Source organism: Ammospiza caudacuta, chromosome 16 (genome assembly GCF_027887145.1).
Source record: "Ammospiza caudacuta isolate bAmmCau1 chromosome 16, bAmmCau1.pri, whole genome shotgun sequence".
Taxonomy (NCBI): Eukaryota; Metazoa; Chordata; class Aves; order Passeriformes; family Passerellidae; genus Ammospiza; species Ammospiza caudacuta.
This window is the reverse complement of record NC_080608.1, coordinates 3,691,693-3,760,423: the sequence shown is the minus strand read 5'-3', so window position 1 is coordinate 3,760,423 and position 68,731 is coordinate 3,691,693. Positions and strand designations below refer to the sequence as shown.

Here is a 68,731-nt window from a genome sequence, read left to right as displayed (position 1 = left end):
AGGCAGCATTTCCACAAACAGGAATGGGGAGGGAAATAAATGTGCTGTTGTAGCAGCCCAGCTGCTTGGGAAGTTGGATGGGCGTGAAGCTGCAGGCTGAGGGAGCCCTGGGAGCTGCTGTGGGTGTCTCGGTGTAACTGCCTGGTGATCATGGCTGGCTGTTTACACTCGCTCGGGCTATTTTAAACCCCCTGCAGAGCGCTCCTATCGTCATCTCCGCCTTGTTGTGGGCTCTGGGAGGGTGCATGGCCGTCCCTGTCACGATAACGAGGGGACAGCCAGGTTGTGACCTTTGCTGCTGCAGCTTGTGGCAGAGTGTGGATTGAGTAGGAAGGAATAATCCCAGTGGACTGGAGCACAGAGACACGATGGCAGAGAAAAGTGCTGCTTTGGCTTTTTTTTAAGGGTGTTAATCAGTCATGGTATATCAGTGTGCAAGGCTCAGTCTGGCCACTGGCTCTTGCTCTTGGCAGTTGGGGTTTTTACTGAACCACAAAGGCTTTCCATGAGATTTGTCAAATTTTTTTGTGTCCTCGGATAACACAGGACTGAGAACTTGGAGAGGAGAAAATCCCAAGAGTGAAGGTTTGATACAGTGTTACCTGAAATGGCCTCTTGGATGTTGAACTCGGCTGGGAGGGGGCAGAAGGAGCAGCGAGCCCGGGTTGCTGCTGGGGTGTGAGGCAGCCCAGGAGCCTGCAGGGCCCGTCCCAGTCTGTCACTGCTGGCACAGTTGCTCTGGGGATTGTGCAGAGGCTCGGGCTGGGGTAACATGTGTGCACACAGCAGCAGCTGTTCTCTAAGCAGATGCTCCAAAAGAGCTCAGGCTGGGTGAGACCTGCTCTCAGATTGCTGCCTGTGTTACTCACCACAGTATTTCGGGCACTGAGGCTCCAAATTCTTGTTTGGGTGCTTTTATTGGATCATGGGTCTGAAACTTGAAATCTTTCCTTGTGACAAGTGTAAGCAATACTGCCAGGGTGAGTCCTTCCTGTCCAGTAATTGAATTGGTATTTTTATATATATGTAAAAATGGTCTCTTTTATTCCAGATAGAATCTAGATTCTAGATTTTATTTAAAAGCAGTGTGAAGCAATCCAAGGGCAGGATGGGAGGGATGTACAGGAGGGCCTTCCATTTTAAGGTTTAAGCCAAAACCCTTTGGGTTCAGGCACATGCCCATCTGTGTTGCTGATCTTTAGGGAATGCAATACCTCTGAGTGGATAACTAGGGCACCGTTTGAGTTCTTTGAATGGAAAGCAAGGAAAAGGTTGGCTCATTGTCTTGCAGGGTTCCCCTGTGTGATGGGCGGGTGAGGGGGAAGGGAAAGCAGCAGCTGTGCTCCAGCCCTGCTCAAGTAAAACACTTTCTGTAGCAGAGGAATTGGTGATTACTACTGCTTATAATGTATAGGCACAAAAAATAGGAAGTTAAACTGAATTCCACAGTGCTGTTCCTGTGTAGCTGTAGTCCTGCAGTCCAGAGATGCTCAGGCATCATTCTGCCCAAAGGAGCAGTGCCTGTGGGTGGGATGTGTGAGGAAAGGGTGCAGAGCAGCCTTGGCGGGCAGAGCTGTGTCTGTGTACCTGTGCTGAGCTGAGCTGGTGTCATTTCTGTGCTGCCAGTTCTGTTCAGCAGCCAGTGGGAGCAACTGGGTTCTTCCGCTGGGCCCCTCGCTGCGAGCGTGGAGCTGCCAGCACAGCCCATCTGTGTTGGAGAGCTTGTGTACAGAGAATGCTGTGCAGCTTCTGGTAGCTTGAGAGGTGTTTTGATACTCACATTCTACACCAGGAGGAAGTTACACATTGCTTTGGTCTTCTTCCTGTTCAGGCTTTGGAAAAAAAAAAAATCAAAAAAGAAAGGTGACAGTTAGATCAGAGCTTGTTTATAACATGTACTTCGGCTGTAGCTGTGTTTCATGATTTCTCATGCAGAGTCTTGTGAGGAGTCAGAGTTGGGGGATCTGAGCAGCTTCAAGCATTGCAAAAGCAGTTTTTGTTGAAAAGATTAAAATGCTTCAGTGATTTGTAGTGGCAGATACTCTGGGGTGACAGCCCTGTGGGTGGGAGAGCACCTGTGGACACTGCAGGGAATTGTTGGTGTGACCTTGGTGCACGTGGTGACACTGCCTCGTGCCCAGGGCCGCTGGGCAGGTGGAGGGCAGAGCTGAGGGAAATGCCTCTGGCACAGCTCTGGCACCTGGCAGGGAGGTGCTGCTGGCCCAGGGAAGGGGCACAGGCCCTTCCCACCCTCCTGCCCTGCTGGCCCTGCCCAGGCAGCTGGCAGCTCCTCTGAGCTGTGCTCCTCAGGTGAGGCAGGGTGTGATCAGTTTGACTTTGGCCCTCATTCCCATTGCTTGGCTTTACTCTGTTGGGAGCTGGGAACAATTCATGGCTAAAGTGGCTACGAGTTCCTTTTTGGTTACATAAGTCAGGATTTTGTAACATCTCCCTACACTGCCTGTTGCTGAAGGGTTCGGGGGCTTCAGGCAAATAAACTTGCTAAAGGCAAATGAAAACCTTATTTCACTTCCAGCAGCAACCTGAGGCAGAAATTAGGTTTACAATCAAGCTAATGTGGTCTCTCAGTAAAGTACAATGTGAAAACAGCTCAGACTGGGGCAGAGTGGAAAGCCCATGGAGTTCAAGCTAAGAGGACTTTGGATAATCCAGAGGAATACATACAGTGTGTTGGAGTGGATTTGAGGAGCTCTGCTGTATCCCAAGGCTTAGTAAAGTTAAAAAAATAAAAAAAGCATACTGGCTTTTTACTTACCTGATTAACTTCTTGATGTTGCCAGTTATGTTGGTTATTCTCACTGAAGGCTGTATTAGCATTAACTTAATCCTTAAAATCAGTCTTATCTTTTGGCCAGAGCAGGTTTTACCAGGAGTGTGTTGGGCTGGGGAGGATTTGTTGTCTAGAGGAGTAAATTGGAACTTCACTAACAAATGTCTTTGGAGTTGATAATTATAACTTGAAACATGTGCAGGGTTAAACTTATAGGACTTAAACCATTTGTGTTGTGAGTTTTTTGGGAGCTTCTTGTGCAGTTTGTGGATGCCTGCATTGAGGTATGGTTTAAAGGCACTGTGCCACTCCTGGAAGCAGAACAGGAGGGAGGGTTGGGCTGAGGGTGTGTGGGGCTGAGCCTGGCTGGTGGCACTGCTGAACCTGTGAGCCTCAAGGCTTGCTGGCAGCTGATGCCTGTCATGGCTTGGGAAGCACAGCTACATTCCATCTTCCTTAAAATGCTTTCCTGCAACCCCCTGAGTAGGGATTGGCCCATGTTCCCATGTTGGGAACTTAAGATCATAATTAAATTGGGTTTTGGAGCCTAAATGTCAGTTTCTTGTGAGATTTTTGTAGCTTTTAGGGTATGTCCTGTGTGGATTTAATGGTAGTAGTTTTGTTCAACTTGGCCTTCAGGCAGGACACCTTGAACCTTGCTTTGTGATGTTCTTCCACTTCCTCATTTTTGCTAAAGGACTCATTAAGAGTTGTGAGATGGGTCAGGTTAATGGTAGGATCCAGTGGGCCCAGCCCCAGGGGTATTTTCCTTAGGGGAGATGACAGAAGCTTAAAATTCTGTAAGATGCCTTCAGCTGGAAAGCCAGCTCAGGGTGAGGCAGCCCTGGGAGCTGAGTAACTCAAACTGGAACTTGATCTAAAGGCTGCTTGTAAATTCCTGAAGCAAAACCTGCATGTGCTTAAGGATCAAAAACTGCCTGAGTGGAAACTGCTATGGCTTTTTTCAAGTTTTGGCTTAATGTCAGTGTGGTCAAGGTCAGTCTTGCTCATGGACCAGCAAGACTTCACAGGGGAAAACACTGGGCTTGGCAGCTGGGACCCAGTGCATTCAGGCTGTAAGTGGTACCAGACTGTAACTGAATCCTCCCTGAGTTCCAGTTTTATGGAACTCCAGAGTCATTTGTTCTGAGTTACAGAAACCAGCTGCTTCTCAGAGTCCCTCAGCAGCAGCTGGAAGGCAGGACCTTGCTGGCTCTGCTGTCATGCTCATGATACCTCAGGAGCTGCCCAGGAGCCTGCAGAAGGCAGAGCAGCCTCTGGGCCTGGCTCTGTGCAGCAGCTGGGGCTGCTCCTCTCTGTCATGAGCTGCTCCTTTCCTGCTCCTGGGCTCTGCAGGTGTACAGGGAAGGTTAGAGCAGCTGGAAGGGCATGGCATGGCTTATCTGTGCCCTGCCAGGAAATCCAGGGCTGTGTTTGCCTCTCCTGTAGGCAGAAGCAGCTGGTGCCTGCACTCCAGAGTCTTGAGGGGTGAAGGGGAGGAGCTGAACTCATTCTCCAAGCTCTTCTACAAAATTTGGGAAGTTTTGTGCTGCAAGGGCTTGAATTGAGAGTTGATGCAATACTTTTTTAAGCACAAGGAACTTACACACTGGTTTTTACATAGACCTTTTAATCTGTGATGTTTCACTCTATGAATTTATGGAGCAGAACCTGAAATGCCACCTTGTCACTGAGACAAGTGGTACAAGTGGTTGTTGTAAGTCATCACTTTCTACTGAGATAATACCCAGGGCTTCAGAAAACTCAGAAATCTCTCTTTGACTGAATATGTAGAGAATGAAATAGTATTTTGATGAGAAGCTGCTGCTACCTGACCTTCACTGCTGCCTCTGTGGCTCCTGGGGAGTTACCTTGTGGTCCCTCTGTTATGTGCAGTTTGAAGTGGTTGGTGCTTTTGGGCAGCAGGATGTAGGGGGAGCTGTGTATTCTACTAACTGGTAAAATGGGTGCCCAAGCTGATGTTCCCTTTTATAGCAGGGAAGTGTGTTCATAAATGTCGTTGTGGTCATGCATGGAAACCATGGATTTTGTACCTTCTGGGTCATGTGGATGTAGATAGAGTATTGATGCATAAAATGGGATGAGAAATGCTAAGGAGGTTTTGTTTTGTTTTGTTTTTTTTTTTTTTTTTTTTTCAATTGTGAGTTTGTGGGTTTGAATACAATAGCATTAATTTTTTTTTTTTTTGAGAAAATCAGAATCCAGTGTTGTTTGGAAATGGACTGTACTCCACACCTTTAGACAGAGTAGGAACATTGCTGTCATTGCTGTTTTGAAGTTTTCCTGCCTGTTGTATGTAGACTCAGTTCATTATTGGTGGCCATGACTACTGTGCCCCTGAGGAAGGTGTGTGGAGGTTTCTGCACATTCCTGTGCTGCCCTGGTGGTGATGAAGCAACTCCAAAGAGCTTTGTGCCTTTGGAGGACACTTGGAGATGCTCTCTCCCCCTCCAGGAGGGAGAAGGCTCTCCAGCAGGTGCTGCATGCTCAGTGTCTGCTCCTGTCCATGTCCATGCTGAACACCAAGTGGAAAAAGCCCAGCAGGAGCACTGGAAAAGCTTCCATAGACTGGTTCAAGTCAAGGATGCTTCCAGCAGGGCTCTCTGGAAGCTGCTGAGGGCAAAACCCAAACGTGTGTGTGTGTGCCAGGGCCTGTGAGATTTACTGAGGCTCTGCATCTGGAGGGGGAAATCCAGAGATTTCAGTGTTTGATGTGAGGCAGCATTTGTGCCTTGTAGGTTTGGTTAGTGGTGGCCTCCCAGTTCCTGGGAAGTAGAAGCTGAAACTCCCAGAGAGATCATCTGTTCAAAAGCTTAATCACTGCCTGTGAATAACAAAAGGCCATTAGATGGCAAATTTTCTTCCATTCCTGCAATCAGCTTGTCTTAATCATTGTACTTACATGTTTTGTCTGCCAAAAGCCTGGTATGGAGACTCCAGTTTGGACTGTTCTGGGAGGTGAAAAGCTGAACACACAAAGGACCAGGGACAGCATGGGAGTGTTTCCTGTGCACTAGATAATAGTTGTAGTCCTTATCTGGTGTGTGTTCAGCCTTCTAGAGTGAGTTCACAGACAAAAATGGTGATATGTTCAGGCCTATCATGCAAAGCAGATCAGTGACTGAGCCAGAAATGGAGCAGGTAAAGTTTGACTTCAAAGTTTTACTCTGTTTGCACTTTCCACCAAACATCCACTTCCTGAGCAAATGGCTGGTGTGAATTACTGGTAACAGTAACTCTGAACTGTGCTGAAATTTTCCTTCAAACTGAAGCAAAATAATATAGTTCAGGTGTACTGTGAGTTACTCACCCTGTTCAGACTCATCATAGAATTTCTTCAGAGGAGAATTTGACTGGCGCAGGCACTGAAAAGTGGGGATTTCAGTGAGGTGTGTGGGTATGCCTGCCTTGTGTTTTATTCCATTCCAGCAATGGTCACTGATGTGCACACGTGGAGGTGAAACAGCCCCAGGTTGTGGGAGCTGTGTGTGCTGCAGGCTGGCTGTGGAGGTGATAAACTGGATCACTGGAACTGTTACAACTGAGGGAATAAAATAAGGCTGACACTGAGAGTTGTTGGATTGAGGCCATCTTATCTCTCAGTGACCTGGGCTGGTGGAAGATGCAGAACCTTGCAATGCTTGGCGCCAGTGCAGGCAGCCCCTGTGACCTGAGGATTGCTGTGACTCAGGGCTCTGGAGCTGGACAGGTCACTGAGGCCTCTGCCAGCTCTGTCTCCTGGGTTTAAGACACAACTTGACTTCCCAGAGTCCTGGTTATTATTTCTGTGGTGCTGCCAGAGTGCCCCTAGCAGCCTTTGAGCAATGACATGGTTGTTTTTGAAATGAAGTGAAACAAACTCTTCCTGTTTTTTAGGAGTTGAACGACCTGGCACGTGATCCTCCAGCACAGTGTTCAGCAGGGCCTGTCGGGGATGACAGTGAGTATCTGCTCTCTGCAAGCACCTGCCTGCCCTCTGCCATGGTTCTCCTTTTCCTTCTGAAATGGGATGTCCAGTTCCTCAGCAAGGAGAATCCTTCTGTTTGTTTTAGAGTGCTAGATAATACTTCACCTCCTGATCTTAAATGTGCTGCTCTTCTGTATCTCTTACACTTTCCTTGTGGGAAATAATTTCCTTATTCCCACTCTATTGATTAGGCAACTCAATGCACATCTTAAATTATGCCTTTGAAATTAACTGTTCTGGAATTCTCCTGGGGGATGGTGTTAGGAAACCTCAGTAGATCTGTGGTCTAACCAGCAAGCAGCTGCCCACAGCCTTCTGAACTCAGATATCTAAACTGTACATGGTGTCTGGAAACTGGGCTCAAGTCAGCATGCCCTGCCAGGTGCTGTGTAAGGGACAGCCTCAGACAATCTTCCTGGCCTTGCTGTTCAGGTCTGGGGAGTGATTGGGAGTTGTTGCTCTGTTCTGTGCTCACATCCTTTCCTGTAGCAGCTCTGCCAGTGGAAAAGGCTCCTAGAGGACCCTTGGCAGCTGTGACTGCAGTGCCCCCTGAACAGCACACACTGAGTTTGCTGTGCAGTGTGGTCTGACAAGTGATGTCAGCAAAGCATCCATGCTCCTGAGAGAGGGAAGCAGGGAAACCCTCCTTGTCTGTGCTGAGAGCTCTCAGGTATCCTTTCTAAAATGAAAAAATGCTGCCAAGATCTTTCTGAATCATTTCTGAGCTACACAGCAGTGCTGAAGTGTACAGAGTGTTACACATTCCTGTAGAAATGTAGGGCTACATTTAAAAAAAGCACTTGAAACCTGAGGGTGAAAATACTGAAATTAGTGGGAATGTTCCTGTTCAGCAGCTCTTTCAGATGAGTGGAAGCCCAGCTTGGTTTTGAGGGTGTTTAGCAGTAGTTACTTCACAACCTATTTCTGTTTTCCAAATAGTGTTTCAAAGAGGTTTGTAGTTTCATAGACAAGAAATGACTAAGATGGAGAGCCAGTCAGAGGCTTTTATTCCCTTAAATTAGCAAGTGTGATTTGTGCCATGATAAACCACTTTGTGTTTTCCAAACCCTTATCAAAGGTGATGAGGATTGTCTGGCAGAGGAGGTGGTAAGTGAAGTTGGTGAAGACTGAGAATGGAAAGTTACTACTGATACAGAAAGCTGTAAAGTACTATTCAGTTCTCCTGGTGCCACCTTTCTGAAAGACCTCTAATGAAAGCCTTTTGTTCTTGAGAGCCACAGTTGGGATGTGTGTAAGAGGATAGCAGTGGCAGCAACAGAAAGGTGCCTTCTCCCAGGTCCCTGTGCTCCAGGTCTGCTGCAGCTGCCTTGTTAGAACAACGTTTCCCAGAGTTCAGGACATGCTGTGCTGGCAGAGTGCTGTCCTGTGGCTGTTCCAGCTGATACAAACTGTCCCCAGCTCTGAGCTTCTCATCCCTGGGGTTCATGGACCTCAGAAAGTGAAGGGCTGTTCTGCCTTGTCTGTAGGAATTGGATTTTCCTGGCAATGAAGTTTTAGCTTTCTTCTACCCACCTCTGGCCTGTGTTTTGGAAATGTGCTGGGGACTGGATGATGGTGTGCCTCCAGTGGCTCAGCCTTTTCCACCATGTACCTGTGCTTACCCACGGATAGCCAACAGCCCCTGCCTTTGTAAACACCTCTGTTTGGCTGATTGCAAAGCAAAGAATCAGTTGGAATAAGTTCTGTGTGACAAATCCATCTCTGCATTCACCACACTTGTCCTGGATGTTACCAGGATTTAAAGCTTAGGTTAAACAAGCAGCCAAGTCGGGGGTGGGCATTGAGTGGGAGGAAACCCAAACCTCCCTTTTAGCTTTCCAAAAGTTGAGATTGCCTTTGGATATGTTTTTATTTCTGGGGTTTTGTTTGGTTTAAGAAAATAGTTGGTTGAGGTTCTCTTTTCAGTGGTGACTGCAGAGCACCCACAGTGAATCTCATCAGGACCTGTGAGATTTTTACTGTTTTTTTTTGGGATTGGCTGCAATTCCCTGTGGGATTTCTGCTGCCCCTTTGTCCTCCCCTCCCATGTTTCTCCCTGTCCTGCTGCAGGTGACAGGGGGCTCCTGGGAAACTGAACCCCTTGAAGATGGGTGAATGCTACATGTGAGCTGCTGTCTTGATTTCCTAATTTTTCATTGGATGCAGAGTTTCCCAAAGCCAGGCTCCTGAGAGAGTGAATATTTAATTAGTGAAATTCTCTCTCTGTTAGAGCTGAGAACTCTAAGCTCAGGTATCCTTTTTAAAAGGAAAAAATGAGCTGCTAAGGTCTTTCTGAATCATTTCTGAGCTACTCAGCAGTGCTGAAGTGTATAGAAAGTTACACATTCCTGTAGAAATGTAGGAGTAGATTAAAACAAACCTGTTCCAACCCAACAGTCTTCTCCCCTGGCCTTGCAGAGCTACTCCCACTCTACTTTTTTCCTCCTTCCTTGTATGAGATCATTCTGAGCTGTAGTGCCTGTACCCTGTGTAATTAAAAGCTGCCTGTGCTGGATGAGAACAGGTAGTTCCACTCCTGCTTTTGGCCAGGCAGTCCTGACAGCTGGGGCCACCAGGTGCCACTGAGGCACAGACACTTCCATGTGCCTTCATCTCCTCTCTTGGAGACTCCCTTCTTTCCTGGCTTCATCTACAACTCCCAGTTCTGAAGGTGCTGTGCAGGTGACATCCATGCTCAGGGAAGCTTCCATAGTGTTAGTTCACAAATCGTTTCCTAGGCTGGTGCTCTTTGCACAGGCACTGAAGCCTGTGGAGACACAGGAACCCTGAGAGCTCCCCACTGTGCCTCCTGTAGATTTATCAGCTTTCACTGTTTTCCTTCCCAGCACAGCCACATTCTTCACAGATCCTGTGTTAGCAGGTGAAAGTTCTCTTGGGCAGGTGCATACAAGTGAGGATTGACCTCTGTCCATTTAACCTGGAGTGTGTCCTGGCACATCCTGCTCCAAGGATGGGCAGACTATCATTCCTGCATTCTCTTAGGGCAGTTCTTTCTGCTGCTTTAGTGAAATCTTGGGGCCTCTGGAGATGATGCTTGAATGTTGTGAGGACACCACTAGTTTGGTTCACACAGAGCCTGGCCTTCCCCTCTGTGTGTCACAGTCTGAGTAGGAGAGCAGCTGTGAGTTCATGCTGGAGCTGGCTTGAACAGGGCAGTCATGGATTATGATTCATCAGAAATTACAAAGTTTAAACTCACAATTTTGAGCCTGAAAAGTTGTAGATTTTTATTGTCATGGGATTTTTTGCAGGACATGTGTGTGGTACCACAGGAGTCCTGGAGTGAGGGCTTCACTCTATATCTCTTTAATTCCTTGGCTCACTTCCCTGCAGCCTTTCACAAGGCTTTGTTTTTAAAATAGACTTTTCTTCTCTGTGCTGCTTTGTCTGGAAGAAAGTAGATCATTACTTGAGCTTCTCCAAACTGAAGTAAATCTCTCTCTTTTTCAGTGTTCCATTGGCAAGCTACAATAATGGGACCAGTAAGTATGAGAGAATTGATGTTCATGGCTTTTTTGACTGGTGGTCTTGTAGAAACTCCTGAAGCTGCAATGATTCTTTTTCATTAACAGAACGACAGTCCCTATCAAGGTGGAGTATTTTTCTTGACAATTCACTTCCCGACAGATTATCCCTTCAAACCACCTAAGGTGAGTGGCTTCTGCCATAAATCTGTCCTTTACCATGTGGTGTGATGTATATTTGTGAGCCTACACTGAAATTTTCCTTCTTTTGCAGGTTGCATTTACAACAAGAATCTATCATCCAAATATTAACAGTAATGGCAGCATTTGTCTTGATATTCTACGATCACAGTGGTCCCCAGCACTAACTATTTCAAAAGGTACCTCCAATGCTTATTTCATTTTACTCTGCTAAAATGAAGTACTGATTTGGGATGTAAAAACTGCTGCATTCCTGCTGGAATCCACCATTTCTGTGGGCACTGTCCTGTGACTCTCCATGGAGCATGGCATGCTCAGCACATCCAGCTTCCCTGTGCCCATGGGGAGACTCCTCAGCTTTGCCAGTGGATCAGATAAGTCTTACTACCCTGAGTACATACTCCTGCCACCTCACCTCAGAACACTTCAGCTCAAAATAGATATAAATGGATATAAAATAAAACTAATGTGTGACAGTGGAAGACTTTAATGTTTGAGATATGCCCAGAGTAAAATATGTAAGGGAGAAGCTGTGGCTTTTAAAAAGTTGCTAATTCTTTGTCATATTAAAAAGAATTTCTCTTTCAAGGGAGCATCAGAACTCCATGTTGGTAATTTTTTAACAGAACTTCCAGTGTGGACTACTCAAACATGGTTAAAACTTGCCTAGAATGAACAATCTAAAATAATTAGCTAAGAGCATCTTGGTCCCTGTGAACTGTGTTAGCTTGTGGGGCACTGGAATTTAGCCTTTGCCTGGTAAAGCAGGATTCATATTTAATATAAATAGGAGGCTTTAAACATCTTGAAAGAAGACACAGGCTGTTTTTTGGTGTTTTTTTTTTTTTGCTATTGAAACTGTAGATTTACAAACTAGATCAAGCTTGTAGGTGCAGCCATGGCTATTTAGGAATATTTGGAGTCTACCCTGTGCATGATCATGTCTTGACCCTTCTGTTCTGCAGCTTCAGACTGTCCTTGTAATCAAATGCTGCAGTTGTCACATTGATTACATTGTCCTTCACAGTGTCCCTGCTCTGAGGCTCTCCTGTTGCCTGTCCTTCTCTCCAGCTACATGTGATGTTCCCAGGCACTTTGTGGTTCAGACAGGTGATCCTGGTACATCCCGTGGACATCAGCACTGTCTGCCTTTCCCTGAGCCCACAGAAGTTCCCACCTTCTCTGACCACCTAAAGGCATTTGCAGAAGCAGATGGAAAGCCAAACCAGTTACTCCTTGTCTCTTGGCAGAAGTGAATCTGCTTGGGCACAAGGCTCAAAGTCTTGAAAGAACTGAAAAAATGGTGTCAATGAAGAAAAAATGATTGTCAGGTTGCTGCAGTTTCCTTACAAGTGCTCTCAGTCGGTACTGGCTGCTCTTAGAAGCACCAAATTAGCCCCAAGCACTGATGTCTGGTCTGGTTTGATTTAATTGCTGCTTAACTGGAGAAAATGCTGTATTGTGGTAGGGAATCTGAAGTGACCAGATGGGTGGTGGGGTGATAGACAGCATGATTGAAAATACTGCAAGATAGATTGGAATTAGGACAATTGGGAGAAGATGGGGCAAGAATTTAAGAGGCTGCTCCAGGCTGTCAGTTTTAATCACTCAGAAAATACATCCTAGTGTTAATTTTACTGCCCAAATACATTTGCAATATGCTTTAACATCTCAATCTCCCTCTGTCTTCTGCTTTGAACTCTTTTTTTTTTTTTTTTTGTCTTATCCTTTTCAGACTATATCCTTGTGACTCAGCTGCAATAAGCCATGGGCTCAGGGTGGCTGTTCTGTGCTCCTGCCCCTTGCAGTGCCCTTCTCCCTCCTGGGTTTAGGGGGCTCTGAGTGCTGATCATTTCTCATTGCTGAGCAGTTCAGCTGAATGCCCACACTACTGCACACGGCACAGCATCCACACTGCTCTAACCTGGGAGAAAACCTTGTCCCAGCTCCCTTGGGCTGCATTTACTGAAGGAATTAAAACAACAAAGCCAATTCCTAGGGGTGGCTTTATAGGAATACTTGCCTCAGAATCACAAGGATGCCCTGTCAAAAGGCAGATTTCAGAAGCAGAGAGTGATACTTAGGGGAAGTGTTCCCATCTTGAACAAATGGAAATAAAGTCTACAAAGGCAATTTGGGTCTTTTGGGGTTGAAATCTTGTGTTCAGTCAGATTAGAGTGTGTTGTGACAGACTTCAGGGATGTTCCAGCTTTCTATTAACTCATCAGCCTTATCAAAGAATGCATGTGTTGTTAGCAGAAAAAATTGTTGGGTTTAGGTAATTTGAGGTGGATAATAAGACTTAGAACATTCACCATTAAGCTCATACCTCTTCCAAAGCATCAATTCATTATTTGTAGTGTAGATTTCTGAGAGTGTTTCCTAAATTGTGTCACCCTTTAAATTGGATGCTACTGGGAGCAAGCTGTTTGAATTTAAAATCTGTAAGCAGAGAGCACAGCTATGAAAAAATGTATTTCTTACTGATTGAGAAATCTGGGAAGAGTAGGAACAGTCCTTGTAGGAAAGAGCTTATCATGCACAGCTCCCTCCTGAGGCAGCTGGGAGGCAGCACTATCAGCAGCTCACAGTTGATGTGTGGTACATGAAGATGTTTTTCACCTTAACCTGCAAGGAGAGAGGGGAAGGGCTGTGCATTGACTTCCTGTGGGTTAGAAGTGCCACTTTCTGGTGGAAAGCCTGCAAAATCATATCAGTGCTACTTAATCATTCCAGTTCAGTGGTAAAGTTAGAGGTCTTGACTCCTCACACACTGGAGCCAGCCCTCTGTAAGCAATTTAATAAAAATTGTGGTTATGATAGAAGTGATTGGCATTTTGGGGTTTTGTTCTGTCCCTCCTACAATTGTTAAAACTTGGGAGAACAGCAGTCACTGTCTCAGTACAACAGCTGACTTGCTTATATTAGTAATTCTGAACTCAGTGTTCCCTCAAGAATACATACTGGAGAATAAATAACCTCAAAATTCCCTCTTAACCACACCGTGGTGGGTAATTTGAACTCCAAGGCTTAGGCAGAATGTGTAGGCTTAAATTTAAAACATTATCTCCAAATCTGCATAAATAAGAATCCCTATTGCCTGAAACAGGAGAATATGAAGTGTTTTAACATTATTGCAGCTATTCTCAGCCATTTTGGTGAGGGGGAAGACACTCTTTCTCTTGAATTTGGCAAGTGGCTGTGCAAGAGTTAATCCTGAACTGAAGCACTTGTGCAGTAAAGGTTGGACTGATCTGCTGTGTTGTCCCACTTGTCCCCATGCTTTGTAAGGAATAAATCAGGGGGCCTGTGTGAGTGTGCCCTGCCTGGGAGGGCAGTGGTAACCTCAGCCTCATTCATGCAGGACTTCAGCTCCCACTGTCCAGACCTCCATGCCTGGTGCAGTGAGGATTTCTGTGATGTTGCTCTTCATGAATCACTTCACTGAGACTTGCTGGAAGTAACAGTACTGAGAGATTGAATTGGACATTTTCAGTGCCATTTTCAAAATCAAGAAGTTGGGTTCCGATCATCTTGGCTTTCAGTTTGCCCATTGCAGCTTTACCCACATAACTGAGGTGGCTTTGTCACAGAGCAGGGGTCAATCTCCATGGGATTCTGAGGGAAATGCCCACTTTTGTTTCAACTCTCACAACTCTAACTGAGCCACTTGTGCAGCTTCCCAGGAGCTGTCCTTGCCCCAGAGAGGGCTGTGCTAGGAGTGGTGCCAGCAGGGCTGAGATCCTGTCCCTCTGTTGGGTGCTGCTGAAGCTGTGCCTGGAGCATTGCCCAGTGTGGATGTACTGGAGAGAGCCCAGTGAGGGGCCAGGATTGCCATGGAGGGACTGGGGCATCTCCCCTTGTGAGGACAGGCTGAGAGCCAGGGCTGTTCACCCTGGAGAAGAGGAGCTTCAGGGGGATCTTAGCAGTGTCTGTAAATACTTGAAGGGAGGATGTCAGAGCCAGACTCTTCTCAGTGGTGCCCAGTGACAGGACAAGAGGCACTGGGCACAAGCTGAAGCACAGGAGGGTCTCTGAACAGCAGGAAACACTTGATGTAGTTTTACTGTGAGGATGCTGAGCACCAGCACAGCTTGCCTTGGGAGGCTGTGGGCTGTCCCACCTCAGAGATACTCCAAAACCCCTGGACATTGTCATGGACAGCCTGTCTTATGTCTTAGGTGGCTGTGCTTGAGACAAGATGATCTCCTGAGGTCCCTTCCAGCCTCAACCAGTCTGGGATACACTTGGCAATGCTTAACTTTTCTTCTTTTGTCACCAGAAATTGTTGAACTGACTTAGCAGGAATGCAAGTTGCTTTGAAGGCAGAAGTTTAAACTGCTCAGATTTAAAGGTACACTTCCTGTAAGGCTGGGGAAGATGGCTGGAGGAGTTGGAAATGGGGTTGTGGTTAAGAAACAGGATTTAACTCAAGCAGAGGCCAGAGTTCCTTTCATTTATTTGGATGCATCTTTCCTGTTCACAGTCAAGAACCAGGCATTTGAACCTGTTGCTCAGTGGTGTTCCCAGCGCTGAATGCTGCAAGCTTAACATCTGTCAGTACTGATAAAGCTTAGATAACTACAGGCCTCAAGTTTGAAGGGTTTGGGGCCTGAAACTTAAAACCAGTTTCTCCAAAAATAGGGAAAAACCTGACTCCTGTAAGGAGCAGAGATGGAAGTAGCAGTGAACTTGATGTGGAGGCTGCCAGGCTGATGATGAACAAAGGAGCCCTTGCTAGTGAGAGAAGCAGGACAGCTAATAAACCCTTCAGAATGGAATTAAGAATTCCTCAGCAGCCTGGCATGCCCAGAGCTCCCATTTCTGCTGGCAGAGTTGTCTCCCAGCCTACCAGGCTCAGTGAAACCTGAGCTGACAAATGGTTGCTTTTACACTCACAAGCTGGGCTGGGCCAGAAGCACAGCACTGGCTGCCAGAGCCCAAGGCCTGCTCTCCAGGAGAGGACAAATCACTTTCCTTGGGAAGCCCTGGCACAGTGTTTGTCATTCCCCAGGACAGAGCAGGTGGGATGGACTGCTGCCTTTGCTGTGAACTCATGATGGCCAGGGACTGATGTTTTATCCACCTGCTCTGTGTCACTGCCTGAGCTTTCCCATGATCAGGTGCTCCTGACACTCTGGTGTCACTGCAGCCTGACAGGAGAGCTGAGTGTCACCTGCTGTCCTGACAGCCTGGCATGCACAGCAACCATCTCAGCACCCTCTTGGTGCTGTAGCAAACACTTTGTTGGTGCAGTCTCTGCCTGCTTAGAGATGGACCTTTACTCCTAGATGGATTCTAAACTGGCTCCTTTTGGAGAGCAGTAACTGCACCAAACAGCATTTGGATCAGAACACACCAGCTGTTTCTTCTGGGGAGTTCATTTCTTTGGAAATACAAGTGCCATTTATCTCCCTCCTGTGAATTCAGCTGGAGATTCCATGGCTCCTCAGCTGCTTTTCCTCACTCTGAAGTGCCCCATGGATGAGTGCTTTACTGGAGCAAGTTTGTTTGCAATTCCAGCTGGATTTAAGCAGCAGGATTGTGACTAGAGTGGTGGGTGTCAGACCAGTCAGGCTTTGCAGACAAAGTCAGTGATTTGGGGTTTGTGTTTTGGAAGATGAGGATCAGCTGCTTTTAAGAGTGTCTTCATCTCTGAGTTCCAGGAGCTTTAACGCACCTAAATTTGGATGTTCCAGTAGCCAGATGGGCTTTAAATTGTGTTCTGCACTGCTGGAAGGACTTGTGGAGAGCTGACACCCTGGATTGTCCTGACTAATGCCTGAGCTGCTCATAGCAGAGGGAACCCAGCCATGACATTTACCTGTGGAATTTGCATCCACATCTGCTCAGTGGGAGCTGGGGCAGAGCCAGGAAGGTGCAGTTCCCATGGAGGGTGGTGGGCTGACCTTGGTGTGAGAGCACAGGGCAGCTGCTGAGGTGGACTGTGCAGGGAGGAACTGGAGCTGGTCATGTTAACAAGCTGTCAGTGGCACGATTTTCTGCACAGAGAGACATTGCCCATGAATTTCAGTGTTACATGCTTTGTAAGGAAAGTCTTGCAGTGAACCTGGATCTCAGTTGTGCAGTGTTACACTGCTGGGCTTGTTTTGCATGGTACTCAAGCAGTCTTAAGTGTTCAGTGATCATTGTGCCTGGGGAGAATACATTTCTGTCATTGCTCTGTGGGGAAGCTGAGCCCATTTTCCAGAAGCACTTTGTTAGCAGCCCTTCTGCTTGAAGAGTTTGGTTCTCCCAGCTCCTTGGTGTTGAGGAGCCTGTGCCAGTCCATGGCAGCAGGAAGAGTAAATTCTCTCTGTTGTCTGCAGAGATAGATGGGGAGTGCAGTTGAAGGGTTGGAGGTCAGTAGGCTGCCTGGGTGGTGAAATAAAACAAAGCAAAACCAATTTCCAAGTGAAAAGGAGCTTAAAAGTGACAGTGGTTTAAGTTGCTTAGTGGCTGGACAGCTCTGACAGCTAAGAGTTATGAGAAATAATTCTGTACAGAGTTATTTCAAGGGATGAATCCCCTGAGTCAATGGCAAGGAAAATTTATTTTGCCATTACTGAGAAGAATCCAGGCTTGAATTCAAAGAGTGCACATTTGAGGTACATCCCTGCCAGTGAGGGACTTGAAGGGATTCTGCCAAGCTGATAATGCTTTGCCCATGGCCATGCAGCATGTTCAGGTGTGAAGTGTCACTTACCTGCCTTGGGTAATTATTCAACCTGATTCTGTGGCTCCAAATTTTTGGAGAATTCTCTTTTTACTGTCTGATAGTAATGTTGTAGTCATTTGACTAGAAAATGTCAAGGTTTTGCTGTGGAATTCATTGCAGTACTAGTTCATGGCAGAGGGAGGGGGCCTGGTGAATCTCTTATTCCATGGTGTTGGTTTAACTCAATATCTGATGCATCAAAGAACTCTGGTACACAGCTGACATCTGTAAGGGTTCCTTCTCCTTTCCCCTTGCACTTGAAACTTTGAGGTGGTGCCTTTTCCAAGGGATTTTTCTGTATGTTGGTCTAAAACATCATGTGCAGTGTTCTAGTGGAAAGCCTTGGGATAAACTTGCAGGATTGATTTTGGACAAATATCAGGATATTAAAATTAAACCAGTTTAGTTAAAAGTGCTTTTTTTTGCTGAGGCTGTACAGAGAAAAGGTGAATGATGTGAAGTCACCAGCAAGAATGAGTGTAATTAGAATAATTTGGAATAATGAAGACTTAGAAAAATAAATCAAAGCAGCTGAATGTGGCAGTGCAGCTTGAAGCCAAATGATTGTGTCCATTTTTATTCTATGTTTTTGGGGTGGTACTGAAAAGTGAACTGCTGAGTGTTAGGAGAAGGGTGTGAGGGTGGGCAGAGAGCAGTGCACAGACCTGCAGCGTGGTTCTGCTGATGAAGGCTGAGCCACTGTGTTCAAAAAAGTCCTTGGGGTTTGAAAGGACTGTGATGAGATAAAACTTGAGGGAGTAGTTACAACAGTTGACCAGAAAAGTTTTGATTGGATTTCCTGCCTCTTCTGGTGAGGGCAGGGGACAGATTGGAGCTGCCTTGCTCATCCTGCAGCTGGAGAAACTTCAGTGACCAGAGCAGTGGAGTCTGACAGAAAGAAATGAGCTACAGGAAAACTGCTGGAGAAACAGCTGTGTTCAAACTGCACTGACTGAGCAGTGTGGGGTGGCAGAGATGTTCCCATTGAAAACTAACATGGCCTTCACTTGATTTATGGGGGAAAAGAACTGGTGCTGGACCTGTGCTACAGGTGCTGAGTGTGCTGCCTTGCTGAGGGACAGCAGGGCAGCAGCAGTGGCTTCTGCAGAGCTCCTGCACACTCTGAGCTGAGAGGGAGCTCAGTACATCAGCCCTCTCTCAGTTGATGGTGGAGAATGATGAAGCTCTTCACTCTCACAAGTGCACTGTGAAAAACTGGGGAAAAGGAGAAGAGGTTTGCTCCTTTTTCTAGAAGCAGAAATATGTTCTCCCAAACCAAGACTGGTTTATTATCAAACTTGTTTTAGCAGCTTTGAACTGGGAATTGGTAATTCCTTAGTGAAGGGTCTACAGAAACAGGTGGGAATACTGAACCAAGTGGGTTCTTGGTGCTCACAACACTGAGCAACTTGTGCAGTTCACACCTAAGGGAAGCTTTCACTCTTGTCCCACTTGAAAAAAAAGCTGAGTATCAAACCTGTTTCCATCTTCTCTCTGGAGTGTGGTGAGGCCCTGGCACAGGGTGCCCAGAGCAGCTGTGGCTGCCCCATCCCTGGAAGTGTCCAAGGCCAGGCTGGACAGGGCTTGGAGCACCCTGGGCTGGTGGAAGGTGTCCCTGCCATGACAGGGGGGTGGAATGAAATGGACTTTCAAGGGCCTTCCATTCCAAGTCATTCTGTGATCTCTGTTTTGTGGCCCTTTTAACCTATCTTAGAGGCTTTGTTGTTTTTATGGGCTGCATGCTGTTTCCTTTCATTTTTCATAGATAGCTCTGCCTCCTGCAAGTGATGGGAATTGGAGCAGATTCGTGTTTAGTGTCTTCAAACTCCTCACTCTTGTCATCTGCACCTTGCCTGGAGGCTGCACTGTGACAACTGCTTTGCTGCAATTGGTGAAGGGACATATGGAGTGGCACTGTTTGATCCAAACAGGCTGAGAGAAGGGAATGTTTGGCATTTTCAGGAGTGGGGCAAGATGTCCCTGCCATGCCTGGTGTAGTGTTGTCCCAATATGTTTGCTTAGAACTTCCTGCCTGCTCCTGTGCAGTGAGTGTAGGAATGTCCAAGTGCTATTTGTGGCTTTGCAGCAGTGTCCTGGCTCCTTGTATGGGTGAGGGTTGTCACTCTGCCTTCTGGGATACATCCATTCTATTTACAGTGAAACACTCACATTCTGGGGCTCTGTGATCCATTGAGTTGCAAGGACCTGGCCATTCTTGGGTCATTTTGGATGCTGTTCTACACTAAATCCATCTCAGCTTTCTTTATGCTTGGAAAATAATTAAGCCTCTCAATTCACTGCAAGACCAGCTTATTTTGAAACAGATCTTCAGGCCCAGGTTGGATGGGGCTTGGAGCAACCTGTGCTGGTAGAAGGTGCCCCTGCCCATGGCAGGAGTTTGAACATGATGAGCTTCAAGATCCCTTCCATCCCAAACCATTCTGTGATTCTTCAGTAGCTGTGAACAGCCCTTGCTTCCTTCATTTCAGCTGGACTTGTCTGCTGTTTGACTTTTGCTTAACGCTTCTCCAGGTCACCCAACAGTGAGGTGGCTGCTTTAGGGAACTGTTGGATTTTGGGTGCAAAAGCAAGGATGTTTTCCCAGAGGACTCTCAGGTACCAGGCTCAGGGACAACACTTCTGCCTTGTGGTTTAAGGCTGCTGCTGGACAGACCTATCCAGGAGGTTACTCACTGTGACACTGTGCTTGTGGAAAGTTGTGTAGTTCACTGGTAAAAGGAGTTTGTTCAAAATCCCTCAGCTGAATTACCTGGGATTGGTGCTCCTGACAAACTTAAATAAATGCTGCTGATGCTACTGGCTGGAGGGGAAGGAAGTGCATGGGCTGACTGCTGCAGGTGTCCTCAGCTGTCCTGGAACTAATTCAGTGTCTCTTTTCTCTCCTTAGTACTTTTGTCCATCTGTTCTCTGTTGTGTGATCCCAATCCAGATGATCCTTTAGTGCCTGAGATTGCACGGATCTACAAAACAGATAGAGAAAAGTGAGTATGGAAACCAAAGCCATGGGATTTGACAGGGCAGGATCCACACAGTGGAGGGGAACTGAGAGGAACTGCTTCTTGGAAAAGAGTGAGAGTGAAAAAAGGCACATCACAGCTCTGTGGTGTTCTTGGAGATTTTGTTGGGTTTTTTTTTTTTACCACTGTCTGAGCTGCTTTAATCCCATGTAACCACCAGAGGGAGAGCAAGTTACTCCAACGGGAGAATATTCCATGGCAGCTCTGGAGTCATACAAAGAAATAGCAAACTCCCTGCTTTACCTCTACTCTACAACACAAGGGAAGAACCAGTGGTGTAGAAGTGGGGCAGGAGGACTCTCCAGCAAACATATTTCCAGAGAAATTTCAGTGCTAACAAGCACTTTAACAGATGAGTATTGTAAAGACTTCCTGCCTCATTGTTCCCTTCCAGACCTGAGCAGGGAAGGGAAAATAGTCCAAAAATTTGCTTCCTCTACTGCATACTTGAGGAGCAGTATTAGAGAAGCTTATTCATCCTGGTTTTGAGAGCTGCAAGACCAGCAGCACATATTTGGAGACACAATCCACAATGATATCTGCACTTTTAAGTGTGCAGATAAACAGAAATCCTTCCTGTTTTTTACAAAAATAGGGAAATAAATTTTGGGTTTAAACAGGAGGACTTGCTCCTTGGGCAGTCTCTAAGCAGTGATATGAAGGAGAGAGTTAGTTAGGAGTGGGTTGTCAGATTGTTTAAGCTAAAGAACATTGTCTACAGACTAAATTCCAACACCAAACCAACTTGGTGTACATAACTCTAGGGAACTTCAGGCTGTGTCTTACTCTGCAAATTCTGTAGAACATGAACAACTTGCCTTCTGTTGTCAGAAGCTTTCAGCAGTGCAGTTAATCACATAACTGCTTTGTTTACACAAGTATCCTCAGCTTCCTCTGGCTGTAAAGAGTATTTGGGTGCAAAAGCTACAGATTTCTTGGGAATTAAGTTATATTGTCCCTTTAGAATAAAAATATTCTGATGGACAAATCAGTGTCTCCTGACAGCCATCAAAATAGCCAAATGTGTAGGAAGAAATGGCTGTTGGGGTTTAGCAGATGAGTTGATGGCAGGTACTGGGCTTAACTTTGCAGGGAAGCAGGAGATGGGGGAACATGTTAATCTGTTTTCCAGAATGACCAAGTGAAACCCTGCAGTAAGAGTTTCCCCAGGGACACAGCAAATGGGGCTGGGGGAGGCACAGATAAAGCCTTCCTGAAAATCCTTTCCCCTCAGCCCTGTTGTGGCTCCATTTTGTGTCTCCAATCACACAGATCTCACATTCCTGTTGTAAATACCACCAGATATTTCTTTTCCATTAAGCAGTGTGGACTTTTTTTGTTTCCCTTGTTTGCTTAATGTTTAATTTTGCTTAAGTTTTACAAACTGATAATAGTACTGTGATTTCATGCCATGTGTAGACTAGAGTGTTGGAGCTGAAATACTGTGCAGATGCCATGTTAAATAAATCCTCTTTTTATACATACAGGTACAACAGAATAGCTCGGGAATGGACTCAGAAGTATGCGATGTAATTAAAGAAATTATTGGATAACCTCTACAAATAAAGATAGGGGAACTCTGAAAGAGAAAGTCCTTTTGATTTCCATTTGACTGCTTTCTATGAGCCCACGCCTCATCTTCCCCTGTGCACATGTTTACCTGATACAGCAGTGCTGCGTGTTGTACATACTTGGAACAACAAACTAGAAATACTGTATTTCCCCGTACCAACATTGACTCCTAGCAGAGAAGTGTGTGTGTGAAAAGCTGGTTCTTCAGTCATAACTTTGTGAGCCTAAAAGCATTCCTTGCTGAGTTAAATTGGGAAATCAAATGGGAATGAATGGGGAGAGTTCTGGTGGCTTTCAGATTTTCTAGGGACAGTGTTGCTGATCCGTGAAGGATTTTAAGTGGAATCCTTTTAAACTCATAATAGTTATGAAAAGCAAGGTGAAGAACTTGAAGCTGTTTCTGTATTCATTTTATTCTGAAGGACCTACACCTTAGGTAAATGTTATGACCAATGAGAAACTGTACCCACATCCTGTGTTTAAGGTCTAAGTTTAACCGGTCACCATTTAAATGGATTGGAGCTATTAGTGCATCAAGTGATGTTGATTTGTTTCAACTCTCTCCCTTCCTTCATACTTTTTTTGGTTTGTATGTGGTTTCTCAGTTAATACCTAGCTAATAGCTCTTATTTTTCTTAAGTTTTTTAACTGCTTAGGTCTTTCTGGATGTAAGGGTAAAAAAAAAAAAAATCCATATGACAGAAAACTTGTGTGTATTTAAAGACCCAACTGCTCCCCTGGGGCTTGTACGTTCAAGAATGAATTAATCTGTGTAATAAACTGATTACTACAGTCATTACATATAACTTTGTGTGAATAGGCTTTTAATTTTCAGAGCAGTTTGTTACAGGCTTAAACTAACGGTGGATTTCTCTAAAAAAACAACTTTTTGGGCTGAAGTCGTGAAGCAGTTTGGTTTGCATCACACAAGGCACCTGAAGAGGCAAACAGGAGCTTGAGCACTTAGATGAAATCAGGATGTGTAGTGTGCCAGGAACTTGACTGTTAAACCAAATAAGCAGTTTACTAAATGCGAATCAGAGTGACATTTTACAAAGCCTGATGGTATTACTCCCACTTGCATGGGACCTAACACAATGCATATGTACTGTAGGTAAGTGAAACCTTATGTAACTAAAAAAATGGATGTAAAAGGGTAAAAAAAAGAAAAACCTACCAAACACATCAGCACAAACTTTCATAAAATGTAGCTTTTACATAATTACTTTGCACTAAACATTTGCAAATGTTCATACAGTTTTAAATTGTACTTGTATGTGTCTTTTTTTTTCTTTTTTTTTTTTTTTTTGGAACAAAGTCTTCACTTGAATCTAGTGGAAAAAAAAATGTAGTTTGAAACTTTTCTTTGTATACAAGTGTATTTGCCAGCATCGTTGGTGTGACAGTAGGTGAGTCTGCAAGTTTATCTCCTCTTAGTAGAATTGTAACCCAAGCCATCGGGCAGGAGAGGCTGGAGCCGCTGGCTCTCCAGCCACAGGGTCTGTCCCAGCCATTCCCAAATGCATCTTGACACTCTTGCACAAACGAGGAATAAATGTCCACTGCTTTTGGTCTAAATCTGTTCCTCTTGTCTCATGTCTCTGGTGCTGGGCAGGTGCGAGCCCTCCTGCAGGGAGCTGTGTCCCTCTGCTGCTCTGGAGAAGGAAGGGAGCTCGTGGCCACTGTCCTGCCTGAGGGACACTGTGGGCTCACAGGGGAAGGGGAGAGATTGTGTGCAGGGCTGCAAACTCGGCCTGGGTCACCTGGAACTTGTGTTATCCACAGGGTGTTGGTGTCTGGATCTCTGGGAAGCAGCCTGTGGCCCTGGATAACACCTGTGGCATCCGAACTGCAGTGTAAGCTGGTGTGGCTGGGGTTTGTGCCAGCCTGGCTCCATGGACTTGCCTCTCCTGCACTCCCCAATTCACCTTGGCCATGGTGGAGCTGCCCTCCTGTGATTTTTCTTGGGTCACTGAGAAGTGCAGGGAAGGGGCTGCACTGACTGTGAACAGTCTGGGGGGATTCTCTTGAACTGCTTTGCTACTGAGCCACCCAGGAATGATTTGTGTGGCAGATCTGGCTGCCTTTGGAAGTTGGCAGAGATAGGGAGAGATCAGAGACCGTATGGGAGTGGAGACAGAGAGGAGGCAGCAGTGACAGCTGAGGGAGCTGAGGAGGAGGATGGTTTCTCTTTTGGTGGGCCAGGAGCCATGAACATGAGGTGACAGGACATGAACAAGCCACACGTGCCCTGAAACAATCCTGAACCTGTAACAGCTTCAGCTTGAGGTTGCATTAACACATCTGCTCATGTTGGGATGAACTCCTTTGCAGTGAGGTGTTAGAACAGTTCTGACCTTTTTGCTGATGGCATGGTCACAGCTGTGGTGCACTGAAAGCAGCTCTGGTGGTGTTTGAGATGGGAGGATGTGCTCTGTGTGCCTCCTGTGGGTTGGCCATTTGTTGTTGAGGATTGTATTGTGAGCTCAATGGAGGAGCCTTTAGCATTTAACTGAAAGCCTGACCCAGCTTAGCTATTTTTGGGACTAGAATCTTGCTCCTTTGCATTGAGTTTGTTGCAATGTCAAACAGCACATGAGCCAGGGGCTCTGGTCACTGCCTTTCCAGGAATCCCGAGCTTGTCATGTCATCAACCTTTTCCATCCCTGTGCAGTTTTTTACCTTGATTTAGTAATTTAAGTTGCCTGATTCCCTTTGCTTGGCTTTCTTTGTGTTGGGCCTTCTGTGGCTGTAGATTGTTCATGCAAATCCCTTTTTCCCTGTCATGCGCTATGTGTGTTTTATTTAAAGATAGTGCTGGGCTGCTTAGAACCCCCCAGGTCTGGCAGCAAAGCTGGAACACCGTGCCTGGATGCATTCCTTGTGCTCATCAGTGCCTGTCCACTGCTCAGAGTGACCCAGAGGAGGAATGTGATCCCTGTGTTCTGGAACCTCTCTTGGCTCAGCACTGAGCAGCCACTTGTCAGTGTGCAGAACTGGCTTCAACATTCCCAACCTCCAAGGACCTGCAGAGTGGGATGGAGCTGATCCTGGGAAGTGCTGGAGACCTGATTGCTCTGCTTGAAATACCCAGCTTGTCCTGTGGTGGATGTGCTGCTACATTTCTGTCACAGCTTTTGGGCAAGGCAAGAGATTTTTTAATTCAGTTATTACCATGTTATCCCAATGCTTCCAACTAAGCTGCATCCCAAAGTGTCCTCAGACTCTTCTGTTCAGTCTGCATCCATCAGATGATGTGGGAAAAGCACAGGGCTAAGTTGGATGTGATCCTGTGTCCTTATAGGGTGTAGCAGACTGTTCCCTGTCCATGCTCTGAAGGTCTGGTCTTCCCTGTTGTTAGGGATGACAGCAGTGCCTGGCTCTGGTTTTTACAGTCTTGGTCATCTTCAGCAGCAAAACATCTCTGGAGCTGCTCTTTTTGCCAGTTCTGATGTGCAGGAGAAGATGAGGATCCTGAGGGAAGCTGTGCACAGTGACAGGGACATTTCTTTGTGCTGAGCAGCTCTTTGTTGGGGAGCAAGGCAGGAGCCCCAGGGGTGTAGGAGGTGGAGAAACTGCTCCCAGTAGTGAATGTAGTGAATATGTCACCTTGCTCTGAAGAGCCAGGCCAACAAACCACCTCAGAATGTGCTCAGCACTCCCATTCCAGGTGGAGGAGCCCTTGGCTAAGGCTCCAGGCATGCCAGTGCATCCAGGCAGAGCTTGGAAGTCACCCCCTAGAGAAAAGAAGCCTGGAGGTGTATCTGAGTGGCAGGAAGGCTGCCCCCATTAAATACAGAACCTCAGAAAAGTCTTCTCATCCTTGCAGCATCAGGGAAGCCTCCTCCCCTCTCCTACAGCTGCAATGGAGTTCCATCCCCACAGTTCCTGCTTCCTTCCACCCCCTGGCTCTTTGGGTAGGCTTGGAGCAAAAGCTGCAGATCTCAGTTGCTGGGGTTTGGCAAATGTGGTTTCCTACAGGGAATGCACAGGGACAGGAGCATTGAGGGTGTGTGGAAGGTTCAAAGCAGGACAGATCCTGCTGTGCAGCTCTGGGGAGGTGAGGACACCAAGCCCTGTGTGAGTGACTGCTCTGGGAGGGATCCCTGCAGCCTGTCCTCGCTGCCCCTCCACCTGCAGTGTGTGTGACTAGATCCATGCTAACACTGTCTGTTCTCTTGTATTGTGTTGCAATTTGATCACCATTAAATAATTCCCTTGAAATCTCTGGCTTGATTGCTTTTTTTTGGTTTGTTTTGTTTTTGCTTTACCTGTGCCTTTTGCCTGTTTATTTTGGCTCACGTTGCTTCCTTTCCTCTTGTGGCTGCTCTGTCCCTTCTCTCTGAGGCTCCAGTCTTGCTCTGTCCCTCTCTCAACTATCTCCAGTCACCTTCATCTTGTTTCTTAAGCCTCCTGCAAAGCCTGGCTTGCTCTGAGCACAGGCAGTGCTTTCTGGGAGAGCTGGAGTGGCAGAAATCCCTGTGCTCTCACCAAGCCCTACTGTCCTGTTCCTTTTTGGAAATTGTGATTTGATAGAAGTTTGTTGGTGCTTTGATTTCATCATGAGCTTGATCCAGTCCCTGATGCAGTGGGGTCACTTGAGAAAAGCTGGGATCAGCTCAGGAGCACAAGGCACGGGGGGAAGCTGGAGCTGTTGGTTCCCACAGCTCATGGCTTCCTCTAACCTGCATTTGGCACCCACAGGTTCTATTTTATTGTGTTCCTGCCTCTCTGCGTCCACCCCCTCCTTCCCTGGGTGAGAAGATTCGTTTTCATTGTTGTCTAGTCAGGTGAAACCACCTCGGGGCGAGCGGGGGTTGGGTGTATTTACCATTCTCCTCCTTTCCTCAGCAAATCTGATTGTTGCTCACCTCTAAACATTTCTTTGGCTGGGAGAGCAGGTTGTTGGGGTGTAGATAAAAATGGCATTTTGAATAAGAAGTGAATTGGTGTCCTGAAGCCACAAGCACCATACCCCAAGCTTTTCTGTCCCCAGAGCCTTTGCCCAGCCCCAGCTGCTGAGGTGTCTGGGGAGGCTCATCCTGCCCTACTGCTGCCTCTGGAGGAGCCATCTGAGCTGGCCAGGCTGGGAGAAAGGAACAAGCTGCCCTTGGGCACCACAGCTGGGAGCAAGTGCCAGTGTTCTAAAGGGGGAAGCATTAATTCCTAGTTCTGATGGAGCACAGGTAGCCATGGAGTGCCTGCTGCTTTCTGGCTGCCTTCAGCAGAACTGGTGTTTGTGTCTAAACCCTCTCTGTGCTCCCCACTCTGGTGTTTGTGTCTAAACCCTCTCTGTGCTCCCCACTCTGGTGTTTGTGTGTAAACCCTCTGTGTGCTCCCCACTCTGGTGTTTCTGTCCAAACCCTCTGTGTGCTCCCCACTCCGGTGTTTGTGTCCAAACCCTCTCTGCACCCCCTGAGGTGCCTGAGGCAGTTGTGCTGTTTGGGAGGTTTGATTCCCCCCTGCCTTGTGGCTATTCTTGGGTCAGTGTTTAGCAAGTTTTTATTGAAACAAGCTCCCCTACGGCTTGGGATGGGGATTATTTGTCTGCCCCCTGCCCTGGAGCTGGGTGAGTCGCTGCAGTGCTGCTGTCTGGGGCTCCCTGGGAGGTCTGTGCGTGGCCAGTTCAGCACGAGGAGCAGGAATTCTGCAGGGCATCAGGCAGACAGGGTCATTTGGGCTGGAAAATCCCATCAGGAGTCCAACAGCTCCCCCAGCACTGCCAAGGCCACCACTAAGCCATGTCCCAAAGTGCCACATCCATGGATTTCTTTTTTAGCACCTCCAGGGATGGTGACTCCATCACTGTCCTGGTGGTGTGTACCAATGCCCAACCACCTTTCAGTGGAGATCTTTTCTCTGATATCCAACCTGAACCTCCCCTGGCACAACCTGAGGCTGTTTCCTCTTGTCCTGGGAGAAGGGGCTGACCCCACATGGTTCAAACCCCTGCCAGGAGTTGCAGGGAGCAGAGGAGAAACTTGGTGTCACCAGAGCTCCAGGAAGGGATCACTGTACCCATAACTCACCCTTGGCTGTCACCTGCACAGCTGAAGGATGTCCCAACATTCCTGATCCCCTGGTTAACCCTGTGCTCAACTTCTTTGATTTGTTCCCTCTTTTTTACCCCTGTTCCTTGGCACTGTGTGGGATAAGAGCTCTGATTTTCAGGAAAACAGAATGGAGCAGTGGGTGAGGATGTGTGAGCAGGATGACATGGGACAGTGAGGTGACAGCAGTTCCTGGATGTTCTTGTGTCCAAGCAGGTGCACGTGGGGACTCACCTGCAGAGATAAAGGTGTGTGTGAGATAAAGCCCAGCTGTGGCACCTTGGGCCAGGTGAGCTTCAGCTGCACATTGATCCTATTGAGTCAGAGTTGGGATTGACCCTGCTGGATTCAGCACTTCCGTAAAGCTCCATGGGAGTTTTCTCCTGCTGTAACCTTGAGTGCCAACATAAAGCACTCAGTGCTCCAGCCTGTGATGCTGGACACTTCATGGGAGGATGGGGTTTTGTCAAGTAGGTTTTACTGGGTTTGCTGTGGGGTAACTGTTCAAATCAGAGAATCGTGTAGGCTGGAAGAGACCTCAGAGATCATCGAGTGCAAGTGCTGCAGTCTGAGCTGACACAGGACAGGTAAGCACAGACCCTCTGTATTTAAATGCTGAAATCTTCCCTTATATCAAATCCTGCCTTGGGCAAGTAACTCCAATCAGAAATGCTGTGCTGGCCTCTGTAAGGCACCCCCAGGAATGCCAAAATCCTTGGCCAGAGGCTCTTTGGAATGGGTTGATGGATGACACAGCCCCAGGGAGGAGCAGATGGGGCCCAACTGGGAGCACCTCCTGTGGCAGTGCCTGCAGCCAGGGCTGAGGGAGCTGTCCTGGGTGGGAATGACACGGGATGAGCCTCAGGAAAGGGCTGGTGAGGCCCTTTTGGAACAAAACTAAAGGGGCTTTGCAGTGGGATTGAACCTCCCCTGCTCTGAGTCCTCTCATGCCTCCTGTGCCCTGGGGGTGACTTGCATCAGTCTCCATGAGCTGAATGAAAATTCCTCCTGTTCAGCCCATTCCTCTGCTTTCCTGTTGTCTTTTCCCTTTTTCTCCTGGCAAAGTTGTCTCTGCCAGGCCATGTCTGTCCCAGCCCCTGCCTGAGCTGCATTAGCAGCATTTGAGCACTGAATCCTCTTGGTTAAGCCCTTGGCTGTGTAGCCACTGTAAATCACTGAATGTTTATAGATTTGTTTTTTGTTGTTTTGTTTTTGTTTTTGTGTTTTTTTTCCCTAGCTCTGCCTTCCAGCCTGTGCCATTCCCTTTGGTTACAGGGATTTTTATTTTTTTTTTTTTGTGGAAGAGGAACTGGAGCTGGTGCTGAGACCCAGAGTCCCCAAACCTCTCAGTGTAAATAAGGGATCTGCTGATCCTTTCCTTGATCACAAGCCAAGCCTGCCCTTGAAGTGAAACCACCAGATCCAGAAACTCTTTTCAAACAAAATCCATCCCTCCTGCCTTTGGGGACTGCTGGAAGCTCCAGGACTTCTTCAGGAAGCAGGAAGGATGGAGCCATGGCAGGGCCAGGGTCTGAGACAGAGCTGGGGCTGGGATCCCACCAGGCAGGGTCCTGTGCTGGCCCTGGAGCTCACAGCCCCCTCCAGCCCCTCAGACCCCCACCAGGCAGGAGTGCTGTGTCCTGGCTGCCTGTGGCAATCAATCACAATCCAATCACATCCCCCAGCCTCCTTTTTCCAGGAGGAGGAGGGATGCTGGGGGGTGTAGTTACAGGCAGGGCAGGGATGCTGCTCCAAGCAGGGATGTGGCACCCTGGGCACTGCTGTGCCTTCACCAAGGGCTCTGGGGAGGCTGCAAGGGACCCCTGGAGTGCTGGGGGGTCACAGGACAGAAGTTCCCCCTGTAGCTGTGCTGCTGGGAAACAAGGATGTGGGAATTGGAGTCACAGACTGTTTTGAGTTGGAATGGACCTTAAACCTCCTAGTGTAAGGGATGGGATGGGATGGGATGGGATGGGATGGGATGGGATGGGATGGGATGGGATGGGATGGGATGGGATGGGATGGGGAGAGGCAGCTGGACCTCCATGGGGCAGCATTTCTCATTCAGGTGTGTTTGTAAGGACAGCTTTGGGCTTTCCAGCTGGGATGGAGCTGGGCACAATCCCCAGCCGGGAGCAGGGGAAGGCGAGGACAAGCGGAGGGGGCTGAGGGACAGCGGGGTCTCCCCTATCCCTTCATTCGGTGTGGGTGAAAAAATCCAGCTGAAAAGAGGAAATATCCCCCAGAAGGGCCCGAATTGGCAAAGAGCCGCGGCCGGGGGTCCCCGCTCCGCTCCCCGCGGCCGGGCGAGGGCAGCAGAGGCCGGGAAGCGGCGGGGCCGGGCCGGGGCTGCCCCGCTCCGCTCCCCCCGCGCTGCCAGCGGGGCTCGGCACCGCCAGCACGGGTATTTAGGAACCTGCTCTCATCAGCAGCAAGAAAACTCGTTGTTATTTCTATTTTTTATTATTATCGTTGGAAGCCCGTGAACCCCGAGTAGAGCAGATGTGCTCCGCGATGCTCCAGTCCCCAAATCCTCCCCCAGGTGACTCCTGCAGACACAAAGGGCTTGTCCTGCTGCTTGTCCGCTCAGCATCCTCTGGGAAACCCACAGAGCGGGACGGGCCAGGCTGGGGGTGCCTCCAGCGCAGGGGACATGCGACATCACCTGATTGCTGTCCCCTCTTGCGGACTCAGGGCCAGGATAGGAGATGCGGCACCCACAACCTGGCCACCCCATTCCACCAGCGGCCATCCCTGGTGCCAGGACCCACCTGGAGGAGGCACCCACGGTGCCAGGCTGGGGTTCACCCCCGGGACCCTCACACCTCCAGAGGAGCCCCGGGCTGTCCCGGGCCTGGCTGTGCCGCTGCCCCACAGCCGGGCCGATCTCGGGCTGCCCCGGCCCCAGCTGCCTCCTGCCCTGGCTCGCTCCGTGCCCTGCCATCTTGCGCCTGTGAATAATTCACCGGCCCTGTCCCCGTTGTTTCCTTGCAGGTATTTATTTATAGCCCGTGCTCACGTCTCCTTGGAGGCAGCTCGCTCCGCCGCCGTGTAAATTTAGCTCCCGTCGTCTCTCACATGTCATGCCCTCCAGCCCTTCCGTGCGGCCCTTCCCGCCAGGGCCCGGAGCCCGCACGTCCCCTCCATGGCTGGGCAGGGTGCTGCCCGTGCCGTGCCCGCTGTGCCCGTGCCGTGCCCGCTGTGCCCTGCAGGCCGGGGCAGCTCCGCTTCCCTCCGGCAGCTGCCACCGAGCCCTTCAGCTGCCGCGGCTCGGGGGATGCTTTGGGATTGATGCTTTGGGATTCCTGGGCTGCCATCTGTGCTGTGCAAATCCCCCACTCGGAGGGCTGCGTGTGGACCCGCTCCGGACCCGGAGCTGGAGCTGTTGTCATCCCGCTCCTCATTCCCAGGGGCACAAACATCTCCCCCTTCTCCTTCTGCCCCCCTGGCAGCCAGCCCTGTGCTCTGCCCACCCGGGCCGGGCCGTGAGGAGGGAATGGGGCAGCTCTGAGGGATGCATGGGCTCGGGAGATGGAGGCTTCTTCCACCAGGTCACCTCCAGTCCCCAGAGTGCTCGGCCTGGCTGCCGGTGTCACCGCGCCCCTGTCCCCGCCGAGAAATGGAGCGGGGGCTGCAGCACACGGGCCGGCTGCGCTGGGCACGGGTGGGCTCTGAGGATGGGCAGCAGTGGAGACAGAGCCACGGAGGCACTGGGACTGTCGATGGCACGGGAATGTGGCAGGCCCGTGCCAGGAGGGAATGTGGCAGTGCCCGTGTCCCGTCCCCCTCAGGGCCGGGCCGCTCCCACAGGACCCCACCCCAGTGACCCCATCCCCATCCTGACGAGTCACCCGCAGACACAAACCCGGCAGGAGCGAGCCCCCTCCTGCTCCCCATTCCCCACCCTGCTGCGGTGTGCAAACACCCCCTGAGCTGCCCCAGCTTCTCCCCAGATCCCGCGGGCGGTGCTGGGGGGCTGCGGCTGCCCCCAGGGTGCCGAGATGGCAGCGAGGGCCCCCGCGCCCGCCCAGCCCCGGCTCGGAGCTCTTTAAAGGCCGCTCGGTGGGGAGGTGGCAGCGGCTCCCTGAGGGCCCGTCGGAGCTAATTAATGAGCATCCTGCGCTCTCCCCGCTGCGCCTCCATCCCCCCGGACCCAGGCGGGCACCGCCGGCGCTGGGGGCCGGGGGACCTGGCGGCACGGGGGCCTCGTTAATATTTTAGGAGCTCTTTTGTCCGCAGGGGATGGGGAGGCTCGTTCGCAATCGCCTTTCATCTCCGTGAGGCCTCCGCGCGGCTCCAGCCTCTTATCTGCCGCCTCCTCGCTGCTTTGCTACAGCTTGTTATGGGGCTTGGGCTGTTGTTTTTTTTTATTATTTTTTTTATTTTTTCTGGGAAGGGTTGGAAAAAAAGCCTGGCTGCTCCTGGCCAAAGGGCATCCGCCAGCCGTGCTGGCGGCAGCTGCTGCAGCATCCCCGCACGGCTCCTGCCTGCCTGCTGCCGTCCCTGCAGCCCTGCCCGGGCCGGGCTGTGCCAAGGGCTGCCCCTGCCCCTGGCCCTGCTGGCCCTGGGGAGGCCCCTGTGGTGGCAGAGAGAGGAGGTTTTTGTTTTTTGTGGTTTTTTTGTGTGTGTGGGGGGGTGTACTGCACTGCCTGTGCCACCCATGAGACTGGAGACCTCCAAGGGCTGTACCATGAATCCACTGAAACCCTGTTCCCTGTGGGAACATGAAAAACCAGCCCCGGTGCCTCCTGGCTGGCTGGGAAGGAGCAGAGCCAAGGTGCAGAACTGGGCTGGTTCGAGGAGGAAGAGGGTGATGAAGGAGAAAGTTCCTGGAGGGGGAAATGCTGAGCTGAGATGCGTTTCTGTTCCCCCTCTGGGCTGGGGAATGTCAGCAAAGCTGGGAGAGCAGAGGGTGCCCTGGGAAGAGGGGTGGCTCAGCCCTGGGGCTTTAACAATCCCATGGACAATTGTCTCCCTTGGACCTCTCCTTCGTCCTCCCCTTGCTCCTCTTGCCATCTTGGGCAATCCCTCACTCTCCTCAGGTCCCAAACTCGTAGTCTTGGCCCCTCTTATCCCTCCCAGGCAGTGTTACTCATTTAACTCAGTGTTACTCATGGTGTCCCTTCTCCAGTGATGGTCCCAGCTGACTGAGGCCTGGGCAGCTCGGGGTCCCTGTGTGGGGTTCTGGGGGTCTCCAGGTGAGCCCCCATGCACACACAGGCTCTCCTGAGGACTCTGTTGCCTTTCTCTTTGATTCTGTCCATCCACTGTGCCACAAAGGCAGCAGCACTTACCTTGTCCTGGAAAAAGGCCAGCCCCAAGCCTGGGCTGGGTCAGATGTGCCAGTGCCACCAGGGCTGACCCATCTGTCCCTCCCTTTGCCCAAGCAGGAACTTGGATCCCCAGAGGAAATCTGGCTGAAGGCCTTCAGGAGACTTGGTTCTGTGTTCTGCTAAGGCTGACAGCTCCTTCCCAAGGGAAGGTCCTTCCCCATCAGCCGGTGAAGCACAACAGGGTTCAGACTCCCTCACTGCCCGGCCCAGCTGCACACAGGTGGGGAATGCTGCTGTCCCTGGGGAGGTGCCAATCTCCTGGCACTGGCACTGCTGCCAGGCCACCCCAGCTGGCATTCCAGGCCTGGGGCCGTGGGGCAGGGCTGGCGCCTGCGCTCAGGAGGGCGGTGAGCTCACGGGTTTCATTTTCTCCGGGCTTCCTTGGCTCTGACATGTGATCCTCGCTACAGGAAGGACGCGGCGAGCGCGCCGTCCCCCGGGGCTGCTGCCTCGACCTTGTGGGAAGAGGTAAGAGCACAGCATGGCTTTTCCACCTCACTGGTGTCGCTTCCAGCAGCAATTTAATATCTCCCTGATAACCCAGGCCGAGTTTCAGGCACTGTTAAAAAAAAATAAAGCATCTCCTGGAAGGAGGCAATGTCCTCAGATGAAATCCCCGGTGTGGGTCTGCGTGGCTGGCCCCACACTGCAGCTGTCCACTGCCAGCTCCACGCTTGTCCTTGTCCTCTGGCAGGGCCCTGATGCCCTCCTGGAGGGGACTGGGGACTCCCAGTGTGGGGACTGTCACCCCTGGGCTCTGTGCAGAGGAGGGGGATGTTCACCAGCCCCATCTGGGATGCAGTGGGGCTGTGGCAGCTCCATCCCACCCCATGGCAAAGCTGCCATCACTCCCCTTCCAGCATCCCAGACATTCCCACATGGCCCCACCCATGGGACAGAGGTACCAGGGCTTACCCCAGCCAAGGGAAGGTCTGGGGGGCTCCCTTTGGGTGTGCACAGCCACCTCAGCAGGGCTGCAGGGACTGGGGCTCCCTTTGGATGCAGCAGGGCTGGGAAGGGCTCAGCCCAGGCGTGACCCTCAGGGCTGCTCTGGCCATGCACCTTTCTTCTCAGGGCTGCTCTGGCCATGCACCTTTCCCCAGGCCCAGGTCTCTGCCCCTGGCTCTGGGCTCACTTTTCTGGTTCCACTTGGTTTCCCCAACTCGATTTCCCGGGCTCCTTCCCGTGCGCTCAACTCCCTGTGCTCACCTCCGTGAGCTCCCCAGCACCTCCAGAAGGGAGTTTCCCTGGGCCTGGCTTGCTGGATCGGGATTTCCAGGCTCGGTTCTCCAGGCACACCTTGCCGGAGGTGTCTCCCAGGCTCGGAGCCTCGCTGGTGGTTCCCAGCTGCTTCCCGGGGCTCTCCCCATCAGCCCGGTGCCAGCAGAGGGCCTCCCTTACCAGCGCAGCGCCGTCTGGAAATTATAAAACACATTATCTATTTGGCAAAACTTTGTGCAAGGATCAGGAAAAGGGCTGGAATCCGTTCTCCTCCAGGAGACCGGAGACAGCGTGTCCCCCCCGGCTCCTATTTTCAATGCCAGCACTCAGCCGCGTTAAAGCCGTGGGAGCGTTCGTCATTAAAATGGCAATTGTGGAGCCAGGCAATAAATTTAACATCATAAAAGGCGCTGGGAGGGTCTCGCTCATCTGTTGCTCTTCAAAGAAAAGTGTTAGTTGCTTCCGAGGAAAAAAAAAAAAAAAATTGGGAAGACGCAGGTGAGAAGGGACGGGGTGGGCGCTGTGCCCGGGTGCCGGGGCGTGCGGGGAGCGTGGGGACAGTCCCCGGGCACAGGGGACGCGCTGGGGTGCCCGTGGGGCTGGGGGGGTGAGGAGGGGGCGCTTGGGCTCTTTCCCGGTGGTGGGGTTCCCTCTCTGCGTGTCTCTGGATGAGCGGGGGACAGGGGCTGTGTGGGGACATGTCCCTTCTGCTGCTGGGGTGCTGAAGGACCGTGCCACCAAGCAATGAGGGACACCCGCAGGCTCAGGGTGACACGGCCAGGCTCCCTGCTCTGCCCTCAGCCCTGCGGCGCCGCTGGGCCCCTGCGCTGGAGCCCCCGCCAGCCTCGCCGATAGCCATCATCATCATCATCATCATCATCTCCCCACGCCAGGCTCCGGCCGCCGGCGTCTGCCGGCAGAATTAGCCGTCGGATTGGAACCGTTCGCTAAATAATTCACGAGATTTCTTCTTTTTTTTTTTTTTTTTTTTTTTCTTTCCCTCTCTCTCTCTCTCTTTTTCTCGAAAGCTGTTTTCTTTCCTTTTTATTTTTTTTCCCCCTTTAAGGTCGGAGTATTTTCCAGGCTGGGTTTCCATCGAGGGGGTGCGGACACGCTCAGGCAATACCGCCATGTGTTTACAGCTCAGCTCCCGGCGTTATTTAGGGATTGTAAAACCACAGCAGCTCGCTCGCTCGCTCGCTCCCCCCCGCTCGCCGCAGCCAATTTTTTTCCTCCATGCGGCTCTCGTTGCAGCGGCAAAGGTCAACCCCGCTCCTTTGAAAGCAGCACCCCCCTCCCTTATCAGATTTAGGAATCCTTGGGGGAGGTTGAAGCCGAAATGCAGGCAAAGCCAGCTGGCCGCGCTCCGGCCGGGGGGGCCGCAGGGTGGGAAGGAAGGATGGAGGAGGAGGAGGAGGAGGAGGAGGGCGGTGGGATGAGCCCCCGCGCCCGGGCGGGGCAGCACGGCCAGCGGGAGCGGTGCAGAATGGGGGCGCGGAAAATCCAGCTGATTAGCGCCGGGTTCGGGCAGGGGGAATTTGATGTGACGGGAAAATCGCACCGCGGCTCGGGGGGCTGGGGAGCCCCTCGGAGCAGGGATGGGGTCACAGCCCTGCAGAGAGGGGCTGGGGGCTCGGGGATGGGGTCATGGGAGGGGGTGAGCTCCATGGAAGAGGTGAGGGGTGTGCAGAGGGTGAGCCCCTGGAACTGCACTGGGGGGGGTCACAGTGATGGGGAGCCCCGCGGCAGAGAGATGGGGGGCACAGCGAGGGGACAGTGCCCGTGGCAAACGTCTGGGGTCTGTGGCAGGGCCCGGGAATGGAGGGGATATTATCCCTGGGATAATCTGCTCTGGGGGACCCCCAGCCCTCTGCCCCACACCCCCAAACCGGGCAGCCCTGGGGAACCTCAGTGAGCGTGGGGAGAGCTCTAGGGGGTCACGGCCATGGATGGGGTGACCGAGCGGTGGCGGAGCGTGGCACTGGGGACCCGGGGAGAGGGGAGGAGGCAGCCGGGGAAGGAGCAGGACGGAGCCAGGCGCGGGGCGGAGCTCGGACGCGGGACAGAGGCTCCGGCAGCGCTGCCCCGGCCCCGGTGCCGGTCGCTGCCCTGGGGACGCTCCCTGCTGGTCCTGTCCTGGCCCAGGCACCGCTCACGCCATCCAACTTTGCCAGCGGATGGTTTTTAATTAAAACCAGAGATGCTGCTCTGCGCCCCGGCCCTTCAGGGATGACCACTGCTCACATCCTCTGCCTTTGCTCTTCCTGCCTGCGCAGCTTGACATGGGGAGATGAAAGTCCCTCCCTGCCGAAAAAGCACCAGGAAAAAAGGGCAGCCATGGAATCACGCTGCCAAGATGTCCCCAGCCGAGGGTGCAGCGGGGTCCTGCCCACCAGGGGACATGGCCAGAGCCGAGCAGAGCCTGGGGAGTGGGGCTGCTGCCTTCAGCCCTTCTAAAAATAACAGCTCCGAGCGCAGCGAGCGCCGGGCGCCTAACTGGAACCAGCTTTCCAAACTCCCAGCTGGAAGCAGCTTTAGGAGCCTGCACCAGCCTTTCTGGGAAAGAGCAATTAAAAATAGCGAGCGACAAAGCGCCGTCCCTGCTGCCCGTGCTGCCCTGTGTGGGGAGGACACGGGAGCCAGGTTGGGAGGGCAGGTGTTCCCTCTGCTCAGCTTGGAAAGGCAGCAGCTCCCAGAGATGGAGCTGGAAGGAGTCATGGGGGGATTCAGCCTCCCTGATCCCAGGAGAAAGGGGGCAGTGGGCTCAGAGCTCTCCAAGGAGAGCAGCTGGGGCTGTTCCAGCATTGTCACCTGCTGGTTGTGGGTGCTGCAGCTGGAGCTGGAGCTGGCATGGAGCTGGGGCCACGTCCAGGCTGGAGCCTGGAAGGGCAAAGGCCAGGCTGTCCCAGGGAGGTGTGGGTAGAACAACATCCTACAGCAGGGGTGGGAGGGGGATTCTGGGGACAGGTGAGGGGCTCCGAGTATCCCACATGGGCTCCAGCTCATCCACTCACCCAGGCTCCAGCCCATCCATCCCCACAGCTCCACCCCACCCACTCAATGGGATCCAACACACCCACCCTCACGAGCTCCAGCTCTGTGGGTACATACTCTCCACCTCACCCCCTTTGAGGCTCAGCCCTGTCACTCCTGAGGGTGCCCATGGCTGGGATTGGTGCTGGACCCCTGCCTGCACTCAGCCTGGAGATGGCTCCATGCAGGTTTAGCTGCTGGCATGTGCCTGATGCTCCATGCCAGGCTCATCAGCTCTGTGCCCAACCCTCCGTTCCATGGCACAGAGCCTGCACCCCCGCATGCTGCTGATCCCAGTGATCCCACTGCTCCCCATGATCCCACTGATCCCACTGTTCTCACTGATCCCACTGCTCCAACTTCTCCCATTGCTCCAGCTGATCCCACTGTCCCCGCTGCTCCCACTGCTCCCCATGATCCCCATGATCCCACTGTCCCCGCTGCTCCCACTGCTCCGGCTGATCCGCAGCTCCCTGCTCTCTCCCTTTCCCCCCCACAATCCTGCTGCCTTGGTTTGTGGGGTGCCCTCACTGTCCTTTGGCTGGGCACCCTCCGGGCTGCTCCAGGCATCCCCGTGCTCATGCTTCCCCCCAGCCATGGGTCTCCTGCCATCCTCTGCCTGCTCTTCCTCCCCCTTCCTAATGAGAGCGCGCAGGGCCAGGGCAGAGCCCCCCAGCTCCCCCAGCGGCGGCTCCCCGGGCGCTGTTTCCTCTCTGCTGCCTTGGTCTCGTTATGTCCTAATCCCTAACGAAGGGCCATGGGAGAGGAAGTCTTGCGGAAGCCGGTCCTGGCAGCGCCTTCCTGCTGCCAGCCCCGCTCCAGCCCTGCCACAACGGGATTTCCTCGGCACTGGACAGGACCCAATTCATGGTTTTGGTCTGGGACGAACCCTGCTGCTCTCTGCCCCTCTTGCTCAGTCAGGGTGCCCCGTTCTCCTCCCCATTTTGTGTTTATCCAGGTCAGGAGCAAGTCTGTCCCACACCCTCCTGGAAAATGCCAGCTCCTCTTTACCCAGGTGTGGATTCCCAGGTGCCTCCAAGCCTCCCAGTGCTCCATGTGTGCCTCCAGCTGAGTGGCTGCTGCTGGTGCCCATGTCCAGATGATGGGACAGCTGATGTTTTGGGACTGTCTTGGGACAGCAGCTCAACAGCTGTGGTGTCCCAGTGGATTTCTGAGCACAAATGGGAATATCCACCAATCTCCTTAGCAATGCACTAATGACTCTCCTCACCTGTTCTTTGTCATTGCTATGGAGAGACCTTCTCCCTTTTCCTTTCCTTCCATGTTTCAGGGAGTTCCTGTATCCTTTAGCCTCCCTCACCAGCTCCTTCCATCCCATACAGACTCCTTTCCCCCCTCACTGTGTCTCAAGGTCTCTCAGACCCACAAGAAGGAGGACAATGCTCCCTGAGTGCAGCTGTGTGAGCCCCTCGGGGCTGGGACACAGCGCTGTAGCAAGGACACAGGAATGGTCACCACTGAGGGCGGCCAACCCTGCCACCCCAACCAAGGGATGTGCCACCACTTCACAGGATAAAACCTTTCCTCCTCACAGAGATGCACCACCAAGGGCTGTATTGGGGTTTTGTTTCCTTTTAGAGCCCCAGCAGTGACTTGGGGACCCTGGGCAGAGAGCAGTGCCCACAGGTCCCATCCCACAGGACTGTCTTGTGCTGGCAGGGAGGGATGCAGATGGGAGCTTGCACTGCATGTGAATAAGGATTCTGACAGCCCAGAGGGGTCCTTTGGGGACCTTTGGGGACATGGAGGGAAAAGCACAGTGGCACACCGGGGAGTCTGCTGCCTCAGTGCCACCCTGTGATGCTCCCAGCTCAGGGAGCTTGGCAAAGCCCAGGAGAACACAGGAATTTGTCTCTGCACTCTTTCCTGAGGAAGTTTTGCTCCTGCCAAGGGGAGTTCATTCCAGAGGATTCCCCAGGGAGATGCTCACAGGGTGGTGCATGGGGAAGATGGGCAGCTCACTCAGGGCTCCACCAGGCAGGTAAAGAGCAGCTCTGGAGGGATCACAAAGGGAGATGAGGCTTCTCCCACCTCTTTTGTGCTCGCTGCCTTCCCGTGCAGGGCTGGGCCCCACCAGGTGAAGGCAGGAAGGCATCAGGCAGCACAGCAGGGCTGGTGGGAGTAGCATGGTGGGGGGCCCAGCTGGTGCGTGGGCCCACGGAGAGGCTGCACAGAGAAAGGAGAAAAGGGAAAATGGCTTCTGTAAACCCCCAGGTGCCACGGGAAGGCAGGCACGGGGTGAGGCAGGGAGGGCAGAGCTCGAAGGGAGACCCTGCCTCTGGACTGGAGGGGATGGAGAGCCAGTGTGGTGGCAGGGAGCCAGCAGGAGGAAGGCAGAGCCTGAGGGGTGGATGAAGCACCAGTGACTGAGCTGCACCAGTGACCACAGGCACTGCCAAAGGCACTGCTGGATCAGGAGCAGCGTTTTCCCAGCAGCCCCCAACCCCACCCAAGCTTGGTCCACAGGAGCCACCAACACACAGAACAAACCCCTGCATCCCCCAGCCCGAGTGGGGTCCTGGGGTGAGGTGCAGGAGGAACCTTTTCTCCTGGAGGCACCGTTCTGCCCTGCCCAGGGAGCTGCTGGGACCTGCCCAAGGCTGGGACACCCTCACCCTGGGGCATCCAGCACTGAGGAGACAGCCAGCACACCTGGGACATGGAACGAGTCTCTCCACAAGATGAGCACTGCATGATGCCTTTGTGTCCCCAGAGTTCCCAGTGTGGCTCCTCAAGTGTGTCACCTCACCTGCCTTGCTCCAAGGGCTCCTCCATGGCTTTCTGCCCAGGTCATGTCCTGGCCAGCCACTTCTCAGGATGGCATCCCCTCTGGGCAGCTGATGGAGGGGGATCAAGACCAGACCATAAGCTGGGCTTAGCCAAAAGGGTTCATTTCCATGAGGTGCAGGGAAAACTGAATCCTGTGACCATGGGAGAGAGCAGGAAAGGGCTATGGAGGAATGGCAAGGGAGAAGGTGGCACCCAGAGAGGTGGCAGCGGGAGTTTAGAGGGGTGAGGGTACCACAAGGTGTGTTTAATTCCTGGAATGGCTTCCACAAAGGACGCCCTGACAGCGCAGCTCAGTTCCTCCCAGCTGTGCTTGTCTGCAAAACAGCCATCCCTGCTTCCCCAAAATACTTGGGAGGGCTGGAGTAGGCCAACTCCACCACCCTCATCGATGCTGCAGGGAGCCTATTTTAAGCCTTGCTAACGTAGGAGGATTAAATTTGGCTGGCTGAGACACGTCCTGCTCCCAGCTGTCCCCCAGCCTCCCCTGAGGTTGGCAGCTCTGCTGCAGGCTCGGCTCACGAGGCAGGAGGCTGCCCTGGGCCTCCAGGGTCAGCTGCCCTGCAAAGAGGAACCCAAAACTGGGGCATCTCCTTGGATGCAGAGGCACTTGGATGCAAAAGCTCTTGCAGGCATTGGTGCCAACTGGTTGACCCACAGGAATGAGGTGGGAAGCACCGTGGGATGAGCTCTTGTGGTGTGGATGGGTTTGGTCTCCAGCCCCTTGGTCCCCTCCAGAGTGCCCTTACCCAGAGGAGCTGAGTGATGGGAGAGCCTCCTCCCCATCCTGGCACCCCTGCCTGCCCAGCCAGGGATGTCTGTGCCCAGGGATGTCCTGCTGAGACCCACAGACCGATTTGCCCCTTCCCATGGGGTGCAGACTCCTCCCCCTTGCCCTCTGCACTCCCACAGATCCCCACCAATCTCATTGTTGCATTCATTGACAGAGCACTCATTGCTGGAGGTCTTGCCGAAGAACCTCATGGAAAATTGTGTGTTGCCTGCCTGGAATTCCCTGCCTGGTGCCAACACGGTGTATATTTAAAGGAGTGTCACACCCGGCCATCGAGGGCTACATCGCAGCCCAGGGCAAAGGTTTGGCCGGGGGAAATGAAGCAGGAGCTGGTTTACACCTATTGGGATGTTCCACCACTGACCTGCACCGCCGATCCCCGCTGCCACGGCGAGCATCACCCCGCTGCTCTTCCTCCCTTTGCTCATTTGGAAGACGGGGGTAATAATCCCCATCACCTATTTGCGAGGCTGTTGTGAATTTTCATGAGCTCCCATCTGAACGGGGCTTTGAGCAGGAAAACTGCTGTATCAGCTCTAGGCAATGATAAACAATACTCAGCATTTACATATTCAAAGCACTTTGATTAACTCTTGGGGTTTAAGGACTTGAGTCGATTCCCACCCGACCGTAATGGCAGCTGGACGGGGCGAGGGGCGGCGCTGGGGGGATCTGAGGGGAGAGCTGGGGGTTCACTCCGCCGGCAGGGCCGGGGGGAACCCCCGAGAGAGTCACGCAAAGCACCTCCTGCCTGAAATCCCTGCCGGGAGCGGGGGGAAAATAAATCCGGCTGGTCCCGCCTGCGGGAAGGGGCAGATCCCGCCGTGCGGAGCGGGTGCTGAGCCGGAGCATCAGCGGTTCTGCCGCAGACGCTGTAACCAGGTGTTAAATAGCTGTGAAATGCTAACTTGATTCATGCAGGAGTTGCCAAAGAAAGGAATTTTTCTTTTCTTTTAAGAAAAAAATAAATTAGGGAAGGATGGGCCCACGCCTGCCCTGACGCACAGCGCCGTGACCTCCTTCCTCAGACGCCTGCTAATTCCACGGGGGCAAAAAGCCGCGGAGAGCAAATCCAGGAGCACGATTTCGCATTTTATTCAGCCGGTTATTTATTTACTTTTTTTTTTTTTTCCTTACCAAATCTTCACAATCTCCTGGATTTAAATGCCGCCCCCCCTCTGCGCCCCTCCCCAGGGGATGCTCAGCCCCCGGCGCTCCTGCTGCCACAGGACCTTCCATTTCATTATTATTGAAATCACTTCAAACAAGAGCAAAACCTGGCGGAAACTTTGGTGCCGACTTCAGATGCGGCAGCGGCCGGGGCAGGGGGTATCCGTGCAGAACTGCCAGCTCCAGGGCTAAACCCCTTCCTGAGCGCTGCCGAGCCGTCCCTCAGCCCCTTCTGCCATTAATTAATTAGCGGCAATCTCGGGAAAGTAGCTCTCCCTGCTCCGGCATCGGGGCCGGTCATCCCGCACCGCAGCATCCCGGCGCATCCCGCAGCCCGGGGCGGGAGAGATGCTGCTGCCGTGTCCTCGCCGCTGTGGTCCAGCCAGCCCCGCGTCCCTGGCCCTGAAAATGCGGCGCTGGTTTGGGAAGATAAAGGGCAGGGACACGGCCATTCCTGCGGGCGGCTGGGAGCGGTGAGCTGCCCGCCACGCATGAGCACTGCGAGGCCGCCGCTCTGCTTTCCTCTACTAAAAAAGGTTTTCCTGCTGCTAGGAAGGAAACTTTGGGCACCGCTCTCTGTGCAGCAGCCGGAGCAAAGCCCTCGCCAGCGCCGGGCACGGCGGATGCTCGGGGCTGCTGGGGGTGCGGGCACAGCCCCTCGGCCGTGTCCCAGCGCCGCTGGCCGGTCCTGGAGCTCTTTGTACCCAATGCCGGGGACAGCTGGAGGGAGCTGGCCATGGAGCGGGGCCACTGGGAAGGACAGGTCCAGCTACAGAACTTGTGGGGACAGACCGCAAGTGCGATGTCCCAGCTGCTGCCTTCAGCAGGACAAGGACCGGGCAGGGCGAAGGGCGGCCCTGGGGTTGGGTACGGGGCTGACGCCGCCTGTCCCCGTCCCAGCGGCTCACAAGGACACGGGGACCGGGCAGCATCACCCGGCAAAACTCCCGGAGTCCCGCGCACCCCCAAGCGGGCCCTCCCGGTGCTGTCAGAACACCCCGGGGACGGGCTCCGGCCGTCCCCCCCTGCCCGGTGCCGCTCTCGGGGGGCCGCGCATCCCGCGGGGGGCTGCGGGCGGCGCGGAGCGGAGCGGGGCCACACCGGGGTGCCGGAGCCGCGCCGGGGCCGTGCCGTGCGGTGCCGCCCGCGCCGCGATCGATCGGCATCGACCGTCCCCGCCGCGCTGCTCCAGTTTCCAGCCAATGTCGGGCGGCGGCGGCCCGGGGACCCGCCGGTGGCACCGCGCACCCGCCTGGCGCCGCCCGCGCCGCGCTGCCCCGAACACCCGGCCTGGACCGCGGCGGCCGCGGAGCCGCTCGGCCGGGGGGCGGCGGCGGGAGGGAGCGGCCGGGCGGGCACCGGGGAGGGCACCGGGCTGGGCAAACAGCCGGGCAACGAGCAGGGCAAACATCCGGGCACTGGAGCGGGCACCGAGCTGGGCAAACAGCCGGGCAACGAGCAGAGAAACAGCCGGGCACTGAGCAGGGCAAACAGCCAGACACCGGGCACTGAACAGGGCAAACAGCCGGCACTGAGCAGGGCAAACAGCCGGGCACCGAGCAGGGCAAACAGCCGGGCACTGAGCAGGGCAAACAGCCGGGCACCCAGCAGGGCAAACAGCCGGGCACTGAGCAGGGCAAACAGCCGGCACCGAGCAGGGCAAACAGCCGGCACTGAGCAGGGCACCAAGCAGGGCAAACAGCTGAGCAGTGCCCAGGGCAAACAGCCGGACACCAGAAAGGGCACTGAGCAGGGCAAACAGCTGAGCAGTGCCCAGGGCAAACAGCTGGCACTGAGCAGGGCACCAGGCTGGTCACTGCCCAGGGCAAACAGCCAGGCACTGGAGGGCACCAAGCAGGGCACCGAGCAGGGCACCGAGCAGGGCACTGAGCAGGGCAAACAGCCAGGCACTGGAACAGGCACTGAGCAGGGCACTGGAGCAGGCAAACAGCCAGGCACTGAGCAGGGCACCAGACTGAGAACTGGACTGGGCAAACAGCTGGGCACTGAACTTGGAAGCAGAGCAGGTAAATAACCAAGCAATGGGCTGGGAAAGCAATGGGGCAAACAATCAGGTACCAGGCAAGGCAAACAATCGTGCACTGAACTGGCACTGAAACAGGTACCAGGCTGGGCAAGCAACCAGACACTGGAGCAGATAGGGAACCAAGCTCTGAACCAGGGACCAGACTGGGCACTGGATTGGGCAAACAAGTGGGCATGGAACCAGCCACAGACCCGGGCACTATGCCAGGCACTGCTGCAGTGAGCACAGAACTGGGTACCAAACCAGACACAGAACTGGGCACCAGGCTGGGCCGTACTGCAGTGGGCTCTGACTGGGAACTGCTGCACTGGGTGCTGCACCAGGCACTAAACTGGACATGAACTGGGCAAAGAACCAGGCACTGCAGCAGGCAGGGCTGGCCTGGGCACCAAACCAGGCAGAACTACGATGACACCGAACCAGCCACTTAAGCAGGCACAAAACCCTACTGGGCACCATTCTGGGCAGCACCCAGTTGGGTATTGCCACACCAGGCACTGAACGAGGTGCTAAGAGCCACAGTGTCAGTGAGCACCACACCAGCACCTGGCAGTGGCATAGATGGCACTGAGTGCTGCACTGTGGGGACTGTGCCAGGCTGTCCTGTGCCACAGCACTGCCCAGCACCCCACACCACTGCTGCCATCCCAACACCTCCAACACCACCCAGCATGACACCACGGACCCCTGCTGCCCTTTGGTCCCTGGGAGTGTCCCTTCAGGACACTGCAGCCCCTCTGAGACCCCTGAGGGACACCCACCCAGCACTGCCACCCTAAAACCCTGTCCCTTAGGGTGCAAGTGCCACTCACTGCCGTGGCTAACCAAGTGCAGCAGCAAGGGATCTGCCAGCCCCGGGCTGCCAGGAGCCCCAGCAGAATCCTGCAATGCCTTTGGATTTTTGGGAAGAGGAGTAACCCATGGAGCTGGGGGCTTCTTTTGGCTTTATCCCAGCCCGGCCAGGCCCGCGGTGCCCCCCGGTGCCCGTGGGAGGGTGCCCCGGTGGCCGTGCAGCTGCAGGAGGAGCGAGGCTCGCGTTCTTTCCGCGATGGTGCCGAACTGTGCGCAAACACTGCCTCCATTATCTGCCCCGGGCTCTCTGCACCAGCGGCACAGTGACCCCGGCGTGTTTTGAAACGCAGCCCCTGCGCTAGGTACACAAGCCAGCGGCTCCTCTTACCACGGAAACGCTCGGCCCGGCTGGATAGAGCAGCTTTTGATTGTGTGGGTGTCGCTCCCGGAACCCTCCCACTGCTGCCTCAACCGCCTCGCAACGGGCAAGGCAGCCAGGGGAAAACACGGCCGGGCAGAGCCACAGGGCTGGGCAAAGCCACAGGGCCGGGCAGAGCCACAGGGCTGGGCAGAGACACAGGGCCGGGCAGAGCCACAGGGCTGGGCAGAGACACAGGGCAGAGCCACAGGGCCGGGCAGAGCCACAGGGCTGGGCAGAGACACAGGGCAGAGCCACAGAGCTGGGCAGAGCCCACAGGGCTGGGCAGAGCCACAGGGCCGGGCAGAGCTCACAGGGACGGGCAGAGCTCACAGGGCCGGGCAGAGCCCACAGGGCTGGGCAGAGCTCACAGGGACGGGCAGAGCCCACAGGGCTGGGCAGAGCCACAGAGCTGGGCAGAGCCCACAGGGCTGGGCAGAGCCACAGAGCCAGGCAGAGCTCACAGGGCTGGGCAGAGCGCACAGGGCAGAGCCCTCATGGCTTGGCAGAGCCCCGGTGAAATCGCCTCCTCAGGAGGGCTCTGCTGGAGGAGCCAGGTTCCGGCTGGCTGTTAACTGTTCTGATGATGTGGGCTTTGAGGTATTTGGGGAAAACCCAGGAAAGGGGATTTTTAGGTGTCTAATGCTGTGGCACTGGGGACTTCAGAAAGTTTTTTTTTAAAGAGAAGTGAGAAAACAGTCTCAGGAACATGGTGGGATTGCTGCAGTGTCCTGTACAGGGCCAGGGGCTGGACTGGATGATCCTTGTGGGTTCCTTCCAACTCTGGATATTCCATGAGTAGCTGGAAGGACCAGAGGGGGAAGAAGAAATTTTGGGAGCAACAGGAAAGGTGGAGGGCTGGGTGCTCTGGGATGATGTCTTGGTTCAGGGCAAATTTGGGAGAGAATATATGATAAAACCATCATATAGTCAACCTAGGACAGATGGATTCAGAGCTATGGAGTGTCTGTCCCCAGCAGCACAACCCTGGGATAGCATCACTCATCTCATGGATGTCCTGTGGCACTCCTGGGGCCAACAGTGCCCCTCCAGTCCTGGGGCAGGCTGAGGAGGCTGGCATGAGCTGACTGTCTCCGTGGGCCATGCCAGTGCCCTGGCAGGGGGGGGTCCTGTGGGTGACATTTTGGGTAAGGCTGTGTGTGACCTCTCTGCTCAGTGAGGAGGCAATGGGTGACAGCCTCAGGTGACAGAGCAGGGTGACAGAGCAGGCAGTGAGAGGGGCTGGAGGGTCCCAAGGGTGGGTGCAAACAGCCCAGCAATGCCACTGTCACCCGTGCTGGGGGAGGTGAGGTCAGGAGCTCGGGGTGCCTGGGGAAGTGACTCAGTTTCCCCACGCGGCGTGGGCAGGGAGGCTGGTGGCAGTGGTGGCAGCGGTGGCCGTTGGGCTGGCAGTGGTGGCAGCGGTGGCAGTGGTGGCAGTGGTGGCAGTGGTGGCCGTTGGGCTGGCAGCGGTGGCAGCGGTGGCAGCGGTGGCAGTGGTGGCAGTGGTGGCAGTGGTGGCAGTGGTGGCCGTTGGGCTGGCAGCGGTGGCAGCGGTGGCCGTTGGGCTGGCAGCAGGCGGTTGCAGAGGCTTCCTGTTTCTGCAGGATCCGGCTGGCATTGTGCCGCACAGCGAGGGGGGCAGAGCCTCTTCTTGCACCTGCCCAGAGCATCTGCTAGGGAGAAAATCTCCATGGCAACTCTGCAGCTCCTCCATCCCTGTTCCACAGGGGACAGGGCGCTCTGCCTCTGCCTGCCCCCACACAGCTGGGGTGTCCCCATGGTGGGGACAGGCCACTGGAGCCCTGGGAGATGGGCTGTGGGCAGGACAGCTTTGCTGGGAGCCTGCTCATCCCTCCCCGAGGGGCTCCAGGCCTCAGACTGACCACCAGCCATGGGAAGTGAGATCTGGACTCACCAAACTGAGGAGGTGGTTCCCCACTTTGCTCCCAGTTTCAGAGAAGGCAGGTGGTTTTCCATCTTCCCTGCCACTTCCCATCAGGACACACAGAACCTTCCTGTGCCTCAGCTGCTCTCCTTTGCCCTTTCCAAAGTGGGGAGGGGGAATTTTGGGGGAGGTGAAACGAGTGGGACCAGGGCTCCTGAGGCTGGAGCCAGCAGGGAGCCTGGCCATGGAGTGCAACTGTTCAGTGGGCATCCTTCCCTGGATGGGGGTTGCCTGCTGCCATCCTGAGCCCCAGCATCTCCCTGGGCAGGCGCAGGGCAAGGATGGAGCTGCTTTCCTGGGCACTGCCTGCCTGGTGTCCCCTGGGAGGCTGAGCAGAGGCTGCCCCAGCCCAGGAACCCTGGGCACCCATCCCTGCTGTGCTCCTGCTGCAGGGCTCTCCTGGAGACCCGGGGTCTGCACTCCATGTGGGCTCTAGAAGGGGCCAAGAAGGAGGTGGAGAAGATTTTCAGTGAGACTGTAAAGGAGGGGAATGCAACTGGAAGCAGCACTTGTGAGGGCTGTGGAGGCTCCTCACATCCTCTGGCCCTGCCATTGAACCCAACACTGTCGGGTTTTAGGGCTGGAGTGACTCAGTGCCTGCAAAGCCCTCCTGGTCCCAGGAGTGTGTGGGGTGCTGGGGGATAACCCCACCTCTGCAAAGGCCACCAGTCCCTCCTGCAGACACAGAGTTTGTGGTGATTGGAGTGGGGCTGGCCCAGCCCACCCCCATGGGCACAGCTGTGAGCAGCACTGACAGCAATGAGCCCTGGAGTGCCCAGGGGCACTGAGCAACCACCAAAGGGAGCAGAGGGCACACAGGGGCAGGGCATCAACAGGAGGGGATAAAGGGTTGGGCTGGAGAACAAGAAGGGCAAATGCTTGAAGCCTTCTGAGGTGACCTGATGTTATTCTGTATGGGTTGGGATTTTTGCTATTGTATGGTGACACCCTGTGTATCATGGCCACCTCAGCCATCTCTCTCCTCACTCTATCCTCAAGGACCCTTCAACAGCAGGGTTCAGCTGCAAGGGCAGCCCCCAGTTCTTGCTGAGCTGAGGTGGGAGGGTCCCTTGAGGTCCTCTGGGAGACACCCAGTGCAGCCAGGCTGCACTCAGCCACTGCTCCTGCCATCAGGGAAGCCACCTCTTCCCCAGGACACCCTCTGGGACCTGGCTGGGGACGGGCCAGCAGCCCTTCCCTGCCCTATCCCACCTGCTTGCTCTCCTTGCCTGGAAGCTTCCCTGCACTCCCCACGCTCTGGGGACACTTCCACAGCCCCCCAGAGACGTCTGGCACTGACACAACTGCTGTGTGGAGAGGAGACAGGCCTGGAGCTCTGACGTGCAGCTCCATTCCTTCCGGGGCAAACACAAGCGAAGGAATCACCTCCAGGCTCCTGCACCCCAGCCTGGCTGGTGGTACCTTCTCTCCTCCTTCCCTCTGAGCTCCAGAGGGCCCTTGCTCCATTCCTGGCCTCACTGAGCTCCTTCCAAAATCAGGGCATTCAGGCAAGCCCTCAGCTCCTGGAAACCCCCAGTCTGCACTTTCAAAAGGGGAAAGCAAAGTGCTGTGCCAAGAAATAGAATGAGGGGAGCCCAGCCCTCACTCTGTGTGAGGGTAGGAGCATCCCAACTGCAGACAGATCCCTCAGCTGCAGCAGGATACCCAAAAATTTCATTTCTGCAGCCAGTCCCCACACCAAGAGGCAGCCTCTGACCCAGAGGGTTTCCAGAGGGAGGATACGGAGTGGGACAACCCAAGGAATGGCCTCTCTGCTATATAAAGGTGGGAAACTGAGGCATGGGATGATTTAGGGACTCAGTGAAGCCATGTGTGACAGGATGCAGATGGCCCAAATCCCAGGCTCTTCTCTGAATTGCTGCTGAATTCTCCCAGAGGCAAAAAAGAGCAATTTTTGATTGCCTGTGAAGCACCTGTTGAGGATGCTGAGCCCTCAGGAAGGAGGGAGCCATTAGTGGAGAGGATCCCAGGGCAGCAAGTGGAGTGTGGGGACATGGTCCAGCCTGGGGGAGCAGGACACAGAGTGATAAAGGACAAGGGGGAGCAGTTTAAATGAAAAACTGAGAGCTTTAGAATGAATGTTAGGCAGAAATTCCTCCCTGTGAGGGTGGGGAGGCCCTGGCACAGGTTGCCCAGAAAAGCTGTGGCTGCCCCATCCTGGAAGTAGCCAAGGCCAGGTTGGATGGGAGCAAAACCAACACACACTTGTTCTAGTGGAAGGTTCCTTACCTGTGGAACTGGATGACTTTTAGAGTCTCTTCACACCCAAGCCATTCTGTAGTTCAATGATGTCCTCCTCAGGACCATGCTGGAGATGGATATTTGGGGTGATCCATGAGCTGGGGTGAGTGTCCCCAGTGGGATCTCTGTGGAGCATCTGTGTCCCTGCCCAGACTGGCCCAGGAGTGTGCAGTGGCCAAGGCAGCACCAAAGCTCCTGGGATGAGGACCTGGCTGCCCTGGAAGCCATAAATCAGACTCACAGCCAAGGCTTTGCTGGCTTCCACCTCTGCTCAGGGATTGTCTCTCCCTGAGACCTGCTGGTGGGCTCAGGCTGGTTCCTGGGGACCAGGTGTGGCTTCTCCTGGATGCCTGTGGGACACAAGCGCTCTCAGCCTGCCTTTCTCCCTACCCCAGCCTATGTGCCAGGTGGTGAAAGGGTTTGGCCTTTGCTGCTCGCTGAGAGCTGCCCATGTGTGAAGATAAAACAGAGGGAATGTCACGTCCTGGCGCTGCCGTCTCCAGGAGCGGCCGAGGGGCTGGGCCGTGCTGGAGGTCAGCATGGGGAGCTCTCATGGGCTGAGCTCACCAACTTCACCCCCTCAGACATCAGCTGTGTGGTGTGTGCAGAGCACAGGATCCCAGGGGTGTCTGAACCCCAAACCCCTTTTGGAAGATTGTGTCCTCCTGCCCCACTGTGCTGGACAGCAGTGGAGTCCCCAGCAGGTGCTGGACGCTTCAGGTGGGTCTGAAGTGGGGTAGAAGTGGTCTTGAAAGGTTCCATGAGCTGCCCCACGGTGGTGGCACTGGCACCCATGGGGTGTTCCCACTGGAGCTGTGACATGGCTCCAGGCTGAGAGAGGCTGGGATGCTTGGGGACCTGGGCAGAGGCTGGACAAAATGTGCTCATCACCCTGATTTGGACCGGAATCTGCTATTTTGGGCTCTGTGACCTAATGCTCTATAGGTGCCTTTGAAAACAGCCAGAGGGCGGCTGCAGGGGCCGGGTTTCAGCAGCAAACCCAAACCTGAGCTGCGATGGAGCAGCCCCACAGCCCCACAAACCAGGGCAGCTCAGCAGAGACACCCCAGGAACTGCATCTGCTCAATGTGGAGAGAGGCAAAACGTTTGATCTGGAGAGTGCCAGAGCTCCAGGTCACTGCAGAACATGACAACAGGAAAAGGTGGCAGAGTCCAAAGGGACGATGCTGAAGTCATCAGCGGTAAAAATGGCACCAAAATCAGCCTCTTCCTGTGAAATAATTTGGCTGGAATGAAATTGTTTTTCCTGATGGCAGCCAGCCCCTTTAGGGGTTAACTGCAGCCCTGCTGAGAGAACTGTAAAAGGTGTTTCCGAAATATTTCCACTGCCCTGTTGGTTTTATGGCCAGGAAAGGCAGGGCAGGCCCTGCAGATGGAAACCAGGCTTGGAACAGCCAGCAGGGATTCCAGGCTGGACATCAGCAAAGTCACCCCATGGTGCAGATGGGTGAGGGAGGGGACCCTCATTGATCCACCCCCAAAGCCATGGGGATGGTGAAAGTCTGTCCTGGTGGACAGAGGTGATGGGGTCACTTTGACATTGAGTAATGGAGGCTCTGGAGAGCCTGTGGAAGGGATGGGGTTTTGGGGTTGGGGAGTCACATTCAGTCAGCCTAACCCCCCATTCTTGCCCAGTGCTGATGGCTGGGAGCTCTGAAGGTCCCAAACATGGGAGAGGAAGGAGAGGCACCTCACCCTGCTGATGGAGGTCCTCATGGGCACAGGGGGAAGGGACACACAGGTTTGCTGGTCTGAAGGCCACAGGAGATGCCATGATGCTGCCTGGGTGTTCCATTGACTTCATCCATGTGCCCTTGGATCAGGCTTGGACACAGGGAATCATGGAAACACTAAGGCTGGAAAAGCCCTCTAGGATCACTGAGTCCAACCATTAACCCAGCAGTGCCAAGGCCACCACTAACCTGTGTCCCCAGGTGCCACATCCACATGGGTTTTGAACATTTCCAGTGATTCTACCACTTCCCTAGGCAGCCTGTCCGATGCCTGACCACCCCTTCTGTGAAGAATTTTTCCTTAATATCCAATCTAGACTGCCCCCAACACAACTTGAGGCCATTTCCTCTTGTCCCATATCCTGACCCCCACGTGGCTGCACCCTCCTGTCAGGGACTTGTGGAGAGGGAGAAGGTTCCCCCTGAGCCTCCTTTTCTCCAGGCTGAGCTTCCCAGTTCCTTCAGCCACTCCTCATCTTGTGCTACAGACCTTTCCCCAGCTCCTTCCCTGCTCTGGATACACTCCAGCCCCTCAATGTCTTTCTTGTCATGAGTGGCCCTGAAGCAGAACTGAACAAGAGGGACACAGAGGGTGCTGGTCATTGGTGTGCTGGACACCCCAAAACTCATCCCAAAAAGCCCACTGCATGGAGTGTGGCCAGCAGCAAGCTTTGCTTTCCTCTTAATGAGCATCTCAGAGGTTCCTCCTGCCTGATCCCCCCCTTTCAGACACCCCCAGCACTCCTGCTCACACTGTGTGTGCTCCCTCTGGCTCCCTTGTGCAAATCCTGGCTCCCCTCTTCCCTGTGCTTCCAGGCCACGTTTCCAAGTGCTTTATGCTTAAGCTCAGGCTTTGTGTCCAGGATGCAGTAAAGAAGCAGCAGCCAAGTCTGATTTGGGTAAAAAGCAGACTGAATTCCCTGATGTGTGCAGACAGGACAAGAAACAGGAAGGTGGCCAAGAAGTCACCTCTCCAAAGCATCCCTGTATTTGTGGGGGGATCCTGGGCAGCCCACCTGGGCTGGTGGCTCTGATCACCCCTGTACCTGGGAAGGGGCATCCCATGGTTCAGGATAAGTGAAGGAAAGGTGTTTTTTGCTGGGGTTTCTGTGGCTGTGTGTCACAGCTGTGTGCAAGGGTGGCTGGAGGGAGCCAGCACTCAGGGGCCAGGCTGGCCTGGCTGAACTGGGGGGAATTTCTGTTTTCACTCTGTGCCTTTTCTCGCTCTCAGAAGTAATGAAATGCAGGAGCCAGCATTATTGCACCATTAAAACTGCAAATTTCAGCACGCAGCCATCAGGAAATGCAAATACTCGGCTCCACTGTCAGCTCTACCTCTGCCATGGCAGCGGAGGAAGGGGCTGGCACATGGCTGACCTTTGCTACTTGGGAAAAATCTCCAATGGTGCTCAGCTTCTGGCTCTGGTCTCCCTCCCTGAGCCCTTCATCCCCTCCCATCTACAGCTGGGCTCACACCCCTGCCAGCACTGGGGGCACCAGGGGAAGGGGTGGCAGCAGGGGAATGGGGAGGCACAAAGGGAAAGGGTGGCACAAGGGGAAGGGCGGGCACAAGGGGAAAGGGTGGCACCAGGGGAAGGGGTGGAACCCGGGGAAGGGGTGGGACAAGGGGAAAGGGGGGCACAAGGGAGAGTTTGGGCCCAGCTGTGCCTGTCCATAGAGGTCTCACGCTCCTATCCAAGGTTTGGGATCTCCCAGGGGGCTCAGACTGGGGGGGCACAAACTGTGCTGGGGCTGCTTTGTCTGTGCAGGGATGTGCCTGTCCCCAGGCTGCTGAGGGTGACAGACTGAGGAAGAGGAAGAGAAAGGCTGCAGGAGCCCTTGCTGCAGCTGGCGAGCACTGCCTGTTCCACCTCACAATTGTGCTGTGCCTCGCTGGCAGAGACCTGCTTTTCCATAAATTTGGGTGGAAGGGAGAGCTTGGCAGAGCCCTGGGCTGCAGGGAAGGATTTACAGCTGCTCTGGCTGCTCTGTGTTCTCCTTGCAGGGCTGGGGCTCCTGCAGAAATGCCCTGAGGGAGGAGGAGGAGATGGAGGAGGGAACCCGTGCTGGCATCCATCCAGGGAACAGGGTCCCAGGCACTGCTGGATCAGGGGAGCTGGAGGAGGCAGGTGAACAGGACATCCTGGGTTCACCCACGGATCTATGGCAACCCCAGGGCTGGGAAGGCTGGGCAGGGACAATGGGGTGACCCCCATGCTGGGCTGGAGGTGGGTGATTCTGTCCAGCATGGGCACAGCTAGACTCTGACATTTCCAGCAGTGGGGAATTGGTGGAGAGACACCTTGTCCACCTCTGGGAAGGTGGTGACATCTCCCAGTTCCAACCTGGCCACGTGCTGGGAGCCTCTGAACATCTCAGCCTCTGGGGAACTTCAGGGCACTTGGAGAACCTCATCCTGTGGAGCATCCCCAGGCACCTGGAGCACCTCATCCTTGGGGTCACCAGGACACCTCATCCCTTGGGGGTCACCAGGACACCTCATCCCTTGGGGTCACCTGGGGCACCTCATCCCTTGGGGGTCACCAGGACACCTCATCCCTTGGGGGTCACCTAGGGCGTCTCATCCCTTGGGGGTCACCTGGGGCACCTCATCCCTTGGGGGTCACCAGGACACCTCATCCTTGGGGTCACCTGGGGCACCTCATCCTTGGGGTCACCTGGGGCACCTCATCCCTTGGGGTCACCTAGGGCACCTCATCCCTTGGGGGTCACCTGGGGCATCTCATCTCCTGCAGCACCTCAAGGCTCCTAGGACACCTTCCCTGGAGCACCTCACCCCTTGGAGTCCCTCAGGCAAGGTCACTGCCAGTCCCAGCATTGAGCACCATCCTTCTGGAGCAGGTTTGCTGACAGGGAACACCTGCCCAGCACAGGCCATTGACTCCTGCCTGCCTGGCAGCCTGGCAGGGGCCTCTGGGCAGTGCCCTCAGCTCGGGCAGTGCCCATCCCTGTATCCCTCCTGGAAGATGTCGAGCCCAGGAAGGGTCTGGGCTGGGTCACAGGACGAAAACATGCTCTGATAGCTCCAGTTTGCTCTGGGTTATCCGAGGTGATGAGCTGTGCTGCCCCAGAGTGCTGGGAAAAGACCATTTTCCCTTTTTCCACTGAAGTGAGTTTTCCAGGCAGCCTTCAGCAGCGCTGGAGCTTTCCCAGAGATGCCTCGTGGCTCTTCATTCTTCCCTGCTCTCCTTAACTCACAACAAGAGCCGCTTGAGGAGGGAGATGCATCCCAAGCATCCCTCCTCTCTCCTTTGCAAGGAGCACAAAATAGGTATGGGCCCCTTTTCCAGATGGGAACGTGAGGCCTGAGGATGGATAAAGAGTTTTCTAAGGCTTGGGAGCAAGGTGTGGACAGCGCTGAGAATAGCATCGCGAAATCTTAACTGCCAAGCCCTTAGCCTAACCAGAAGGTTATTCTTCTTCCCTTATGCTCATACATATCCATTAGGATGAGACCATATGTGTGAGATGTAGATGAATTTCTTTCCTCTTGACAAGTCCAGTTGGTCTTCCTAGGTAAGGAGATGGTGGTCTGTTCCCATCCAACTCCAGGCTGGCTCCTTGCCGTGATTCCTTCGCTTGTGTTTGCCCCGGAAGGAATGGAGCTGCACGTCAGAGCTCCAGGCCTGTCTCCTCTCCACACAGCAGTTGTGTCAGTGCCAGACGTCTCTGGGGGGCTGTGGAAGTGTCCCCAGAGCGTGGGGAGTGCAGGGAAGCTTCCAGGCAAGGAGAGCAAGCAGGTGGGATAGGGCAGGGAAGGGCTGCTGGCCCGTCCCCAGCCAGGTCCCAGAGGGTGTCCTGGGGAAGAGGTGGCTTCCCTGATGGCAGGAGCAGTGGCTGAGTGCAGCCTGGCTGCACTGGGTGTCTCCCAGAGGACCTCAAGGGACCCTCCCACCTCAGCTCAGCAAGAACTGGGGGCTGCCCTTGCAGCTGAACCCTGCTGTTGAAGGGTCCCTGAGGATAGAGTGAGGAGAGAGGTCTTGGAGGGTTTAGGTGGTTACAGATGTGATGTGAGACACATCCTGTTGATGCTCAGCTCCAAAGCTTCCTGTCAGGAGGAAGAGTGGCCTGGACATAGCTGATCCTTTTGACACATCACAATCCATTCTAGGATCCATTTCAGATCAGTGCAGGGCAGACACGTGGGTGGTGTTCAGGTGATGAGGGGGGACAGCTTCTCACACCCCCAGAGTCAGGTGTGCCAGCCCCTTCCACGGCATCCATCACGTGCTGCTGCTGTCTGTTATGGCCACAGGGGAAGGGCTGGGTTCTGTGGGCTCTGGGCACTGCTCCAGCCTGTGAAAGTCAGGGGGTGATTTCCTCTCAGGGTGGTGGAGCTGGGCAAAGAAGACCAGAACAGAGAAGGCAGCCTGTGAGAGTCACAGAATCACAGAATCCTGCAGGCTGGAAAAGCCTTTTAAGGACACCAAGTCCTACCATTAACCCGACTCTACTGTGTTCACCATGTCCCCAGGTCTAACCCCACACACTGTGTTCACCATGTCCCCAGGTCTAACCCCACACACTGTGTTCACCACGTCCCCAAGTGCCACACCCACTGGTCTTTTAACACTTCCAGGGATGGGAACTCCACCACTTCCCTGGGCAGCCTGTTCCAATGCCCAAGTCCTTTCTGCAAGACAAGGTGAGCATGGTTCACCTCCACAATGTCTTGGTGAAGGCTCAGCTGCAGGCATTGATGGGAAGAGGGGATGTGGAATGGAGGGAAATGCATCCACGTGGGATCCCACCACATGCTTGTTCTCAGAGGCCTCATGACCATGGGAGGTTACAGGGCATCACCTCCTCCTCCTCCTCCTGTGCCCACAGCCCTGCTGGCTGCTGGCCCAAGTACAGCCATAAACCAGATTTACACTGCACATTGCAGGCTCCTCCATGGCCCTCCTTAAAATACAGCCGTGCTCAGGTGGCTCTCAGCACCCTCCTCAGGATCCCAAATCCCTGCTGCCTGTGAGGCTGAGCCTGCAACACCTGGGTGGAGTGCTGGGCACGAGGCAATGACCTGGCTGCCACAGCACGGTTTTCACCCTCATTTCTCCAGGGCTCCTGACTCAAGTGTGCCCAAATTAGCTCTTCCCATAAGTAACTTTGATATTTTCAGTGGAAATCATGTAACTGGCACGGCTGTTTTTAAAACCTTTCTGTCTCCTTGTTTGTGTGGACAGGCAGGAGAGGTTTGGAAAGCCCCATGTGGCTCTGCTGTCCTGGTGGTGAGAGCTCATGAAGAGGGACCATTGGGCAGGTGTCCTCCCATCCCAGGTGCTGGGGCTGAAGGATCCTGTCCCACCAGGGGCTGGGAGTGGATTCGAGATGACACCATAGCGCTGGCCAGGGGATGAGACCTGAGTGAGAACATGGGTGGAGGAATAATTACAATTGCCCCCTGAAGCCTGGCTTGCTCTGCATTTCAGCTCCCATCCAAGGGGCAACATCCTCTGGTCTGAGAATGGTTGTTTTCATGTCGCTGGCGTCTTCCTAGAGACAAAAACTGGCCAGCACTGGGAAAACTGCTGTATTAATGTGACCGGACCAGTGTCCCCTGCCTGGCCACCAGCACTGCCTGTCCGTCTGTCCCCGGTGTGGCTTGGGCATGGCTTCTGTGACCCGCAGCAGGCACGGGAAGGGAAGGGAAGGGAAGGGAAGGGAAGGGAAGGGAAGGGAAGGGAAGGGAAGGGAAGGGAAGGGAAGGGAAGGGAAGGGAAGGGAAGGGAAGGGAAGGGAAGGGAAGGGAAGGGAAGGGAAGGGAAGGGAAGGGAAGGGAAGGGAAGGGAAGGGAAGGGAAGGGAAGGGAAGGGAAGGGATGGGGTGGGATGGGCTGTGCCGGGTGCCCCAGCCCCGCGGCTGCCCGCCCTGCCTGCGCAGGCAGATGGCTTTTGCAGGGCGCTCCGGATGTTGGAGCCAGGCTATTTTGGACCACGTGGGCGTCTGAATTCCAGGCGAATCCCCGGCTCAAAAAAAAAAAAAATTTCCCAACGCCTGCCAGGGTCCCCGGAGGTGGAAACGCTGCAGCTCGAGTGTCCTCGTGGTTCTCCTGCTGCCTGGCACGTAGGCGGGACTCTGGCTGCAGCCCACCCTTCCCTGCGGCACAGACCCCCCTGCCAAGGGCTGGGACACCCGCACGGCCCCGGTGTCCCTTGGCACGATGGAGCAGCTCCTCAGCCCCCAGCAGGGCCGGTTCGGGTGGGGGTCTGGCCGTGCTTCCTTCCCTTCCTGCAGGCTGGGGGATGCTGGCCAGCCCCGGGGCTCCGCACACACGCTCCCCCCTTGAGGGCAGAGCGAGGGCGGCTTCCTGCCCCTCTCCCGGCCGCCGCCGCGGCGTCTGTTTGCTTTGAGGCCCGGGTCCCTCCTGCCAGGACATTCCCGGGCAGAGCCGCTGCCGTTTGCACAGGAGCCGGGGGGACAGCCCGGACCCCCCCGGGCACAAAGGCCGCTGCCTCCCGCCCGTCCCGCACCGCATCCCCCTCCTGGAGCATCCCGGGAGGCCACGCTGGGCTCCCCCGAGGGACGGGGACACCCCCTGTGTCACCCCCCCTCAGCCGGCTCCAGGGAGGGGTGGCGGGTCCCCCGTGGTGGCTGTGGCATGTCCCCATGAGCGGGGCCAGCGCGCCCAGCCGCCATGCGGGAGACAGCTGGGGTTAAAAATTAACCCTGCAGGGCTCAGCTGAGGGGCAGCGGGGCCGGCCGGGGCCTCGGGCTGCCCGCGGGACCCCCGGCCGTGTGTGACCAGCGAGGGGGGATCCCGTGCCCGCCAGCCGGGAACGAGGGGCTGCGGTGTCCCCGGGCTCGGCTGGGCACACACAGAGCCCTGTGTCACTGCTGGGCACCACGGTGGGACACTCCGACCCACACTCCGGGAGGGCTCACCAAACACCACCGGCTGCTCCAGCACCCCCAGGGCCAAGGGGTTTGTGCCAGGCTGCCCCCAGCTTGTCAAAGTGGTGGGTGAATCCCAGCATGGGGTCCCCCATCCAGCCCCCTCCCCAAAATCAGGGATGTCACCAAGGTCTGGGGCTCCTGACGCAGCTTCCCCTCCACCAGGAGCCTCCCAGCATCCTGCACGGAGGAGGTGCCAAGGCAGTGCCAGCTCTGTAACCCACTTGGATGGCAGTGGCTGCGCTGGGGGAATTTGGGGTTGGCAATTTTGGAGGTGTGTTTGGAGACTGTTGGGACGTGTCTCCCTGTCACACAGCCTTGGCAGCCCTCCAGCCACTGTCTCACAGTGTCCCACCCTGGGGAGGGGGACATGGACCTGCATGGCCTCCCCTCAGTGCTGCAGGGTCAGGCTGCTCTGGAACACCTCCACGCCCCACCCCAGTTATTCCTGGCTCTTCTCCTGGAGCTGGGCAGAGCTCTGGGTTTGTTCCCCACTGGGGAGGGGCAGTGAGACCCCACTGCCAGAGCCCAAAGCCCACCACTGGCAGGGTAGATTCTGGCCCTGGCAGGCAGCGAGCAGGGGCAGTGCTGCTGGTTGGTGACAGGTTTCTGCCCTGTCCCCTTGCCATCTGTCCCCATCTTTCCCTGCATCCTGTGTCCTCCATCTCTGGCACCATCATTCTCCTGTCTTTCTGTCCCTTCATCTCTGCCCCTATTCCGCTCACCCTTCAACCTTGTCCCACTTGTCTCCCAACCCTGGCCTGATCATTCTCCATCCTGTCCTGTCACCCTTCCTTCCTGTCCTGTTTGCTCTTCATCCTCATCCTCATCCTCCTCCATCTCTGGCCCACTCATTCTCCACCACTGTCCCCCTTGCCCTCCATCCTCATCCTCCTGTTCCCCCCAGACCCCAGTATGCCACTGGAAAGGCTCCAGGAGCAGAGTGGAGGCTCAGGGACTGTGTCCCTTGTCCCCATGCTGTGGGGAGCACTGGGGGACCCTCCTCTGCATTGGGGGGCTCCCTGTGCCTGGAGGGCTGGGGACTGGGCAGTGGGAATGGTTGGGAGCCTGGAGCTTGGCTGGGGACACTGGGCTGATGCCACAGCTTTGCTGCTGTCACTGTCACCAAGTCCCAGCTTGGCTTTGTGCCTCAGTTTCCCTTCTCTTTGAGCATCCCAGACCTCAGTAAAGGTGATTTGCCCACAAGTTTTCCAAACACTCTGAGAAGTGAAATGCTGCTGCATTTGGGGACCTTCAGTGGGTGGCAAATTCCAGGTGCCACTGCCACAGGCCCTGCCTTGGCAAAGGGGACATCAACACTCTGTGCTTCATGCTGGCATCAGGGGATTGTGTCAGGTCCTTAAAAACAGCCAAAACGGGGCAAAGAAAATGCCCTTGGTGAAGCCCACGCGGGTGAGATGGTGCTGTATGCTGGGCAGTGTCACCTGGAGTGGTGCTGGTGGCATTCTGTCCTTTCTCCTGTGTCACCAGTGCCACTCTCATCCCTTGTGCCGGGCACGAGGCTCCCCTGCTCCTGTTTTGGGAGGGCTGAGAGGCTGAAATGCAGAGGGAGGCAGGTTGGGAACACATTGAGAGGGCCAGCAGAGTAGCTGAAAGGGTGCCCAGGAGGATGGGACCGCGCTCCCCCATCGCTGCCATCCGGAGGGAGATTTTTTGGGAAGCTGGAGCATCGTCACAGCACCCGCGGTTGCAAATCCCAGTGGCTAAATCTGCGAGAGAGGCGCATAATTAACGAGACGTGGATCAAATACAAACAGCATCCGCGCCGCTCGCCCCCCACCCCCCGCCCCATCGCAGATTTTTTTTGTTTCATTTCGAGGCGGGAGCGGGGTGGGAAGAGATTTCGCATTCCTGTGAAAAAAAAAAAAAAAAAAAATCAACGGCAACACAAACCCAGTTTCATTTTTGTCAGGGTTTCTGCTTTTGAGAGGGTTTGGGTATTTTGCTGGCAACTGAAAAGTCTGCAGGAATTGGGGGTGGTGGGTTTTTTTTTTGGCTGTTTGTCCCTGGAAAGCTGCTCTCGGCTGAGGAGCGGGGATTTAAGGATTTTTTTTTTTTTTTAACTTCCAATATTTCAGTGCCCACAACTCCAAGGGGAGAGAAAAAAAAAAAAAAAAAAAAAAAAAAAAAACCAAACTCAACAACAACTCTCCCCCTCAGCCGCAAAAAATTCTGGCAAAAAGTTGAGCAGGAAACTTTTGGGCCAAGAGTGTTATCCCCCCACACTGCCGCGGGGCCAGACCTCGGGATTTGTCCCCTCCCTGCAGCTGACTTATCGGACCATCGATTATTTGCTGTTTATTCAGGGGGATTTCAGCGATGTCCCGCTGGGAGACCGTGAGGTCCCTCCCGGTGGCGGCAGCAAGGCTGGGGCTCCGGGGCTCCGGGCTTGGGGCTCCTCCCCACAGCGGTCCTGGCTGTGCGGAGCGATTGGGGGGCTCTGCACCCCTCAGTCCCCTCTGCTGCACCCCGAATACCTGGGGGTGACTCTTTCTTCTGGGACCTTCTGCCACTGCACCCCACGGGGGGACGGAGAGATGGGAACGCGCTGTGGGAAGGGAGAACAGAGGGATTGGAACCCCAGAGGGGATGCAGAGGGATGGGGACACCCCACGCTGGGGACAAGGGTGGAGCACATGCAGGGGGGGAATGGACAGAGGGATGTGCACCCCGCAGAGGGACAGACAGATGAGGAACGTTCTGGGGATGTGGGTGCACATGGGGGTGTCACCCCTCAGAGAACAGCGGGGAGGGAGGAGGCACAGTTGGGTGACACCCAGAGATGGGATGGTGACACCCAGAGATGGGATGGTGACACCCAGAGAAAGGATGGTGACACCCAGAGATGGGATGGTGACACCCAGAGAAAGGATGGTGACATCCCGCTGGGCATCGCTGGGGATTAAGGGGGGCACACTGAGCTGGAGGGGACACCATGCTGGCACCCATGGGCGCGACCAGGACGCGGGGTGCACAGTGGGGTGAAACCTGTGGGGGACAGGTGGGACATGGACGGGTATGAACAGAATGGCGTCCGTGGGGGTGGATGGGACACGGGGGACACACTCCAATCCCATCCGGGTGTGACATGAGGGGTTGGGACACCTCGGTGACACTCGGGGGGGGGGGGGGGCAAGGGGAGGCAGCTGGGACACGGAGGGTGACACACCGCAGCAACACCCGTGTGGGGTGTACAGCCCACGGACGGCACAGCACAGTGACACCCATGAGGGGACATCGGGGACACGAGGGGACACACCACGGTGACACCCATGGGGGCAGCTGGGACACGGGCGCGGGCGGGGGGTGTAGATGAGACGCGGGGGTCACAGCGGGATAATCCCGCGGGGGGTGGGCGGGACACGAGGGTCGCGCGGTGTCCCACGCGCGGGGTGGGCTGTCCCACGGCTCGGTGACACGCGGGGGTGGCGGTGCCCCGGGCTGGGTGTCGCCGCTCGGCGCTGGGGGTCGGGCGAGCCGGGGCTGGCGGCGCGCGCGCGGGGCGGCGGGGGGCGCGCGCGGCGTGTCGTGCCGTGTCGCGGCGTGTCGCGGCGTTGTCCGGCGGCGCGGGGCGCTCGGCCCGGTCCGGTCCGGGTTTTGCCGGCAGCCGCGGGCAGCGGCGGCGGCGGCGGCAGCGCCGTGCAGCGCGGAGCGGGGGCTGCGCACTCCCAGAGCGAGCGGCGATGTGGAGGTGGGTGTGCGGCGGCGGCGAGGCACCGAGCCCGCCTCGGCTCCCCGGCCCCGGCCCCGGCCCCGGGCAGGTGCTGACCTCCCCTCCCTACCCCGCTCCCTTCCCCTGCCGCCCCTTTCCCGGCTCCCGGGCAGCCCCCGCCGCTCCCGGCAGCGCTGCCCGCAGCGCGGCGGCTCCCGGACCGCTCTCGGTGCCGGCCCCCGGGGCGCTCCGGCGGCGGAGTTGGGGTGGGGGGTGTCGGGGGGCTCTCGGAGAAAGGGGAGGCGGCGGAGGAGAAAAAGTTTGGCGGGGGGATCCGCGGTTCGCCCCGCTGCCCGGCGCCGTGCCCGGGCTGCCCGCGGCGGCGGCGGGGCCGGAGCTGGCCGCCTGCCCGCCTGCCCGCGTCGGGCCCGGCCGGTGCTGCCTGCGCGGCGCCCGAGCGGCCCCGCCGCTTCCCGGGGATGGGAGGGGAAGGGGGCGAACGTCGGGGTAACGAGCAAAGTTTTTCTCGGTGCGACCGAACCCCGCTGCCGGTACCCGCAGCCCGGCGGGGATGCGCCGGGAGCGGCGGGGAGGGATGGAGTGAGCCCCCCACGGCTCCCCCCGCCGCCCCGGACCGCCGCGGCAGCGCCCGGTGGTTTCCCGGGTGACAATGGTGGCGGCGGGGCCGGGGGGCGGCGGGGGCGGCGGCGCCGGGGGAGGCGGTGGGCAGCGGGGCCGGCGGTGCCACCCGCGGCGGGGCTGGCGTGGGGGGCGCGGGGGAACCCCCGCCCCGCGCCGGTGACCGCGCGGGGGTCGCTGCCGCCTCCCCGGGGCGCGCCGGGGCTCCCGCGGCACTTCGGCTCCGCCGCCGGTGCCCGGGCGCGGGGTGGCCGTGGGAGCGGCGCCGCTCGCCATCGCCCAGCCATGTGCGACAACTCACCCAACTTTATCATCCCCCCCGTTCCCGGCGAGCCCCCCCGCCCCGCTCCGCCGGCAGACGGGATTCCCGAACCCCCCGCTGCCCCAGCCCCGGCGGGCACGGTGCCCCCCGCGCCCCGACACCCATGGAGCCGCCGCGATCGCGCCGTGGAACATCCCTCGTTCGGTGCCACCGGCCCCAAAAGCACCGTGGGGGCTGTGCATTGGACCCGAATTTGGGAATTACGGCCTCAAACTCCGCCGAACCGCGGCCCCATGCGCCCCACGGAGGTGTGGGGCGTTTTGTTGTTGTTGTTGGTTTTTTTCCCTTTATTTTAATTTTATTTTTCCTATTTTTTTTTTTTTTTTTAATTTCCACCGCATCCCGCAGCCGGCAGCGTCCTTCCTGCGGGGCCGGGGCTGCTTCGGGTCGGGTTATTCTTTGCTGGGATGATTGATCGGGGAGCGGAGGATGGGGGGGTGGCACGGGGGGTTCGGGGGTGGGATGGGCACGGCAGGGGCGTCCATCCCACGCACAAACAAAGCTGCGCTCACATCCTGCGGTACCGGCCCCGCGTGTGCGCTGACCCGGCCGGGCAACCTTCACCCCCCGCCGCTCCGTGCCGGGGGGGCCGGCGGAATGCTGAGGGATGCCGTGCTGCGGGAGGGCGGCTGAGGCCGCCTTTGGGGGGGCCTGGGGGGGGGGGGGGGATGCCCATCCCGGCTACCTGGGGCGCGGAGCCGGGGCCGGCGGAAGTTTTGTTTCTCTGGAAACGGGCCCTGCTGTGTCAGCGGCCCCTTTGTGCCGCTTTGTCCGCGCCCCCCGGCCCCCAGCCCGGCGGCGGGGCCGCACCTGGGGCTGCGGGGGGACCGGGACCCCTCCGGCCTCGCCAGCCCCCCGCGTTCCCCGGCCCCGCTGCTGCCCGCGGGCTGCGCTGCATCCCCGGCGGGGCCGAGCCAGGGGGGTCGGATGGGAAGGCGTGGGGGGGTGACTCTCCCCGAGGTCCCGCTCAGCGGGAGCGCTGGTAGGCATGGAAACCTCGCTCCGTCCCTCCGTCTGTCCGTCCGTCCGTCCTTCGCGTTCCCAGCGGGAACAGCTTTGGGCAAACGGCTCCTCCAGCGGCTCCCGCGGAGCCGCCGCAGCGCATCGCCCTCGGTGGCGGTGTCACCCGAGTGTCCCCGCGCGGGTACCCCGGAGATGCCCCCGGAGATGCCCCCGGCGCTGCGCCCCCTCCCCGGTGCCGGTAGCGGCGTCGCCCCGGCGCGCTGGCAGATGTCGCGCCCTGACCTCGGGGACGCCGCCTGGGGGGGGCTGTGGGAGGGACGTGGGGGGGGACACGGTGACGGGACGATGGGGACGGGGACGCGCCGGCGTGTGACAACAAAAGCAAAGTAACAAAGGAGCCGCCGGTGCCGCTCAGAAGTTGGTCCCGGCGCCGTTCGGGGCTCGGTGGCCCCGGGGGCAGGGCCGGGGGGGCTGCGTGCCGGGCGGGATGGGCAGGCAGGGCTGAGGGGGTTGTGCCGGGCGTCACCAATGTCCCCGTGTCCTCCCCCCGTCTCGGTGGGGAGAGGCAGAGCCGGCCGAGCGTCCTTGCCGTGGATTTTGTGGTGGGGATGCGGGCAGCCGGCGCCGCGCTGCCAGGCACTGCCCGCACCGCCCGCTCCTGCCTCTGCCCCTGGCACCGAGCTCTGCCTGCTGCACCCCGAAACTCGGCCTGTCCCTCCTCCTCCTCCTCTGGGACACAGCTTTGGGCCAGAGGAGGTGTGGGGGGTGTTTTGGGGATCCCCGACCCTGGGGGTCCCTCACCCACCGCCATCCCCCGGTGTCACCGGGACCTTCCAGGCAGGTGGCAGCAGTGCAGGTGCTGCTTGTCTGTGCCCTGGGGATGCTGCAGGGTCTGGGGGTGACATCCTCTCCCCAAAACTGTCCCCTCTGACCAATCTCTGTGTGGGGCACTGTGGGGATGGCCAGATCCAGGGTGTTGGCCCTGGCACCTCCTGGTGTGCCCGTGCAGGGCTTGGCCGAGGTTGGGTCATCCCCAGCTGGTCCTGGACCCTCCACCTCCCCCAGCAGGGACATTCCCCGGGGTGGCCACAGCGATGGCGCCGCTCTTCTGCCTCCCTGTTTTGTTTTCCCGAATCCTGGCTGTAGGAACAACCTCTTGATTAAGTGTATTAATAGTTAAACTTTCAGCTCATAGCTTAAACTCACCAGACCACGAAAAGCTCCCTCCTTTACTCATGCTCTGGTGCTCAACTAAAATATTGCACTCAAAAGGCTTGTTTCTTTTTTTTTTCTTCCCCTTTCCCCTTCCTTTTCCCCTGACTCAGCTGTGACTCCTGGGAGCATGGGGGGTCTTGTGGGACTCCCAGTTGTCACTGCTGCCCCTTGCAGCCTGCACAGAGCCCAGGCATGGAGCATGGGTGTCCCCAAAGTGATTGGTGCTCTTGAAACTCATCCAGGATGGGGAGCAGGATGGGAGCCACTGCCCCAGGTGGAGGCTGGCCCTTCACTCAGATGGGGACATGAGAATGGATGGGGAAGGGATGGAGATGCTGGCAGTGGGTGCTGTGTGGCATTGGCTGCTTTCCTGCCAGGCAGGTGGTGGGGAAAGAGGAAGGTGGCAGGTTCAGCCATGCCCAAGATCTTGCAGCTGTGTGGGGACAGCCCCAGCCCAGCTGGGGGAATGACGGGCTGGGAGCAGCCCTGCAGAGAATGGCTGGGGGTGCTGGGGGGTGACAGATGGGACATGAGCCAGCACAGTGCACTGGCAGCCCAGCAAGGTGAGTGTGTCCTGGGCTGCACCCTGGGCAGCAGGGTGAGCAGGGGGTGCTCCCCTGTGCTCTGCTCTGCTCTGGGGAGACCCTCCTGGGGCACCACATCCAGCTGTGGCATCCCCAGCACAGACAGATGTGGGGAGGTTGGAGCAGCTCTAGAGGAGGCCATGGGGATGCTCCAAGGGCTGGAACCCCTCTGCTCTGGAGACAGGCTGGGCATGTTCAGCCTGGAGTAGAGAAGGCCACAGGGAGACCTTAAAGCTCCTTCCAGTGCTCAAAGGAGTTTCAAGAGAGCTGGAGAGGGACTTTGGACAAGGGCCTGGAGTGAGGGCACAAGGGGTGAGAGCTTTAAACTGTAACAGGTCGGGGTTAACTTGTACATAGGGAAGAAATGTTTTATACAGGGTGGGCAGGCCCTGGCCCAGGGTGCCCAGAGCAGCTGTGGCTGCCCCTGGATCCCTGGAAGTGTCCCAGGCCAGGCTGGGCAGGGCTTGGAGCAGCCTGGGATGGTGGAAGGTGTCCCTGCCCATGGCAGGGGGTGAAAGGAGAGGAGCTTTAAGGTCACTTCCAACCCAAACCATTCTGGGATTTGGTGCAGGGAGCAGAGGTGTAGGAGGGGCAGGAGGGCAGAAATGTGTGGGCAAAAGGGGTGGTTGGAGGAGGAACCACCTCCAAAGGTGACCAGTGGGAAATCCCAGAAGGAAACTTGAGTTTGGTGCTGCTCAGCTGATGGGGATCAGCTCTAAGGGACATGTCCTGGTGAGGAGGCTGCACTTGCCATCCTGGGGAGCATCAGGATATGGGGGTGAGGAGCAGCCTCCATCCCTACCCATGTCCTGTATCCCTTGGGAACCCATGGGGCTGGAGCCCCAGGAGAGCTCCAGGGACAGCAGGCAGAGAACAGTGTGACCCCAGGGAGTGGCTGAGGGTCACCTGTGGGTCCCTTTGCCTTTGGGAAAGTCCAAGGGCCACATTTACCCTGGCCTTGGGCCCTCAGGCACCTGACATCCACAGCCAGAAAGCTTTGGGGTCTGTCAGCACCCCAGTGCTGGTGATGTGCCCACCCCACAGTCTGTCCTTTGGGGTGCTGGACTGCTGGCTCCTTACATCTTCAGAGTGATTTCATCCCTGCTTGTCTTTTCCCAAGGCCTGCAAGCAGGTGGAGTGTGTAGATGGTCTGAGATGACAGCCTGTGCTGCACGTGGGTGACAGCCTGTGGTTATGTGCATAAAAGGATTTTTGAGGTCAGGAGGTTTTCCTGTAGCTGCCTTGGTGTCCCTGGTTCCCACCATCCATGGTTATGGCATGGAAGGGACTGGGCTAATGGCTGTGGGCTTGCCTTGGGGTGTGTGGCTCTGCCTGGGTGTCCTTGTCCTGGAGCAGTGTCACTGTTCCTCCATGGTGCAGGGAGGATGAGGATGCATCCCCTGCCCTCAGTGATGCTGTCACTGTGGTGGCCTGGGCACAGGAGGATCTGTGTCAGCTGTGACCCCGGAAGCAGTGGCAAAGAATGAAAAAAGAAAAGCTGTTTTCTGATTTTCCAAGCAGGATGTGCTTTTCCATCCCCACCCTGCCAGCCCTGAGAGGTGGGAGCTGGAGAGGGCTGGGGCTGCTGGCCCTGCCCTGTGCCAGCCCTGTGACATTGCAGTGGGGACACTGTGGGTGATGGGTGGCACCTGCCCACAGGGTGAGGTGACCCTGTCACTTCTGGGTCACCTCTGAGATGGGCTCCATGCCCAGGGTCTGAGTGTCACCTGGCTGGTGGCAGGGCTGGCAGCAGTGCCCTCCTGGCCCTGTGAGTGACTCCAGTGGTTCCTGGTGGCTGCTGCCACCCCTGGTACCCTCGGCTGCCCCTGGCACACGTTTGCTGAGCAGTGCTGAGCACTGGGTTTAGTGCCTGCTGGAATGGGGACTGTTTGTGATGGGATTGGGCATGTTCCCCTCTGGCCTGCTCTGCTGCTGCTGTCCCTGGGCATCTCCTGCTGTGTGGGTGGTTGGCTGTGGTTGGAAGCAGCCCTTCTTTGGTGATGTTTTGGTTTTGCCTTTGCAAATCTGCCTTGAGTCCATGCCTGTGCTCCACTTTCTGTAGGGATATCTGGGCAATATCTAGCTGCCACAGTACTCTGTGTGGAGTTGTCCATGCCCAGCCAAGCAATGCAGTTCCATCCACTCAGCCCCAGGTTCTCTCTTGGTGTCTCCAAAGGTCTTGGTGTCATTGGTTCTCACTTTGCTTTGCTAGGACTTGTGCTTGTGCCTCTTTCTCTTTGTGCCTCTTTCTCTCCCTCAGAGATGGGATTTTGGGGTCCACATCCAAGCCCAGTGTCTCATTTGAACATCCTGAAAGCTGAGACATTCCCAATTGAACATCCCAACCCAGAAGGGTCCCAAGTGTTGCAGATCCAGGTGCTCTTACCCTGTAAGAGCTCTTGTTTCACTGCACCCACCTGCTGCCCAGAGGCAGCTCCTGCTCTCCTGCCACTCCTGGACCTGGAGCAGGGCCAGGGGGGACCATTCCTGCCCAGGCAGGTTTGGGAAGGGCAGGTGAGCTGTGCCCACATGTGATGCTTGGAGGCTCTGTGGGATCTTGCTCCCTCTATAGACTCCTAGAACAGTTTGGGCAGGAAGGGACCTTAAAGGTTATTTAGTTACAACCCCTGCCATGGGCAGGGACACCTTCCACTAGCCCAAATGGCTCAAAGTCCCGTCCTACCTGGCCTTGAACACTTCCAGGGATGGGGCAGCCAGAGCTTCTCTGTGCACCCTGTGCCAGGGCCTCAGCACCCTCACAGAGAAGAATTCTTCCTAATATCCAATCCCAAACTTTCCTCTTTTAGTTTAAACCCCTCACCCCTTGTCCTATCATGACAGACCCTGCTGAAAAGTCCCTCTCTGACTTTCCTGTAACCCCTGTAAAACACTGAAAGGTTTTTCAGCAGGTCCAGGCCTCAGCAGGGCCATGGAGTGGCAGTGGCTGGTGGCCAGTTCGTGGCAGCGCGTTGGGTTATCCTTCCCCACCTTTCCCTTC

The 68,731-nt window shown here is 55.3% G+C and overlaps 2 protein-coding genes across 4 annotated transcripts in view; one reads left to right on the top strand and one right to left on the bottom strand.

Moving 5' to 3' along the window:
• The window catches only part of UBE2D2 (ubiquitin conjugating enzyme E2 D2), a 25,677-nt gene extending 2,306 nt beyond the window's left edge, over positions 1 to 23,371 (top strand). For 2 of the 3 annotated variants that reach the window (XM_058815049.1, XM_058815048.1), the window contains exons 2-7: positions 6,689 to 6,752; positions 10,251 to 10,282; positions 10,373 to 10,450; positions 10,539 to 10,644; positions 20,092 to 20,185; positions 21,709 to 23,371. In XM_058815049.1, the coding sequence (XP_058671032.1) occupies positions 6,689 to 6,752; positions 10,251 to 10,282; positions 10,373 to 10,450; positions 10,539 to 10,644; positions 20,092 to 20,185; positions 21,709 to 21,754 (420 nt within the window). In that variant the 3' untranslated portion in view covers positions 21,755 to 23,371. Of the gene's footprint in view, positions 1 to 6,688; positions 6,753 to 10,250; positions 10,283 to 10,372; positions 10,451 to 10,538; positions 10,645 to 11,492; positions 12,196 to 20,091; positions 20,186 to 21,708 lie in introns of those variants that run through there. The other variant, XM_058815050.1, reaches the window with a different exon arrangement.
• Positions 23,372 to 61,684: 38,313 nt separating this feature from the next.
• On the bottom strand, positions 61,685 to 62,925 carry LOC131564965 (proline-rich protein 2-like). Its single transcript, XM_058815586.1, has 2 exons — positions 62,566 to 62,925; positions 61,685 to 62,479 (listed from the first exon to the last, which is right to left on the bottom strand). The coding sequence occupies exons 1-2, from the start codon at positions 62,923 to 62,925 to the stop codon at positions 61,685 to 61,687; spliced, it is 1,155 nt and encodes a 384-aa protein (XP_058671569.1).
• Positions 62,926 to 68,731: the final 5,806 nt, after the last annotated feature.

Excerpts from the sequence above, each read along its gene's own strand:
- LOC131564965 (XM_058815586.1), bottom strand. The coding sequence starts at position 62,925 with ATGGCGAGCGGCGCCGCTCCCACGGCCACCCCGCGCCCGGGCACCGGC. Across the intron at positions 62,480-62,565 it reads GCATCCCCGCCGGGCTGCGG|CGGCGGGGCCGCTCGGGCGC; the intron begins GTACCGGCAGCG and ends ATCCCCGGGAAG.